At 37.8% G+C, this 72089-nt stretch overlaps 2 protein-coding genes and 2 pseudogenes across 2 annotated transcripts; 2 read left to right on the forward strand and 2 right to left on the reverse strand.

Moving 5' to 3' along the window:
- The first annotated feature begins 1426 nt into the window (after positions 1–1426).
- Positions 1427–3443, forward strand: LOC140820943 (uncharacterized; annotated as a pseudogene).
- Positions 3444–23642: 20199 nt separating this feature from the next.
- LOC140820940 (probable disease resistance protein At4g27220) lies at positions 23643–32846 on the reverse strand. The gene is given in 6 exon segments (XM_073181326.1): positions 23643–23989; positions 25255–25293; positions 25910–25948; positions 28757–29434; positions 29547–29884; positions 29887–32846. Coding segments are annotated over 6 exon segments (4041 nt in total). The 5' UTR covers positions 32573–32846; the 3' UTR covers positions 23643–23728.
- A 3929-nt stretch (positions 32847–36775) lies between these two features.
- On the reverse strand, positions 36776–51459 carry LOC140820942 (uncharacterized; annotated as a pseudogene).
- A 2010-nt stretch (positions 51460–53469) lies between these two features.
- On the forward strand, positions 53470–55855 carry LOC140820944 (transcription factor IIIA-like). Its single transcript, XM_073181328.1, has 6 exons — positions 53470–53707; positions 53807–53944; positions 54365–54656; positions 54814–55046; positions 55209–55352; positions 55441–55855. The coding sequence occupies exons 1-6, from the start codon at positions 53579–53581 to the stop codon at positions 55582–55584; spliced, it is 1080 nt and encodes a 359-aa protein (XP_073037429.1). The 5' UTR covers positions 53470–53578; the 3' UTR covers positions 55585–55855.
- The last annotated feature ends 16234 nt before the right edge of the window (positions 55856–72089 follow it).

Below are 72089 nucleotides of genomic sequence, written 5' to 3' on the forward strand. Positions count from 1 at the left end.
GGCAATCATAGGATCTGTCGTCCCTGAGAACTCTTTTGGCCTCATCTTCATGAATCTCTCACAAATAGCCTAGGGCCCCGTCGTTCCGATCGCCACAGCGTTGTCCCCCGCGAACTGTGCGAAGAACCGAGTCATCCCAGCCATGGGAGAAGCTTATTAAGGCCCAGTGTAGGCTGCTGCCCACACTGGGCCAAAAAAATTTAGTAGTATTATAAATGTGGGCAAAAAAAATTTATATTTATAGAGCCCACACTGGGCCAAAAAAATTTAGTAGTATTTATAAATGTGGGCAAAAAAAGTTAATAATATTTATAAATATAAGTGGGCCAATTTTTTTAAAAAGCCCTCTAAACAATTAGAAAAACGTAAGCCTAGAATTCAAAGCAGATGGCAGGGCCGCAGGAAGAACAATTTTTGCTTACTGAACTAGCAGCGAACAATATTTCTGTGTAAGATGAGCAAATGGAAGAGTAGCTGATTCATATTTTGGTTGATGCTTGTCGTATAACTGATGTCCAGATTTTTTCATATGGTGGCAAGATTTAGGGACGAAGAGGGCTTCAATAATTGATTAGTTTTATTCACGTGGAGTTAGGTATAAATTCAGAACTTTTAATTTTATGCTTTAATTTGAATTTTATTTTCTTATAATTTCAAAAGTGGTGTTTTTTATCTTAATATTTGTTCGATGTGGTTTTTCCCTTATTTAGTGTGTTCCATTTGTTCCTAAGTTGCGCCTTTAATACTTTTATGTAATCTATTGGTTGTTATTTAATACTGTGTTGATAGATATTGATTATGATTTATATGTTTATAGCTTTGTAATTGTTTGAACATTGTATTTTCCCATCATCTTGGCATATTTTGTGATGTATTAAACTAGAAAAACATTACATAAAAAAAATAAAAATCAGTGCGAGTTGTTTTATATATATATAAAGCTAAACATATTATAATTTTTATTTTATTTTATCAGGAAATCAATATTTACAATGCATAGATTTTTTAAAAGAAAAGATCCAGGACCAGAAGTACAAAGCATTGGAGATGTTAGGGTTGAAGAATTTGATTTCTCACAGCTACCGGCAGATCCTAGACTTAGGACTCCAATTTGTGAATATAATGTTAATATTAGGGATCAAGTTCGAAGGGCATATTTGCAAAAAGGTCCATGTCAACCTTCAGGCTATGAATTTCCAAAAAGAAAATTTGGAGTAAGCCAATGTAGACGGTTCAATCCTTCATGGTTTAATAAATTTGGTGATTGGTTGGAGTATAGTGTAGAAAAAGATGCCGCATATTGTTTGTATTGTTATCTCTTCAAGATAACTAGGGGAAAACAAGCAGGAGGAGAGGCTTTTGTTAATGAAGGATTCATAAATTGGAAGTGTAAAGATAGGCTAAATATTCATGTTGGTCAGCATGACAGCGAACATCATAAAGCTCGAATGAATTGTGAAACTTTGATGAATCAAGATGAGCACATTCAATCAGTTTTGCACAAACAGTCAAAGCAAATGCGGAATGATTATCGTATTCGTCTCAATGCTTCAATTGATTGTATTAGAGTTTTGTTGCGACAAGGGCATTCATTTCGAGGTCACGATGAAACTGAAAGTTCTCTTAATCCAGGTAACTTTCTTATCCAATTGGAGTTTTTAGGTGCTCATAATAAAGAGATTAATGATGTGATATTGAAAAATGCTCCTAAAAATTGCAAGTTGACATCACCTGATATTCAGAAGGACATAGTGAGTGCTTGTGCCACTGAAACTATTAATATTATTATCAGAGATATTGGTGATTCATTGTTCTCTATTTTAGTTGATGAATCTCGTGATGTTTCAACAAAGGAGCAAATGTCAGTTGTTATCCGTTATGTGGATAGTAGTGGACATGTAAAAGAACGTTTTATCGGGATTGAACATGTTACTAGTACTACATCACTCTCACTTAAAGCTGCTATTGATAAGATATTTTCTAGATATAATTTGAGCATGTCTAAGTTGAGAGGACAAGGTTATGATGGAGCAAGTAATATGCAGGGTAAATTTAATGGTTTAAAAGCACTCATATTAAAGGAGAACCCATGTGCATTTTACATACATTGTTTTGCCCATCAGCTTCAACTTGCTCTTATAGCTGTGACCAAGAAAAATCTTCCGATTTCTAATTTCTTTCGTGTTGTTGGTGATGTGTTAAATGTTGTTGGAGCATCTTGCAAACGTTCTGATCTTCTTCGAGAGAAACATTCAGATTTTATTGTCGAGGCATTAGAGAGGGGTGAGATTTCAAGTGGCCGGAGACTTAATCAAGAAACTACCCTTCAACGTGCTGGGGATACACGTTGGGGGTCACATTACAATTCTTTGATAAGCTTGATTTCCATGTTCTCTGCTGTCATTGATGTGCTTGAAATAATTTCAGAAGATGATTCCAGTTCTCCTGATCAAAAAACTGAAGCATTTAATTTATTGGAGTCAGTACTTTTATTTGATTTTGCATTCAATCTACACTTGATGAAACATGTCTTAGGAATTTCGAGTGAATTGTCGACATCATTGCAAAAAAAAGATCAAGATATTGTGAATGCAATGGATTTGGTACAAATATGCAAACACTGACTCCAAAAAATGAGAGATGATGGTTGGGATTCATTTTTAGAAAAGGTTCACGGGTTTTGTGAGAAACATTACATTGATGTTGTCAAAATGGATGATATGTTCACACGTTGGGCACCACGTGGTCGTCCCCATCGTAATCCACCATAAGTGACAAATTTGCATCATTATCGTGTGGATTTATTCTATGGTGTTATCGACATGCAACTTCAAGAGTTAAATGATCGTTTCTCAGAGGCAGGTACAGAGTTACTCCTTTGTGTAGCTTGTTTGTGTCCACAAAACTTGTTTTATGCTTTTGACAAGAAAAAATTGATGCAACTAGCTGAATTTTATCCTCAAGATTTTTCAAGATTTGATCTCCTCACACTTGATGATCAACTTGAAACTTATATATGTGATATGCGTTCTAACAAAGCATTTCAAGAATTGAAAGGACTTGGTGATCTTTCAGAGAAGTTAGTTATGTCAAAGAAAAATATGGTGTACCCATTGGTTTATAAGCTTTTGACATTGGCATTAATTCTACCGGTTGCAACGACGACAGTAGAGAGGGTGTTTTCTGCCATGAGAATTGTGAAAGACAGGTTGCGCAATCGAATGAGTGATGATTGGATGAATTATAGTCTCATTGTCTATGTAGAGAAATATATATTTCTGACCGTTGATAATGAATCTATTGTACAAAGATTTCAAAATATGAAGACTCGAAAAGAACAATTGTAAGGTAGTTATTTTGTGATGTTTTATGATTAAAAGATTTTTTTTGTTTTATTTCTTATAGCATATCATAGCCTACACTGAATCAAAATTCTAGCTCCGCCCCTGATCCTAGCTAACATCTGGGCATTCATGTCCAGTGGAGGGGGTGGTGGTGCATTTCTCTCCTGCCTATGATCCTCCCCGTCCTCATGACGATGCTCATCGTCTCTCACGCGCTCAAGAATGCGTCTAGGAGGCATATTGTTCCATACATACAACCCATGCGTAATCAACATGCATAATTCTATTATTTCATTAAATTTAAATAAATACTGCATAATCATTATCTGAACATAAAATATTTTATGGAAACATGTTGTTAAAATATTTCATGCTTTAAACGAAATGGGTAAACGTAAAACTTGCAGACCGAAGACGTGACTTCATGAGCTTCTCGAGGTCAGTAGTAGTACAACCCTTTACAAGAACATAGGCTCTGATACCAACTGTAGAGGACCGTATTTCGTATTTGTAAATTTGCGAAATTATTTTAAAAAAATTTAAAAATAAATAACATGCCTCATTCATAAAATAAACTGGTAAAAAGAATTAATGTTAAAGTAGCAGCGGAAGTAAATATTGTGTTTCAAAACAACAACTTAAAATAATTCAACATGATAAAAAAAAGTTTTGAGCGTAAAAAGATAAATAAACTGAAACATGAGGTCCTCGGGTTTCTACTACTGCTGACCCAAGCTAGCTCATTGGTCCCCGCCCTTAGTCCTGACCTCATCAGTACCTACGTGAAAATCATGTCATGGATAAATATAATTACGTGCATAACTGAAAATCGTACGTAAAAGATTTGCTCGATAGAGCCCTGTCATAAAATATCATATCGTAATTTTTCTGGTAGTGATAATGTTCTACGCAAGTGGCCCATAACATAACATGAATCGTCTGATCAGACTAAACCACAGTATACTGGGTGGTAGAGATCGCCACAACCTTTGGACTGGATGTCCGTACCCATACATAAACATAAACCGGTCGTAAGTCACCGGGTGAAGCAATCCCATAAGCGTAAGATGGCCACAAGACATATCAAATTTATCTCAAAAATAAACATTTTATATTTTTATGCATGTAATATAATTATTAAACATGTTATTACCGAATGAGTTGGATCGTTCCCAGGCTCGCTGCGACCTAATTCTAACATGTGAAACATGCAAATAAACTTAACTTGACCAACCCTTCATAACCGAACCAAAAACGTGACAAAAGCGACCAACAACTAATTTTCCAACCATGACTCCGTACCAACCCGAACCAACATCGAACCATCGTTTAGTCATGATCAAAATACGCCTAACATGATGATATAATGCTCCTTAGAATTGAAATTCACGAAATTTGGTGAATGGAGGCCAAAATCTTGGAACGCTCTTTCGAGAGTCACTTTGGCACATTGCACCGTACATTCTCGTACGACCTCTAAACTTAACCAAATCATAAACGGCCAAAAACATGACCTTCTTAACTCATTTGGGCATGTCTTAGTCTAGGGCTAATGGCCACAGGCCAACCAAGAACTAAGAACGAGACCCAAGAGCCGAAGCTCAATACTGCCGAGAACACATACTGGAGCAGCTTGACACTTGCTGTCAAAATGACTATTAAAAACCTGACCATGGCTCAAAATAGTGGTCACAACACCTTCTTGACAGGTTGAGGCATTGGTTAGTCCATGGCTAATGGAAATAGGCCAACGAAGAACCAACCAAACCCATAGACCCGATGGAACACACACACCCAAACCTACTGCCTTTACCGAGAACTGCGCTGTTTTGGGTTGTTTGCTGTCAAATAATGGATCCAATGGATATGAGGCTAACCATGGTCCATGCTAGACATGTTAAGGTGTAGTATGAGTCATGGCTAAGGGCTATAAGCCAACCAAGATCCACCCAACCCCTCAAAAATCAAAACTCACTCACACACACCAGAAAATTTAAAACCGAGGGACACTTGTGTTGTTTGTTTAAAATTTCGATGGGACCATGAACCAAGCCTTGAAGGGCTGACTTGGTCATGTCCTAGACATGCTAATGAAGGATTCAAACCATGGTTACAGGCCCTAGGCCAACCACAATCCAAACCCTCACCTTAGGCATCCAAACAACAAAAATCGAGACACATATTGCAACTACGGGGGAAGTTGCAGTCAAGTCTCTTCCTAACGTGCATGGGCTGGAACCAACGAACCAACATGACCCTAACCCCCCCCCCCCCCCCCCCCCCCCGAGTGCGTGCCTAGGTGCATCCTTGAGCACCTGGAACCGTGCCAAACCCCGAAACCACAAAAACAAGTCAACCCATGAAGCACATGGAAGGGCCGAAAATCTGCACAGATTTTTTTTTTCGAAAAGTTTCTGTCATTTTCGGTTGTTTCATGAATCAGGGACATATAATGATTTCAAAATATATATAAGGACTTGATTTAAGAGAAAAGAAACGTATAGACATGCCTGGAAATTTGTTTTGAATAGAACAAACAACACGACGACACGGCGCGGCGGAGACGTAGTTTCTTTTCTTATTTTCTCTCTTGTTTCTCTCGATGGAACTCACGATTTTGCTACTGTTTTTCTGATAAATTTCGAAGGTTAGGAGGGTAGGGAGATTCTAGGGAAATGAAGGGGAAGGTTATCAATTAAATGGAGAGTTTAAATGGCAAAACAAATCCTTCTATCCTATTGTTTGTTAGATAAGGAATGAGGTGTGATTTTATGGGATTGAGGGAGATTTAGGGGGGTGATGGCCAATTTTTGGTGATCAAAAGCAATGGAGAATATTGCTTAAATCATTAATTATTGGTGATTAAAATGAAGGAATTATCATACCAAGAAAAGATAAGGAAAGGGATCAAAAATAGAGAGTTGCCAATCAAGGTTAAATCTTTTAAGGGGTGGCCGAAATCTTGATTGATAAGTGGAGGTAAAAATATTGCTTAATTATTGAATTTTAATTCCTTAAAGTTTTAAACACTTATTATGTATTTTAGTGAAATAATAAATTAATTTAGGATAGTAATTTCCTTGCATGCATGACTAATTCTTAAAATAAATTACCAACGTGTTAAGTTACAATTTCTTAAATAAAATAGGCCTAGATTAATTTATCCTAATTGGTTACACATTTTAATTTAGGCTTTTAATTAATTATTGGGCATAAAAGAACTTATTTACTACTTAACTCCAATTAATTAAATAAATCCTTAAATATTCCTTTACATTAAAATAAATTATTCTTTATCTTAAATTAAGTCTATGAATATTTTCTTATTATTAAATTTTATCTCAATACTCCAACTCCAGTCCGGCCTCGCTTATTTAACCGAAAAGATAAAACTAGACTTCTGCGTTAAATAAATAATCATAACTCAACAAATTTTAAAAAAATGAATTTAAACCCTCATAAAAAATCATTTTAATTTAAATAATAGTAATTATGCATGGCTTATACGTAATCTGATTTATCGGGTTCCACAATAGGTGATTTAAAAGTGAGGGAATTAATATACCAAAAAAGGATAAGGAAAGGAATCAAAATGGAGAGTTGTCAAACATGTAAGGATTTGATTCTAAGGGGGCCGAAAATTTGCTTAATAAATGGAGGTAAAATATTGCTTAATTATTGAATTTTAACTCCTTAAAATTTTAAACACCTATTGTGTATTTTAGTGAAATAATAAATTAATTTGGGATAATAATTTTCTTGCATGCATGGCTAAGTCTTAAAATAAATTTACTAACATGTCAGGGTATAATTTCTTAAATGAAATAGGTCTAGATTAATTTATCTCAATTGGTTACACATTTTAATTTAAGCTTTTAATTAATTATTGGCCAAAAAGAACTTATTTACTAACTTACTCCAATTAATTAAATAAATCCTAAATACATTATTTAACATCAAAATAAATTATTCCTTGGCTTAAATTAAATTTAGGAGCATTTTCTTATTATTAAATTTTATCTCAATACTCCAACTCCAGCCCGGCCTCGCGTATTTAACCGAAAAGATAAAAATAAACTTTTGCGATTTAAAATAAATGATCATGACTTAACAAATTTTAAAATGAACTAAACACTTCATAAAAACTATTTTTAATTTAAATAATAGCAATTATGCATGTCTTATACGTAATCTGATTTACCGGGTTCTACAATCTCTCTTCATGATCACAGTGGTCTTGAACTTTTCTTGGTCTTCCTAAAATGTATTGCATGTACTGTTTATGTTGTAGTTTCATGGTCCAAAAGTTATATGGTAAGACAAATAGACAGATACAGATATAAAGCATTCTGGACTCGTGGTTAACTAAAATGTAGGATTAAATGAAATACTGGTGAGGGGTAGAAACTTGAATATGGCTTTTGTTTTATGTTTCTCGCGGGAACTTATTTACAAATGTATATATTATATGTAAATATTGTTAATAATTATCTTGCAATTGTGTTAGGTATTTTAATTAAACCATGAACGATACATGATCTTGGATGTACCGTAGGTTGGAAAATGGGTTCATAACTAATGACTTCTTTAATGGTTTTGAAGAATTTGTGAATTTTGCTAAGATGCATCCTGAAGTCATGTGTGGTGAAACAATGCGTTGTCCTTGTAATCACCGAAGATGTAGAAACAGAGCTTTCCATGACGAAGAGGTAGTCAAATTACATATCTGTAGGTATGGCTTTGTACCAGGCTATTATCGTTGGCACTATCATGGTGAAACCTATATAACTCCAGAAGTTGAACATTGGATTGGTCCGTCATCATCAGCACAAGTCGAACATGTTGATCACATGCATAATATGGTTCACGATATTTATAACTCTATTAACATAGAAGATGAGCCCCGAAGTCCAAATGAGACTGCCAAAAACCTATATGAGATGCTTACGGCTAGAGCTGTCAATATGGGATGGGCCCGCTGGGTTGGCCCAGCCCGACTAGAAAATTTAATGGGTTGGGTTTTGATTTTGTTGGCCCATTTAAATTCGGGCCTAAACGGGCCCAGTCGCTCGGGCCATGGGTTGAATTGGGCCTAACTCGATGGGCTCGGGTTAGCCCATGGCCCATGGGTTAAATAAAACCTAAGAATTAAGATATCAAATCTCAAGATTCAAGAACCCTTTACGGTTTCTATGAATCAGCCCCCGATCATTATCCCTCTTATCCTTCTATTTTCCTACGTAAACTCACTTACGATTTCTACGGAGTTAGGAGACAGCAACAGTGTTTGACTGTACAGATTCTTTTTCAGATTTGGTGTTCTGTCTCACAGTATTTGAGGATCTCTTAGAAGAAGAGAGCTTCAATCTTTTTTCACTGGCTTCGTCTGTCTCGACTTGTTCCTGCCTGCATTCTTGGCTGCAAAACGGTGTGTTCCCTATTATTTGATTTTCATGTTAGGTTTGGCACACCGTATGAGTTAAATGGACTCTCACATCGCATTGAAAGGGATATTCTTTATTCTTACTACCAAGAAGCTAATCTAACTTTAATGTTCTTCATTTTATCTTTAAAAGATTTTTTTTAAAAAAAGTAATTGTCTTGATACCTCGGTCGAGAAATTACAATATCTAAGGCGTTCATTGATTGAAATGCGAATTCGGACCGACGATTGATAGAGAAAAAGATGAAAAGCGTACAAGTTACAAATTTTTTTTCGAGATAGAGTTAAACGGAGTCATGCTAAAATTTATTGATATGATTCATGAACAATTTGTTACAGAAAAGCCATTTAAACTACTTTTGCATATACAAAATAAGATGTAGAAAACGATGGTCATTGAAAATATAAATATAAATATATTTTTCTGATAACCTTTGGATTAGGAATTCGTAACATAGAATCAAGCAACTCAGGATTCAACTAATGTATAGAAAAAAAACCACTCAAATTGAAATGGTACATAAAGGACAAGGTATAGAAATGGTTGTTGCAAATATAAATGTGAACTTATATTCTTAGAAAAACTCATACAGATTTGTTGGTTTATATCAAGTATTTAAAACCAAGAGTCAGTAGTTAGTCACACAAGTAGCAGAAACAACCACAGCTGGTGGTGGTAATATACTAGTATTTGTAGATGTTATGAAGAAATTGTGGAAATGATATGAGCTTCAAATCGCAAAATTAATTAACTCAGTATAGTAGGTAATCATTTTCCAAGGAAATAAAATGAACCTAACCCTTTTTTATTTATCTATTTAGTACCTGCAACTAGAGTGGGATCATCTTTTTATAATTTATATTCCACATCCACAATTTTCTTATAGTAATGGGTCATGTACAATAGCTTCATATTGCTTTGTTTGTCCCATTTCAAGCTTACACGTGTATTCAACGAGTTTTTTCTTCCGAAATGATGTGTTACTGTTAATTGCTATTTTCCTCTTAATTAATACATTCTTGAATACAAGTTATTATTGAAATGATTGTATTTTTAAATTTTGAATTCAAAATTACAGTTGGTTTTTGAAAAAAAAAATTACAGATTTTTGAAATGGACGTTTCTTCTCAAACTCCAACTGCTGATGTGGATGTTGATGAACTGAAAAATCCTAAGAATGATGAGGGTTCAACTAAACCAAAATGACGTAGAGAAACTTCTGATATTTGGATGTATTTTAAGAAAATCAAAGGAATTGATGGTTTAGATAAAGCTGAATGTAATGGATGTAAAAAACAATATCAATGTGGGACTAAACAGCATGGAACTTCTACGTTGTGGCATCATCAGAAAACTTGTAGCAAATTGAAGTTCCATGATGTAGGACAAATTATTCTTGATCAAGATGGGAAGATGAGGTCTAAGAAAATAGACCAAAAAATTGCACAGTGAATTATTGGCTTGTGCAATCATTAGACATGATTTATCATTTTCGTTTGTTGAGTATGATGGTATTAGAGCTTGGATGAAATACATAAATCCCGATGTTCCTTGTATTTCTAGAAACACTCTTGTTTGTGATATTAAAAGAATCTATTTGAGGGAAAAAGAGAAACTTAAGCATGTTTTGGCTACTATTCAGAATAGAGTTTGTTTAACTTCGGATTTGTGAACGTCGTGCACTAGTGAGGGTTATATTTGCTTGACTGCTCATTTTGTTGATAATGATTGGAAGTTGAATAGTAAAATTCGTAGCTTTTCTCATATGCCTCCACCACACTCAGGAGTTGAATTAGCAGCAAAATTATTTGAATTTTTGAAGGAGTGGGGAATTGAGAAAAAAGTTTTTTCTTTGACATTGGATAATGCATCTAGTAATGACAACATGCAAGTTAATTTGAAAGAGCAACTCTCTTTGCATGATAGCTTATTGTGTGACGGTGAGTATTTTCATGTTCGTTGTTCTGCTCATATATTGAATCTAATTGTCCAAGAAGGTTTGAAAGTCGATGTTGTTGCTTTGAATAAAATTAGAGAGTCAGTCAAGTATGTTAAAGGTTCGGAGACTAGGATGAAGAAGTTTCAAGAATGTGTACAAGCAGTCGGTAGCATTGATACTAGTATTGGCTTGCGATTGGATGTGTCTACTCGTTGGAACTCGACATATTTAATGCTTGATAGTGCCATCAAGTATAAGAAAGCTTTTGTTTTCCTTCAATTCAATGACAAGAATTATAAATTTTGTCCTTCAAGTGAAGAGTGGAAAAGAGGAGAAAAAATATGTGAGTTCCTTGAGCCATTTTATGACACTACCAATTTGATCTCCGGTTCTTCTTATCCTACATCAAATTTATATTTTATGCAAGTCTGGAAGATTGAAGTTTTGTTAAAGGAAAACTTAATGCATGAAGATGAGGTGATAAGTGATATGTGTAAAAGAATGTTGGGAAAGTTTGAAAAGTATTGGACACAATATAGCATGGTGCTTGTATTTGGAGCCATTCTTGACCCACGGATATAAAGCTTTCGATGTTGGAGTTTTTTTATTCTAAGGTTGAGAGTGATTTTGTTAAATGTCTCAAGAAGATAGAACTTGTGAAAGCAAAATTCTATAAGCTTTTTGATGAATATTCTAAGACTGACAATGCAAGTTCTTCACGACCACGATCTTCTTCTAGATCACAAATTGCTCCCCAAAGTGCAGGAGAAGGTAAAGGAAAGAGCAAAAGCATTTTTTATGTAAGTATTCTAATACTTTTTTTCTTGTATTATTTAACTGATTTATATTTTCATATCATAATTATTGCAATTAATATAGGAAATGATGGCATATGAGAGCCAGACAATTACAAATGTTGGAAAATCTCAAATTGATCTTTATTTGGAGGAGCCAAAACTTGAATTTGCATATCATCAAGATTTGAATGTTTTGGAGTACTGGAAGGATAAAAAACAACGGTATCCCACCATAGCAATGATGGCATGTGATGTTTTGGCTATTCCAATTACTACTGTTGTATCAGAATCATCTTTTTCCATCGGTGCTCGTGTGCTTACCAAGTATAGAAGTTGTACACTTCCTGAAAAAATTCAAGCTCTTATTTGCACTCACAATTGGTTGCATGGTTACATTGGTAATTTTGTTAATAAATTTCTAGTTTGTTGTTGACTTAGTTGATAAATTAGTTTATTATTATTTTAATTTTAACTACATTCGTATTTTTGTATTTTAATGTTGATCAAGGTAATGAAGACGACACAAGTGTTAAAACAACGTTGTCTAATCAGGGATCAAATGCTGATATTGATAAAGGGGGAGAGGATGAAGATGGAGGAGAAGAATTTGATATGAATGATTTCATGATTAATGAAATTTAAAAAATTATATTGTTTTTTTTTTGTTTAGTTTGATGAACTTTAATTTCTTTGAATTCTTTAACTTTTTAGCACTTTGTTCGTTTATTTCACTGTCAATTGTGGCATTTCATGTTTTAACATTTACTCATATTTGGATTCTTTGACCGTCAACAACCCTTTTTTATTCAGATTACAACACAGCGTTTTTTTTTTGTCAATTGTTTTGGGTGAACTACAGTATGCAAAACGAAGCAAATGTATTGAAATTGTTTAGATTTTTTTAGACCCGTGGGTTGGCCCAACCCAACCTGCAGCCCATCTTTTGGTGGGCTGGGCTGGGATTTCCCAACCCACCAACCCGATGGGCCGGCCCGCCACGGGCCGACCACTTCCCAACCCGAGTCGGGCCGACCCAACCCGACACGGGCCAGCCCGATTGACAGCTCTACTTACGGCATCCGAGACCGAGATTTGGGAAGGTAATCCGAATGGTCATTCACAGTTGTCAGTCGTTGCTATTTTGTTGAACATGAAGGCTAAACATCACATTTCAGAAAGATGTTACGATGATCTGTGTCAGCTTATTTCCGAATTGCTACCCACAGAAAATTGCATGACCAATAGTTTTTATGAATCAAAAAAATTAATAAAAGGATTAGGTTTGCCGGTTGAAAAGATTGACTGTTGTAGCAACAACTATATGATTTACTGGAGAAATGATTTTGATTTACAAGAATATAGGTTTTGCGGGCATCCACGTTACAAACCTAGTTTACGTCGAACGGTTAAGAAAAAAAAAAGTTCCATGGAATAGAATGTATTATTTTCCTCTAACCTCACGTTTGCAAAGGTTGTATGCATATGTAGAAACAGCGAAGCACATGCGTTGGCATAATGAGCATGTACAAGATGGAGATGCAATGTGTCACCCCTCTGATTCACCTGCATGGAAGCATTTTGACACAACTCATCCAGATTTTGCACTCGAGGTTCGAAATGTAAGACTGGGACTTTCAGCTGATGGTTTTCAACCATTCGGTCAGTCAGGACAACAATATTCATCATGGTCAGTTATACTAACACCTTACAATTTTCCTCCATGGATGTGCATGAAAGATGAATACATGTTCTCGACAGTTATAGCTCCCGGACCTAGTAATCCTAAGAACAAGTTAGATGTGTTCTTGCAACCTCTTATCGATGAATTGAACGAACTTTGGTCAGTTGGGGCAAAGACATATGATGTTCACGTGAAAACAAATTTTACTATGCGTGCCTCTTTGCTATGGACAATTAGTGATTTTCCTGCATATACAATGTTATCAGGATGGAGTACCGCCAGTAAACTAGCATGTCCTTACTGTATGGAAAACTATGATGCTTTCTGTAGTAGCCCGAATCCTATTTATTTAAATAAACATGATTAAGTATCTTTAATTAAGTAAATCATGTGTAATTTGGCTTTAGAGTTCGTGTGAGTAAGCCGAGGTGTAGCCCAGAAAGGGAAGAGCAGCCAGGGAAGGGAAGATCACCCGGGAAGGGAAGATCAGCCCGGGAAGGGAAGAGCAGCCCGAGAAGGGAAGATCAGCCCGGGAAGGGCAGAGCAGCCCGAGAAGGGAATATCAGCCCGGGAAGGGAAGAGCAGCCCGGGAAGAGAAGAGCAGCCCGGGAAGGGAAGATCAGCCCGGGAAGGGAAGAGCAGCCCGGGAAGAGAAGAGCAGCCCGGGAAGGGAAGATCAGCCCGGGAATAGTATTTGGTTGACACGCCTGCCGGGCAGGTGTCAAGTGCATGGTAATTGTTGGACACGTTCATGAATTTAAGGTGAGGTGTCTTTGTGCATGCTGCCTAGCGACAGATGTCCGGATGCATGGGATTTGGTTGACACGTTCATGCATGTAAGGTGAGGTGTCTTTGTGCATGCTGCCTAGTGACAGATGTCCGGATGCATTGGACTTGGTTGACACGTTCATGCAGGCTGAGGTCTATAAATAGGCCATGGGATTTCTCATTGTGGAGGGGGTACTGTGTGTTTAAATGCAAGTTTTAGCTCTCTAGAGCAGCCCAGAAAGGGAATAGCAGCCCGGGAAGGGAAGAGCAGCCAGGAAGGGAAGAGCAACCCGGGAAGGGAAGAGCAGCCAGGAAGGGAAGAGCAGCCCGGGAAGGGAAGAGCAGCCCGGGAAGGGAAGAGCAGCCAGGAAGGGAAGAGCAACCCGGGAAGGGAAGAGCAGCCAGGAAGGGAAGAGCAGCCCGGGAAGGGAAGATCAGCCCGGGAAGGGAAGAGCAGCCAGAAAGGGAAGAGCAGCCCGGGCATAGCCGACGGTCCGAGAAGGGCAGTCAGGGAGCTCAGTATCATCAGGGCTGACGACGGACTAGACCCGATTGATAGGATTTCCTGTGGACTAGGATTGCTTTACTAGAGGTACGAAAGTACTATCCGAGATATCCTGGTCGAGTATACATTCTTATATGTGTTGCATGATTATTTGCTGCATTGATATATGTCATATGATGCATGCTATTATGTCACGCTTATTGCTGCATGTTACATTTCATCTTGAGCCGTATCTCTTTCGAGATAGTCTTTATTGTTGAGCTGTATCTCTTTCGAGATAAGCTATATCTTGTGGGGCCGCTCAGCCCTGTCTTGTGGACGCATGGACACCGAGAGTACACAGTGGCCGACGGGTCCGGAGGGCTTCGGTGATCCGGGACATTTTAGGTCCACGTCTGATCTTGTAGTGGATGCAGTGACCCAGAGGAGTACCGCGCGGCACTATCCACTTGGCGCCTCTAGACTGAGCATATTGAGATCTTTTGTGACTCCCGTTTCTTGACTACCCTGGTATCATATCATAGCATGTGCATTTCATATAGGCTTGTATACTCATGCTTTTGTACTGGGCGTTCTTATCGCTCACGTCCTCGGTTTTGTTTATCGTGGACACCCCATTCCCACGAGGCAGGCCTCAGGTTGGATGGCTCAGGAGGAGGATGATGAGGACGTTGAGTAGCCGGTTGGTTTAGTTCTTCAGTACTGTTTGATTCGATATGGTTGTACCGCATATTTTTTTATTCTGAGGTATTCTGGACTTCATTTGGGTTGTATAACTATCGTTTGTTGACCATTTTCCGCAATTATCTCTGATTGTTATTAATTAAGTTAATTGCATGCTTAATTCTTGATTAGTAGGTGATTCTGGAACGGGTCACTACATTTATGGTATCAGAGCATGCTTATGATTTTGGGATATAGATTCTGTTTTGGGATTTTCGTTGACCATTTTACCATTTTCCCCATTCTATCTTGTAGCGATGGCTGACCACCTTGGTGATGAGAGTAGTCAGGGGAGTGTAGGTCGTTGGGGTGACCAGGACGATCGTAGGCGTCATCGTGAACATCGTCATCGTCGTGATGGCCCTAGGCGTTTTGAGATGCACCGTTTCATTCAGATGGGGCCTAAGCCTTTAGTTGGTGGTGAGACTCCCGATGTTGCTAAGGATTGGTTAGAGCGCATGGAGAGTTGTTTCCGTGCATTCCAATGCACCGAAGAGCAGCAGATGGAGACCCTTGGTTTTCTTCTCGAGGGCCGTGCGCGCAAGTGGTGGAGATCGACTTCTGCGCCGATAGTCCAGGCTCAGGGTAGGGTGACTTGGGCCGAATTCCGTGCAGCTTTCATGCAGCTATATTTTCCTCCAGCACTTCGCCAAGCAAAGACGATTGAACTTCTGAATCTTAAGCAAGGGAGTATGTCTGTTGATGCATATCAGCAGAAGTTCTTCGAGTTGTTACCCTTTGCTCCTCATATTAGTGGCAGATCTGAGGCCAAGTATGACCATTTCCTTCAGGGTCTTAACCAGGAGATCTTTGATCGAGTCACTGTCTGCGATAATCCTACTTCTTATGATGGGTTGGTGAACCGGTGTAACTAGGCAGAGATCAGTCTCCAGCGTGGTAGGTCTATTCTTTCTTCTAGACCTCCGAATACTTTGAGCCCTCGATCTCAGTCTTTCAAGAAGTCAGGTTCTTCTTCTTCTGGATCTGGATCTCGGTCTAGCGGTGTTTTTCGCTTTGGTAAGAAGAAGGTTTCTTGTGTGCATTGTGGGAAGAACCATCCATCGGAGCAGAGCCGATCAGCCGCGGGAGCTTGTTTTCAGTGCGGAGAGATAGGTCATCTTAAGAAGAATTGTCCTCAGTTGCGAGGTGGAGCAGGATCTGGTTCCGGATCTCAGACGACTGTTCAGCAGAGGATGCAGGGTCAGGCAATGGGTAGTTCAAACCTTCGACCTCGTGCCCAAGGTCAGGTATTTGCACTGAACCAGGATCAGGCTGCAGATGAGACAGGGAGAGTCATAGCAGGTACTTTTTGTTTATGCGGTATTCCTGCTTTTGTTCTTATTGATACCGGAGCATCACATTCATTCATTTCTGCACGATTTGTTAAGCGTCATAAGTTACCGTATGTTTCTCTAGACGTCATTCTTTCCAGTTTTTACTCCGATGGGTCATTCAGTGTTAGCAAAGCGTCTAGTGATGGGTTGTCCTTTAGATTTTGAGGGCAACGAATTGACTGCGAATCTTATAATCCTAGAGATGGAAGATTTTGATTGTATTTTGGGTATAGACCTATTGACTACCTACCGAGCTACTGTGGATTGTTACCAGAAGCTTGTTCAGTTTCGTACGACTGAGAGCTCTAGTTGGTTTTTCTATGGTGAGGGAGCACGACCTCCGATGCCAGTGGTATCTGCTCTGAAAGCCTGTCGTGCTTTAGAGTCGGGCGGGGAAGGCTACCTCATCTATGCGGTTGATTCGTCCACAGGTAGTGTTGGTATAGATGATCTTCCAGTGGTTTGTGAGTTTCCTGATGTTTTCCCAGATGAGATTCCTGGTTTTCCTCCGATTAGAGAGGTGGAATTTGGCATCGAATTAATGCCAGGGACTACACCGATTTCTCGTGCCCCCTATCGTCTGGCTCCGTCAGAGATGAGGGAACTGAAGCAGCAATTGCAGGATCTTCTTGATAAGGGTTATATTCGCCCGAGTGTTTCACCTTGGGGAGCTCCAGTCTTGTTTGTCAAGAAAAAGGATGTATCGATGCGATTGTGTATTGATTATCGCCAGCTGAATCGTGTGACGATCAAAAACAAGTATCCATTACCTCGTATTGATGACTTGTTCGATCAGCTTCAGGGTACCTCTATTTACTCCAAGATTGACTTGCGATCGGGTTATCATCAGATGAGAGTCAGAGATGATGATATTTCCAAGACTGCATTTCGTACTCGATATGGGCATTACGAGTTTCTAGTTATGCCATTCGGATTGACAAATGCGCCAGCGATATTCATGGATCTGATGAACCGAGTCTTTCGGGATTTTCTAGATCAGTTTGTTGTAGTTTTCATCGACGATATCTTGATTTATTCTCACAGTGTGGAAGAGCATACCCATCACTTGAGGATTGTGTTGCAGATTCTTCGCGAGAAGCAATTGTATGCTAAGTTGAGTAAGTGCGAGTTATGGATTGATCGTGTAGTATTCCTTGGTCATGTGATTTCCAAGGAAGGAGTTTCTGTGGATCCTAGCAAGATTGAGGCAGTGCTGAATTGGTCACGTCCGACGACAGTGGCCGAGATCCGTAGTTTTCTAGGTCTGGCAGGGTATTATCGTCGCTTCATCGTGAATTTCGCTCAGGTAGCTAGACCATTGACGCAACTTACTCGGAAGGATGTTCCATTTGAGTGGTCATCTGAGTGCGAAGATAGTTTCAGAGAGCTTCGTCGACTTCTGACTTCTGCACCTGTTTTGGCGTTACCGTCAGGATCTGATGGTTTCAGTGTTTATACCGATGCCTCCTTTCAAGGCTTAGGGTGTGTGTTGACGCAGAATGGTCATGTGATCGCTTATGCTTCCAGACAGTTAAAATCTCACGAGGAGAAGTACCCTATTCATGATCTAGAATTAGCTGCTATTGTGTTTGCGCTAAAGATCTGGCGTCATTATTTGTACGGTGTTCAGTTTGAAATCTTTACTGATCATAAGAGTCTGAAGTATCTGTTCACTCAGGCTGAGTTGAACATGAGACAACGTCGTTGGATGGATCTACTTAAGGATTATGACTGTGTGATCAAGTACCATCCAGGTTCTGCGAATCTCACAGTCGATGCTCTTAGTCGCAAGGTGAGAGCCTCTGCACTTCAGACCAGTGCTATGTCTAGTACTGTCCAGGATTGTTGTTCGTTGGGGTTTAAATTCAAACATCGGAAAGGTATGGAGAGCATTCGTGTTGCTACTATTTTATCTGAGCCAACTTTGTTCACTCGGATTCGAGATGCTCAGATGTCTGATCTCAAGACTCAGAGATTAGCTCGGTTGGTTGGTGGAGATAGCAATTTCCATTATCAGTCTAATGGTCTTTTGTGTTTGTCTAATCGGGTTGTAGTACCAGAGGATGATACTTTGAGGGAAGAGATCTTGTCTCAGGCTCATCGAAGCAAGTTGAGTGTTCATCCGGGAAGCAACAAGATGTATAAAGATTTGAGGACACGATTTTGGTGGAAAGGGATGAAGCGCAGCATTTATCAGTTTGTCTCCAAGTGTCTAGTTTGTCAGCAGGTTAAGGCAGAGCACCGTCGACCGGGAGGATTATTGTTGAACTTACCTATTCCTGAATGGAAGTGGGAGCATATCGCGATGGACTTCATTACTCACTTGCCATTGTCTTCGAGGAACAGTGATGCTATTTGGGTAGTGGTGGATCGACTCACCAAGTCTGCTCATTTTCTGCCATATAACCGTGATTTCACTTTCGATCGTATGGCTCGATTGTATATTCAAGAGATTTTACATTTGCATGGAGTGCCAGTCAGTATTGTTAGTGACAGAGATCCTCGTTTTACCTCACGATTTTGGGGTAGTTTCCAGTCAGCATTGGGTACTTTACTAAGTTTGAGTACGGCTTATCATCCAGAGACCGACGGTCAGTCAGAGAGGACTATCCGTACACTTGAGGATATGTTGCGAGCTTGTGTTATGGATTTCGGAACCGCTTGGCAGGATCATTTGCCTTTGATTGAGTTCGCGTACAACAACAGCTATCATCGTAGTATTGGTATGGCACCATTTGAGGCGTTGTATGGGCGACGTTGTCGTACTCCATTATTCTGGGACGAAGTTGGGGAACGACATGTTGAGGGACCGGAGTTAGTCCAGCAGGCTATTGATAAGGTTGCAGTAATCAAGAAGCGGATTAAGATTGCTCAGGATCGACAGGCTAGTTATGCGAACACCAAGCGTCCACCTCTGCAATTTCAGCCAGGTGAGAAAGTGTTTCTCCGAGTTTCGCCTTTTCGCAGGATTTTGAGATTTGGTCTCAAGGGTAAGCTGTCTCTGAGATTTATTGGTCCATTTGAAATATTGGAAAGCGTGGGAGATTTGGCTTACAGACTTGCATTTCCGCCGTACCTATCAAGTATTCATGATGTGTTTCACGTATCTTTGTTGAGACGATATGTAGCAGATGAGTCTCACATCTTACATCCCTCTGAAGTTCAACTTGATTCGGATTTGTCTTACGTGGAACGACCAGTTCGGATTCTAGATCGCAAAGACAAGGTGTTGCGGAATAAGATCATTCCTCTTGTCTTAATTCAGTGGCAGCGCAGAGGCAATGAAGAAGCCACTTGGGAGTTAGAGAGCCGTATGCGTTCAGAGCATCCAGAGCTCTTTTGAGTTGTACTGTAGTTGTACTATGGATGTATGTGTGTTTTTTTTCCGTTGTAAACCAAACATCGGTTGTATTCAACAGTATTTGAGTTGTTTATGTATTTGAGTTGTTTATCGATGCTGTGATTTCGTTTCGTTCTTCTTCTAGCCTGATTTCGAGGACGAAATCTTTTTAAGTGGGGGAGAATGTAGTAGCCCGAATCCTATTTATTTAAATAAACATGATTAAGTATCTTTAATTAAGTAAATCATGTGTAATTTGGCTTTAGAGTTCGTGTGAGTAAGCCGAGGTGTAGCCCAGAAAGGGAAGAGCAGCCCGGGAAGGGAAGATCACCCGAGAAGGGAAGAGCAGCCCGGGAAGGGAAGATCAGCCCGGGAAGGGCAGAGCAGCCCGGGAAGGGAAGATCAGCCCGGGAAGGGAAGATTAGCCCGGGAATAGTATTTGGTTGAAACGCCTGCCGGGCAGGTGTCAAGTGCATGGTAATTGTTGGACACGTTCATGAATGTAAGGTGAGGTGTCTTTGTGCATGCTGCCTAGCGACAGATGTCCGGATGCATGGGATTTGGTTGACACGTTCATGCATGTAAGGTGAGGTGTCTTTGTGCATGCTGCCTAGCGACAGATGTCCGGATGCATGGGACTTGGTTGACACGTTCATGCAGGCTGAGGTCTATAAATAGGCCATGGGATTTCTCATTGTGGAGGGGGTACTGTGTGTTTAAATGCAAGTTTTAGCTCTCTAGAGCAGCCCAGAAAGGGAAGAGCAGCCAGGAAGGGAAGAGCAACCCGGGAAGGGAAGAGCAGCCAGGAAGGGAAGAGCAGCCCGGGAAGGGAAGATCAGCCCGGGAAGGGAAGAGCAGCCAGAAAGGGAAGAGCAGCCCGGGCATAGCCGACGGTCCGAGAAGGGCAGTCAGGGAGCTCAGTATCATCATGGCTGACGACGGACTAGACCCGATTGATAGGATTTCCTGTGGACTAGGATTTCTTTACTAGAGGTACGAAAGTACTATCCGAGATATCCTGGTCGAGTATACATTCTTATATGTGTTGCATGATTATTTGCTGCATTGATATATGTCATATGATGCATGCTATTATGTCACGCTTATTGCTGCATGTTACATTTCATCTTGAGCCGTATCTCTTTCGAGATAGTCTTTATTGTTGAGCTGTATCTCTTTCGAGATAAGCTATATCTTGTGGGGCCGCTCAGCCCTGTCTTGTGGACGCATGGACACCGAGAGTACACAGTGGCCGATGGGTCCGGAGGGCTTCGGTGATCCGGGACATTTTAGGTCCACGTCTGATCTTGTAGTGGATGCAGTGACCCAGAGGAGTACCGCGCGGTACTATCCACTTGGCGCCTCTAGACTGAGCATATTGAGATCTTTTGTGACTCCCGTTTCTTGACTACCCTGGTATCATATCATAGCATGTGCATTTCATATAGGCTTGTATACTCATGTTTTTGTACTGGGCGTTCTTATCGCTCACGTCCTCTGTTTTGTTTATCTTGGACACCCCATTCCCACGGGGCAGGCCTCAGGTTGGATGGCTCAGGAGGAGGATGATGAGGACGTTGAGTAGCCGGTTGGTTTAGTTCTTCAGTACTGTTTGATACGATATGGTTGTACCGCATATTTTTTTATTCTGAGGTATTCTGGACTTCATTTGGGTTGTATAACTATCGTTTGTTGACCATTTTCCGCAATTATCTCTGATTGTTATTAATTAAGTTAATTGCATGCTTAATTCTTGATTAGTAGGTGATTCTGGAACGGGTCACTACACTTTCACATTGCCGAATGCTGGTAAAACATCATGGTTCATAACCATCGTAAGTTTTTACCAGTGGATCATAATTTCAGACGAAATATTAAATGGTTCAAGAAATATCACCAAGTGAAAAAGCCTCCTCCACATATAAAATCCGGGGATGAAATTATTGAAGAACTTGAAAGTTATGGGTTTCGTAGTGTGATCGAACCAGAGGCTATTGAAGTGAACTCAGAAATTGTAAGACGATGTAAATGTGGTTGGAGAAAATGCAGTATCTTTTGGGAATTGCCGTACTGGAGAACAAATCTGATTCTACAGCTTCTTCCAATCTCTTCATTGTGATCGACATGATCTTGCTCACATTTTCTATCAACAACTCATGGCTTCTTCTAGATGCCTTATGACACTTAACATCATAAAATCCAAATTTTCTTCCTCATAATTCATGTCTGAAGTTACATGAGGAACACCACAAAGAAATTTATGAGGAACGATTCTTTGGGATGCTCATTTTGATATTTTACCTCATTATGAAATAATCCTTCACCGATCCTTCTTGTTTTTCAAATATTTGCTCTAGCTCTTCACGTGAAACCAATGTTTCATCTTTTGAAACATAATCGTATGAATATAAAAAATCAGAAATCATGTATTCTCCAGTATCAAACAATGAATTCCATTCACGTGACTGCATCCTTCTGTTTTATCTTTCATCTAAATTTTGTCTCATTTACTCTATAAAATAGACTCGATGAATCCGCATTTCATTTCCAGAAGCACAACCATATAATGAAGAATTATGGTTAACATATTTTCCATGTTCCCAAGAATTTATTCGTGCATTCAGTCGATAAACTGAACTCTCTCAATAGTATTCATCGTCTAATTCCTTCAATATTTTCTCGGCAGAAATTATCTGAGAAATTCATATATTATTTTGTGAAAGGTCATTATGTGAATCTGAAAAATCATAAATCATTTGTCCTTTTCCAAGTATTCACTAAGTGCATTCCCTTTCAATGATTCATAAACCTATTGGGCTTTGCAGCATCTTTTTGTTATTATCAGCGTTTCCTCCCTTCCTTGACAGCATGGTCCTTCCCTTGTGATTGATGAATTCATTTATGCTTCTCAGTAAGCTTGGTAAGCATCTTCGTGTCCAACTGGGCGTGCCAAAATCTGTTTGCGCAGAAAAATCGCGGGTGTGCTAGGAATGGAATCGTGCCAAAGTTGTGAAATAACTTGACTTCTATGATCAAACGACGTGGATCTCGGTTCAGTTGTTATTTTTATCTCCTTCGATAAGTCACAAAGTGAAGAATTTTTTTAAAAATATGATGAAATTTTTAGAAGAAATCCATGAACATCATCTAATTTAATTATGTTATTATGAATAAAAATAAAGTTTTTATAAATAGATTGAAAATTTTGAAAGAATATGCTAAAACTTGAAGGAAACAAATGAAAATCTACTCGAAACATGCGACATAATTAGGCCAATATTCATGAAATTTGTGGAGAGCTTTTTTGCTGTAATTTTGAGTTGATTGTTGATAAAAATTGTCAAGAATTTTTATGATTATTCTTTCGGATTTTGTCTGCATTCCTCCAACTGCTTGGCTCGTCTTCCACGATCACTGGTAAACATAAAATTCATTTTCTCTAACCAACTGAGTGTTTCAACTTAATGGGCCTCAACACGATGAACTTTAGTTTTTATTTGAGCCAGCATAATTTGGACTTCTTATTAATTTTGGGTCCAATAGACTCGGGTCAAAAAATGATCATAAATAAAAAAATGCAAGTTTAAAGACTAAAAAGCAAATTCATCTTTAACATGACAAAAAATGAAAAACATGCAAGTTATTAAACTAAAAATGTAAATACATCGTTAACATGATCAAAAATTAAAAAAAACATACAATTTATAAAAATTAAAATTCAAATTCATTTTTAACATGATCAAAATAGAAAAAAATCATAAATTACAAGATGAAAAATATAATATCCCACTCTTAAACTATCTAGAAAGATAACAGTTATATGTAGGTCTTTATTGTGGAATAATTCTGACATCTAAGATGCTGCCGCTTGTTTCTCTTCTCCTCCCTGCAGCTTCTTCTTCTTTGTCAAATATTTCGTCTTAAGATGCTGCCACCACGTGGTTCTTCTCCTCTCTGCAGCTTCTTCTTCTTTGTCAAATATTTCGTCTCTCTCTATTCCAATTTCAAAATCACTGTCAAAATCACTTTCACCACTTGGTTGTTCTTCTTCGTAATTGCAATCTGGTGGAAGAAGTAATTTTGGTGGTTCTTCTTCGTGATTGCAAATATGAGACTGCCATCAGATACACAAGTGTTAGCCAAAAAAATGTGAAATGATTCTACTTCCCCACCACCATGAAATCAACCTTTTTATCCTTAAAAAAAAAAAATTTGCCGCCACCACCACCATGGATCAAATGTTTGGTTGACTTGATAGATTAATAATTCAATTCAATCCCATTAAATTTTGGTTACAATATTGTGTATTGATTATGATTTATCCACATGCGTTAAAATTACAATATTATCACTTATATATTTCTTTAAAAACCGACATCACCGTAAATTTCAGTTTATTTGGTTCGGTTTAGACGGTTTTTCAGTCGGTTTCATTTTTAGATTTTGGTAAATTCGATTCTTAGGTTCGTTTTCTGGTTTTAAATGAAAAAAAAAATAGGAACAATTGAACCAATCATGTGCTAAAATAGTTAAAAGTTTTATATATATTATTTTAAATTAGATAAAGGGTAATATATCGCCGTTCAAAAGGTCATGGGAGTAGTTCTCTTGTGAAACGATCTCACGAATTTTTATCTGTGAGACGGGTCAACCCTATCGATATTCACAATTAAAAGTAATACTCTTAGAATAAAAAGTAATAATTTTTCATGGATGACCCAAATAAGAGACCCGTCTCACGAAATTGATCTGTGAGACCGTCTCACAAGAGTTTTTATTTAGACGACCTTTAATACAAAATATTACATTGGTTTTTTCTAATCATTTTATTATATTTAATTTTGTTAGTTTTATTTAATTATCAAATGTTTGATATCTTTAGATATTTTAAAAGAAGATTCAAATTTTTACTAACAATTTATTCATGAGTAGTTCTTGTGTGAAATGGTCTCACGAATCTTTATATGTGAGACAGGTCAATCTTACCGATATTCACAATAAAAAGTAATATTTTTTCATGGATGACCCAAATAATAAATTTGACCCACGAAATTGATCCGTGAGACCGTCTCACAAGAGTTTTTGTGTTATTTTTATTAATTAAACTTTATAAACCGAATCATAATACAAGAAAATCGAACCGAATCGAAATTAAATGGTTCAATTTTCGTATTAAACATTTGAAAAAAAGAAAACCAAACCCAAATGTATCAAAACCAAATCGAACGGACCGTTGCAGACCACTAATTTCACATTTTGCTTAAATATTTTAATGATCACAACGTTATTTATGGATTCAATCCCGTCAACCCAACTAAATGGATGGACGACAAACTTATGCTCTGTGAGAAGAAAGTAAAATTAATTAGATATACGTACCTGGCAAGAAGCATACTGTGTATTTTGGCTTTGTGACGTCTGGAAAAAAAAATGACCGGAGCATTGTTAAGGATAATTCGATTTTGGCAGAAAGAAATTCTCAGATCTGGATACATGTAAAAATAAACAAATCACTTGGACATGATCCGACAGGCTTAAGGATTTTATGTTTGGTTTTAGTGTTTCAACATTTTTGAGTGAGCATGAGGTTTTGTTGGGGCTTGTGGTCTCGTATTATTATCCTCGTGGTTGCGGTCCTAAGTTGGCATGATTAAACGGCAATCATGTCACGTCCCAAACTCAGACCTAAGCACGATTGCGCAATGAGTTACATTTTGGTAATTTTTCCATCAACTATTTATGAGGTGTGTGGAAACTATAACATTTATGTGCTTAGCCACACCTACACACACAATCACCACCATTTCAATATCTTATTTGCCTAACTGAAATTTTCTTCAAGGAGAAAGGACTTCGTAAGATGTTCATTAATCAGAAACAATAAATATGCATGAATTACCAGTTGACTGGAAAATCACTATGACAATTCAATCAGTGAATCAATGATATATGCTTTCTAAATTCAACGAATAACATAGCCTAAAATTATGTGTATGAAAATTTGTCATTGACTTGAGAATTAAAAGACTTATACCTGACTAGATGTATTCACTGCACCGCCAATTTGTGAAGCCTGAATATCAGAAGCAGAGCAATCAGTTTCAGTATTAATCTAACGCTTGCATTAAACTCACCCAGTGATGGTTTTTACATATACTCATCTTCACAATCAAAATAGGCTAGAACCTGACACTGAGGCCAGTTTTTGTGATATTTGATCAACCAGAATCGAATCTTATGCTTGAAATCTTATGACTTGTTATTGTTTTCGAGCACACATGAATAATGCGCACATGAAATTAAAAGTGTAGTGAAACAAAAGAGAAAAACACTAGTGTTTTAAGGTGGTTCGGACAAAATCATCTTATGTCCTCCGGAGGAATGTACCATTATCTTGTCAATATACAAAGTGTCACATCGTGCCTAGACTCGCGCCTGCGTGACTGCACAATAAACCTCTATAGGCTATAACAACTATTTATATTCATCTTTGCTTTACGAAAATGGTTCATCCAAGTTACTGTAGGAGTCTATTGTAAGCCCTTATAAACTATTTTTAAACTTTCATTTTCAACTAATGTCGGACGGGGTATCACAATCACCCATCTTTCAGAACACGACGTCCTTGTCGAAACCTGCCCCTCTATCCACTAGTACCGGGAATCTAGAGATGGCTCCTCTAGGTTCAAGAGGTAGCTCCCACCCATGTAGTACTTCGCCCTGCATAACAATTATTTCCCGATGTTCTTGCTCGTGATCAGCTCTGATACCATTTTGTCACATCTCGGGCCTAGGTTTGAGTCTGCGCGACTGCACAATAGGTCCTTATAGTAACTATTTCGTACCCGTCTTTGCATTACGAAAATGGTTAACCCAAATTAGTCTATTGTAAACCGCTATAAACCATTTTAAACTTTCATTTTCAACCAATGTGGGACAAGAGTATCTGATAGGTGCCGTTTTTGTATATTTTTATATGTTAATTTTAATCCATTTTCACATAAGTTTAGGGTATCGACTCTGTATTTTTCTGTTTTAGTCATAATTTATGTCTATCGTTTGCCCCTCACATGTTTCGGTTGATTTGTAGTGGACTTGCTAAAAAGAGGGGAATTATAGGCAAAAGTGCAAGCATGGTATGCTAGGACGGGTGTTTTTACCCGTCCCAGCGCGCGAGTGAGCGAACTATGAGGACTACGCGCTAGGCGGGCGATATCCAGCGCGCGCACACTTGAATGAAATAGTTGAGCAGGTCGCGCTAGGCGGGTGGTTTTGCCCGCCCCAGCGCGACGCAATATGGAAACATCATCTAGACGATTTATTTCCTTCTGTGGTAGATTTTTGGATCGAAATAAACGATAGCAGCCCATATACACGTTTTGGGAGGTGGATTTGGAAGATGATTGAAAACAGAGGCACACAGAAAAAAGCCGGAATCAAGGAGATGGAGGAGAGAAAGAGAACTCAACCGAAGAACAAACACGTAATAAGCATTGTCTTTTTTTCTCTTTTCTTTAATTGGGATTAATGGGATCATATCCCGAACATTTATGTTGTGAATTCTTTTTGCAGATTGAATTTGTTTAAGTATACTTGATTATGTGTTTGACGTTTCTTGCAACTTTGGAGTATGATCAACTTTGAAGAGATTTTTTATGTTATAATTGAAATCTAGAGGAGATTTTATAACATGATATAATACATAATTTATGGATCTACAACTTACATAGACATATGAGGTTAGATATATGTTGATGGTCATAGTCCAATAGGTCGAAAGCTACAGGATTCCATATTTCGTTAATGCGATTACAATTGTTAAATAACACAAGGACACTTGGTTACTGCATTTTGTCAATTATATCAACATAGCTCGACATAGTATATTGATAGACTATGGAATCCCGTCAAAAACATGATTTAATAATTGAAATTCAATCGTTAGAAGAGATTCAGGGATAGCTGAACTAAGATTCTAACATTTGTTTGTTTATTAATTTGATTTATATTATTTATATCGTGTTAGTAAATTATTTTGTTTGACTTTCAATTTAATTTATTAATTAATCCAATTTTCGATTTAGATAACTAAAGAATAGTGTTTAAGTTAAATTTTTTTAATCAATCTCTGTGGGAACTATACTCGTACTTTGTACACTATATTATAACTTGACTCGTGCACTTCCAATTCATTCGAGCATAAACTTTTATTTTATTTTTATTGGAGATTTACTGTACAAGAAAAGCTCGATCAGGATCACACAAAGTTTACACAGTCTGTGATACAAAACTTTACTCAGGATTCACTCTTGTTCTTTCTTTTCTCTTCTCACGTGTAAAGAAAAGCAGCACTCTTGAATTCATTTTTCATTCTGTAAGTCATTCTCTATCTCATGTGTACATCAATCAGTATATTTCGCTTCATCACTCACTCATGCTTTATATCTTGATGCCTCGTAACTGACTCTAGAACTTGCAACCTGCAGATCTAGTGATGTGCGCTTACTCGATTGAATCAGCTTAACAACTAACTGTTTGGTTAGTTATTTTCAGATCATGATCCATCTATATTGACATGAGTTACTTCGCAACATTTTAAATATAAAGATTAATTTGCATGTCTACCTATGACTAGAATGTGCGATACCATAAAGAGTTATACACAGCAGCTACTTTTGTTTGGCAACTCAGGAAAGTATCTTGACTTTTAGGTTGTATATTAGAAGTTGCACAGTGTAACCTACTACTTACATCCAAGTTGCATATGGTAGCTTACTTACGAAAATATATAAACACCGTCTAAAAACTTAGATCAGGTTGAAAACTGAAGAAAATTTTATTAACATTGTAACTGTAACAAGTATTAAGAAAGAACACATACCTGTTCTTCCACGCACTGTTTGCATGTCTTTTCATATGTAATAATTTGCTTAGCATTCTTGGCAATCTTTGCTAATGACTCCATTATTGGGCTATTTGGGTCCACAATTACATCCCTCAGTGAGGGTATTTCAAAGTCATGGGCCGTCTTCCAAAACATTTTGAGTTTTGGTAGATTCGATAGAAGCAGATGCCTGAGCTGGGGAAATGGATTTGAATTTTTGTTCACTTGTAACTGATTTTCTTCTTTTTCAATAACTTCCTCAAGTTCTTTGCAATTTGTCAACCGTAGTTCTTTGAGTTTCACAAGATCTCGGGCTATAGAAGGAGTGAATAAGGTTCCCAGTCTATCACACATATCCACTTTCAGGTATTCGAGTTGATGGAATATGCACGTAGTGTTGCTGCTGCTAAGTGGGCTTGTGTTTGCATTTTGTTGTGCCTCATTTTGATTTTCGACCACTTCAGTTAACTCTCTGCAATTCCTTATTCTTAATTCTTTGAGTTTCACGGGACCTTGAGTCATAGAATGAGAAAATATGGTGTTCAATCCAGAACAAGCATCCACTTCCAAGAATTCAAGTTCTTGGAGAAAGCAAGAAGGAAGTTGGTGGCAGAATACTTTTGATACTCCACCTATTCTTCGGAGTGACAAAGTCTTTATTCTTGGACAGTCTACCTGCATTTATTATTTAAAGTAATGGGTAATTATTTTGTTACAAAAAAAGTAAGAAATATCGTGAAGGATCATTTAAGAAAATTGTGTTCAGGACACAAAGGAAGATGCATACCATTTCACTGAATAATATTTGCGAGTCCATGTCATCACCAGTCCTGGAAATAAAGTTTCTATTTGCTGTACAGAAACCTTTGAACCGTGGCAAGTCCTCCATCTTCAAAACCCTTAGCCGAGGGAATAAAATTTTGGCAATGCCTGTGCTGAAATTACTGAGGCTATGTAGACATCTAAGGACCAATTTCTCTAACTTTGGAAACTCCATATTGTAAGTTGAAGTTCTGTCTTGTTCATTTTCATGAAAAAAGACCTTGTCCATCTTTTGGCAATCCCTAATATCTAGCTCTTCAAGCTGCAACAAGCTCTGAGCCACTGAATTCGAAAATAAAGATTTTAATTTTGACATTTATAAATGTACATGGATCTGAGATTGGAAAGGCGGAATTTTGGACTTGGTCCAGAGTAGAAATGCTTTAGTTCGATCAATTCTTCGAGATGCAGATATCTTAGTTCTCTGAAAGATTTCTCTGGTAGTTGGCCAATGCATATCTCGTTCATACAGGAAACCTTACGGAGATACAAGGTCTCCAGAATTGGAAAAACACCAAAGCTTTGTGTATTCCCATTCATTGTAGATACTAGGTGTTCCACCGTTTGACATTCCAGGATTCCCAGTTGCTTCAAGTGCTGAAAACCTTCTGAGCCCAATGCATGCACTATATTGCTCGAGCCATCTCCATTTAACCTCAAATCTTCAGTTCTCTTAAGCAAAGAGCTGATCCATTCCCCTAGATATGTATCTGTAGGAAGGCAGAAATCCATAACTCTGTTGAAAGAAAGTTCGTATTCGCGGGGAATATCAGCTGCTGATGATGGATAGTAACTTATCCACCGTTCAGAGATTGCCCTTATGGATATATCATACTCTTCAAGCTCAGAGGATAAGTTTATGTTTTCAGCTGTAATTTTTCGATTAGCTACCAAGATTCTTAGGATGGTCAGATTAGGTAACTTCTCTAACTCAAAGAGTCCTGCGCCCCATGCAGCAAACTCTTTTGTGACATACAGTTCTTCTAATTTAACCAGTCCTCCAATTGCCCCTTGTTCGATTTTTTGGAGATTCTCACAGTCTGCCAGATCTAACAGCCTTAGATTGGATAATTTTCCAAGTGCTGCTGGAAATATCTCTAATTCAGTACTTTGAAAGCACAGGATTTCTAGATTTATCAACTCTCCAATTATGGATAGATTTTCGAGCCCGCAACCACATAAATGCAATGCACGAAGATTTGGAAGCTTTTGAATGGATGATGGTACTGCTGGAATGTCCGTACAGCGCAGGTCCAGCACATTGAGTTTTTCGAACTTCTCAAACTTATATATTCGTCCTATTTGATTCATAGATTCCCATAATAAGAAAACGAGATTAGGGAAGTTTATTTCGTCCGGAATAGTTGCGAAGTTTGAGAATAGAGAAATGTGAGTGCAGTGCTGGTACAAGGACCTTTGTGACCACACTCGTGTGCTACCATTATCAATCAGAAATCTAGGCTCATCCTTTGTTGCAATTGATATAGCAACATCACGAACAACATCATGCATCTTAACAAATCCCTCTTTGTGTCCATCTTGAAGTAAGAAACGGTCTTTTAGTAATTCTATCAATGCAAGCGTTCTCATTCTTCCTTCTCTTATGTTATTTATTCCTTTGAAGATGTCTAGCCCTATTCCATACCTTACCAAGTTCTCAATGCAAATATTAGAGTTTTCTCGGAATAAAGAACAGAGTAGAAAGAGATCTTTGGCGTCATTACCTTCTAGTGCCAAGTAACTAAGCTCCAACGGCCGGTACACATCATTTAGCACTTCTAGAATATTTGTTGGGGTCGAATTCCTCAACTGTACAAGAGCATTCTCCCATGTAGGATGGCTCTTCTGTTTCAGTGCCCTGGCGACAGATGCAAGGGCAACAGGCAAGCCTTTGCATTCATTTGCAACGTCTTTTGCTATTGCATATAGATTGGTACAGTCGCTGGCCGATATACCAGCTTCCTCAGAGAAAAGAATCCATGCTTCCTCCCTAGATAAGACTTGCAGCTCTAAAGTCTTCTGAGCTCCCATTTTAACACAGACATCTCGTGCTCGAGATGTTAACAAAATTTTGCAATTAATATGGGATAATTCAAGTGGAATTCCTAACTCATTTAGATCAAGGCTTTTCCAAATATCATCTAGTATGACAAGGATTCTTTTTATACCCAATATTCTTTTGCGTAGTAAAGTTCCTCTGATCGACTCATCCTCTGCTTCTAATTCGAAATCTAACAATTCCGCAATCTGATTTTGAATCCTTTTTTTATCTGGATGCTGAGTTACCACTGCCATGACTATCACATCAAACATTTTCTTTTCTTTCACTAATTTTCCAATTCTTCTTACCATTGTGGTCTTTCCAACCCCTCCCATGCCACATAACCCGACAATTTTGACATCTCTATCCTGTAAAGTGGCTATAATTTTTTCCTCCACAGATTTTCTGGTTAGAAACCTGTTGTCGGACTCAATGGGCGGAGATTCCGTCTCCGCAACTTCTGTGTTTTCAGTATCTAACTCAACTGGAGGATCAGAGAATAGCATCTCCCCAAATGGAACACGGTAAGATACTCGTTCAAATTTGCCTTCTTGTTGAAGTTGAATGGCTTTTTTGATGATCTTTTTGCTTCTCTTGCTTAGCTGATAACGCGATTTCATACCCGTTAACCCTCTATGGATACAAACTTCTGAAACATTTGCCGCGTCTGAATGAAGGTAATGTCTTTCGTTCTTGATATTTTCAACCTCTCTTAGCCAGTTTTCCACAACAGGCCCAATTCTTTCTAAATTCCTCCGGGCCTCATCAACCTGCAGCTGAACCCCGACTTCCGTGCGTAGCAGCTTGTCAACTTCACATTGCAGGTCCTTGATGTTGTTGCCGTAGCAACACATGTAGTTGAATTGGCGCTTGATTGGGGGCACCAAGTACTCTCCTAATTTTGCTACGACGCTGAGAATACCACCAAGAATCATTAAAAATGCAGCCATTTGTTACTCCTCTTTCTGCTTTTTTCCCCTTTTTCGATTGCTTCGAAAATAAGAGACGACTTTACAGGTGAAAGAAACACAAAACAATGCAATCGCGGGGCGGAGTTAAACCGAACCAGCAATTTTACTAATAAAAAGAAGAAGAGAAAATCAGAGAGCAGTATGTATGCTAATGTGATTTAGATGCAAAGAAATGACTTTCTTGATGATTCTGTAAAATAGTGATTCAAGAATGAACTTGATGGAGTTTACTTTTCGTTAGAGACCATAAAAGTCTTCCATTTTGTTAACCAGAAAGACACCCTGTAACTAGCTGGGGTTTGAAGGGGTTTTTTTAAAAATATTATAATTAAAAAAAATCATTGTAAAAATGTGTCAAAATTTGAACTTTTGTAAAACTATAACAATTGAAGGGATTCATATATTTTACTTTTTTTTTAAAATAAAAAAGGAAAAAAGAAAGTGGAGTAGGAGCACGGATTTTTTTCAGAAAAAAAAAAAAAACAGAGATCGGCGATGGTTGTCTAAAACCGTCGCTATTAGCAACGGTGCATACAACCGTCGCTATTCGCGACGGTTTATCCAAAAATCGTCGCTAAGGCAAATCCGTGAAAACCTGTCACGGATTCTAAGAATTACGTCCGTGTCACTTTCTTTCTTTAATTAAAAATTCAAGTATTCTTTCCATCATCGTCGAAAATAATTGTTCCTCATATTCATTCTCGCAACTCATTTCTTTCATTTGATTTATAACTATTGTAATTATTGTAGATATAATATTATATCAAGTAAATATAATTATTGTAATTGTTGTAGATATAATATTATATCACGTAAATTAATTACAATATTAAAAATATACTATTTAACTAAATTATACTTAATCATATAATGTTAGTGAATAAAATTATAATTACATTAATATAATATAAATAATACAAACAAAATATTAAAAAAATTAATTAAATTATCTTCTCAGACGTAATTATACGGAATTTGTAATAATATCAAGTGACGATGCTAATATCTGAAATAAATGACAAGTATTAAAAAAAATTACACAAAAAAATTACTTCTTAATATATAATTATAATATTATCAACGAAATAAAATATAACTTTTCGTATCTCTTCAAATAAAATGGACGATAAAATCAAAAAATAATATTAATATATGATCGAAGTAGAAAAGATGGATTTTGCACATATAAATCAAATGAAAGAAATGAGTTGCGAGAATGAATATGAGGAACAATTATTTTCGACGATGATGGAAAGAATACTTGCATTTTTAATTAAAGAAAGAAAGTGACACGGACGTAATCTATACTATTATATTAAGTTTGAGGGCCTTAGAATAACTAGACAGTAAAATACTTAATTTCATAATTACCCTTCTTACTCTACTAAAAAACCTTTTCAAGTCACCCCATATTTTAAATATAAAAAAATCAAAACAAACTTCCCTTTTAAATCGAACAACTTTTCTAAATCGAAAATAATTTCATGTTAATTATTTAGTATTATTTAATCAAATTAAAAATAATAATAGCACATGCAATGTATGTGCATCGTTTACTAGTTCTTAGAATCTGTGACAGGATTTCACGGATTTGCTTTAGCGACGATTTTTGGATAAACTGTCGCGAATAGCGACGGTTTTACACAACCGTCGCCGATCTCTGTTTTTTTTTTCTAAAAAAAATCCGTGCTCCTACTCCACTTTCTTTTTTCCTTTTTAATTTTTTAAAAAAAAGTAAAATATATGAATCCGGGACAGTAAGTCCCGGATTGTTATAGTTTTACAAAAGTTCAAATTTTGCCTCATTTTTACAATGATTTTTTTAAATTATAATATTTTTAAAAAAAAACCCCGGGATTTGAAACTCAACATTTAATATTCAAATCTCGTTCATTATTTAATTCGTTAGTAAAATGATTTTATTTTTTGTTTATTAGTTAATTCAATCGATATTTGAAACGATGATAGGACAGTGATTTAATTCACGTCGGGTAGAAGATTATGATGTCAAATCCAGCCCATCTTATTATCATTTATAGATTATTTGAAACGAAGATGAAGACTAAAATGGAGATTTAATGTCCATGAAATCGGGATAAGAATTTTCAAATCAAATAAATAAAATAAGATTATTAAATGAAGAATCATATATATATATATATATATATATATATATATATATATATATATATATATATATATATATATATATATATATATATATATAAAAGAGGACTGTGATGTTGGTTGACATTCTTTTGTAAATTTTACGCAAATATCAGGGGAATGGTTCTGTCAAGTCAAATGATGAAATGTTATTTTGTACAAAATTACCATAGAATCAACTCAAAAGTCGAAAAACTTAAATTTCATTTTCCTACCATGAAATATGTTTACGTTCTTTCCTGGCATTCCAAAGGAGTTGGATCATATTTTTTATGGAACACTGGAAAATACACTTTTACTTTCTTTTTTGTTATCTCCAAGCCAGATTGGTGATACCTTGGGGAGGTCCGGGTCATGGGTATCAGGTGATCTAGGGTCATGGATCAAGTTATGAGAAGTTTTGGACCAGTCTGACGAACAGCCGGGCAAATATATGCTCGAGACACATAATCTTTCCAGACTACCAGAAGCCCAGAAGCTCTCGGGTGATGGCTTTCTACCCGGGTTGTCACGCCCCGAAACTCGGGATTGACACCGGCGTCGTTTAACAATCACACAATTGAAAACAACAAGCCTTTCGTAGCACAGTATAAACCGAAACCAGTTTATATATCATAATCTCAATGAAATAACAATTGTCTTTACAATAACGAAATCCAACTAAATAGTAAATAATGCGGAAACGTCTTACAATTCTTTAAATCAGAGAATTCGAAATAAAGCCTACTACTAATCTGGCAATTCACCAACCCCAAAATTTCTCGGACTCTTCGGATTTATCTGGGAGTGGAGAGTAAGGGGGATGAGTATTTTGAGAATACTCAGTAAATGGGGGACTTTGAACACAACATAACAATTTTATAACATTTTCGAAACATATCATAAACGTACAGCATGCTTTTTATAATCGTAACGTAAATACCATAACGTAATAACACTGCGATTTTTCACCTTTTACGGTTTACTGACGTCAATCCCTAAGTTTTAATCCTCTAAGGGGGCGAGACCATAAAATAGTTCTATCCCACTGTTAAGGGCCATATGTTGGAATTTCACCCATTTTCAGGGAATCCTCACAGTATCAACACATACACGTATCAAATTTCGTAAAAACTTGTAGACGGGAGACGGAGCTCGACCGAATCTTTAAAAAAACGGAACATGAAAAAAACCGAAATTTTTCATAGGCATGAAACCGAAATTTAGGAATTTAAAACAAGCACACTTACAGTGTTTGAATGCTAGAAAAACGAAGATGCTTGGATTCGGGATTTAGGTTGCTTCTTGTGCTTGCTCGGACAGTGCTTCGGCTTGATTCTAGCCTAGCTTCCGGACGATATTTGGGCAGAATTTTGGCTTAGGGGGAGTTGCTGAATTCGAGATTTTCAGCAAGGGGAATTCGAGATATAGGTGTGCAAAGAATGATGGGGTGATGGGGTATTTATAGGTGAGGAGGGTTGAGCTAAATATGGTAGATCAATCATCCCTAAAATTGCTTCAAATCTCTCAATTTTGACTCTAATATTTCTTGCAAATTTTCGAAAATTATGATGCTTAATTCCCTTATGCTTGGCTCGAAATATTGAGATGCTAAACCAAGGGATTTTCGAACCAAAATGATGACACAGTTCCTAATTTACCTTGCAACTTCCATGCCTTCATGCATTATAATACTTAGGCCATCTCCAACCCAAAACTCTATTTTAAAGCAACTCTACTCTAAAATAGTGCAGTTTCTGCACCAAATACAATATTCATCTCCAACCCATCTACTTCAAATCTTACTCTAAAAAAGAATATTTTCGGAATATTCTTTTTTATTTTATTTATTTCATTTTTTTATAAGTTATTAAATATATATTTTTAAATTTAGTGATATAATTATAATTACATTTTATATTGAATATATTTAATAATATATTTTAAATAAATGTGATAATATTACAAAAATGATTAATTTAATTATTTAAATAAATTATTGAAATCTATATTATACGAATTGAAATAGAAATAATTTCAATTGGTGAAATAAACTTAATACATGACATTAAATTAAATAACATATTACAAATACAACTTCAAATATTTGAACGACCATATTAATCCCATAAATGATCAATTAAAGCATTTCGTAATGCATAATGAGCATCTTTGTCTTTTATTTTTTTATATCGAGCGAGAAATTCTCGAAATCTGATATGCTCATTGACAACCATTTCTACCATTGGAGTCGGTGCTTCCTTAGCATCTTCAATCGGTGCACTAAGATCACGTTCATCTTCTATTATCATATTGTGCATTATAATACATGCTTTCATTATATCATTCAAATGATTTTTCTTCCAACCACGTGCTGGAGATGCCACAATCGCAAATCGTGATTGAAGAACGCCAAATGCACGCTCCACATCTTTCCTGCATGACTCTTGTTTCATCGCAAAATACTGCTTCTTCGGACCACGCGGATCATGGATAGTTTGCACAATAGTTGACCATTTCGGATAAATACTATCAGCTAAATAATATCCAGTGTCATATTCTTTTGATCCAATAGTATAATGAGCTGGAGGAGCAATTCCTTGTGCAAGATTGGAAAATAGACTGGAAGACTCTAAAACATTTATATCATTATTGGTTCCAGGCATACCAAAATATGCATGCCATATCCAAAGATCATAATCAGCTATCGCTTCTAAAATGATTGTTGGAGAACCACTACGACCTGCATATTGTCTTGCCCAAGCCGTGGGGCAATTTTTCCACCTCCAGTGCATACAGTCGAGACTTCCCAACATTCCAGGAAAACCTCGTTGTTTGCCAATATAGAGAAGTCTGGCAACATCGTTGGCAGTAGGTGATCTCAAGTACTGCTCCGCAAAAACTTCCACTATAGCTCGACAAAAGCGTTGCATACACTGAATTGCTGTAGATTATCCTATTTGAATGTATTCACTACAAGAAAAACGCCCAACAACAACGCACCTACGACAACGGTTTTTTTGAAAAACCGTTGTCGTATAGTTTTTAACAACGGTTTTAGTGAAAACCGTTGTCGTATGTGTGTTTTGACAACGGTTTTGTAAAAAGCGTTGTCTTTTATGGTGTCAACGACAACGGTTTTCTAAAAACTGTTGTCTTTCAGCGTTTTTTTAGGGCAAAAGACAACGGTTCTATGAACCGTTGTCTTTTGCCGTGTTTTTTTTTGGACAATCGACAACAGTTTCTTAAAAATCGTTGTCTTAGATATGTCTACGACAACGGTTTTAAAACCGTTGTCTATGAGCGTGTTTTTTTTGGGATACGACAACGGTTTTTAAAAACCGTTGTCTAAGAGCGTGTTTTTTTTGGGATACGACAACGGTTTTAAAAACTGTTGTGTATGAGCGTGTTTTTTTCGACATACCACAACGGTTTTATAAAAACCGTTGTGGATTGGTGTTTTATTTTTTGACAAACGACAACGGTTTAATAACCGTTGTCGATTGACGGTTTTTTTTATAGAAACGACAACGTTTTTAGTGAACCGTTGTAGATTAGCGGTTTTTTTTAGAAACCACAACGGTTGTAGTTAACTGTTGTTAAATAGGCGACGGTTTAGCGACAGTTTAAACAAACAACCGTCGCTATTAGCGACGGATTTACTAAAACCGTCACAAAGTTTAATGTAGAGACGAATTTTAAACCGTCGTTAATTGTAGATCGGCGACGGTTTTATAAAATCCGTCGCCGATTTAAAATAGCGACAGGTTTTTGAAAACCGTCGCCGATTCAAAACTAGCGACGGTTTTTGGTCATTATTCTATTTTTAACTTTTTTAACAGTTCTTGAGTGTCTTTTATCCGTTGTTGTTTAGCATTTTTCTTGTAGTGACTTTTTCATAAAACCAATGAATACTTGGTTAAAAATTTCCTCAAGTATTAAAAAATCATTTTCTGAACATTGAATCGATGGTAAGATTTTATGTCTGTTCTTTATGGAATTCGGAATTCCATGGATATGGAGGTTACAACCAGAATTTCCTTGCTTATGGAGGGTTAGTTCACAAAATTTTGGGACAAATTATTAAGAGAAGACCCTGATACAGGAAAGCTCTATGGCTCCGAAATTCTTCAACATATGGAAGATGATTGAAGTTTACATTGAAAAACTGAAGAAAGATCTTTATAAGAACATTGCATGTTCTGACTCCAAATCAGATAAATATATGGTATCCGAATCAAGTGAAAACCAATTTATCCATCTAATGCAGATGCAAAATGCTCAAGACCCAAAGGAAGATATTCCTTCCCATATTAGTGATATTTTTTAAAATTATATAAATTCATTAAAAGAAAATATTAAAGATGATTAGGATATTCATCTTTAATAAAGTTGGTGGAATATCACTATATAGACTTTTTGACTTTTGTAACCATGTTACTATTTTCTTTTATAAAGCATTGTATTGTTTATATTTTTAGTTGGAATCCTGTGTTTGATGTCTGGCTCTTCCATCTCTTTATAGGCTGTATTGTGTTTTTAGAAGAATACGCTAAAGTTTGCTCCCCTCTATTTCCTCTCTGTAAACAACCCTTCTTACGAATTAAATAAAAGCTTCAAGTTTTGAATACAACTTTGTAAGTTTTTTTTATTTATTTTGTTTTTATTTACAGTTTTATTTTTATATATCAAGAGAATAGCCTGAATGACGAGCTAAAATACTTGTGTTAAATCATAACCTTACTATGACATGATCTATATTTATTTGTAACTTGGAGAACAATTGAGATAATAATAAATTTATTTGAATTTGAGAATTTAATGTAATATAAGGGTTCTTGGTTAAAACATAAGGTAAAAAGATGAACCGGAAAATAGTAACATAGTCACGGATTTAACGTGGTAAATATTTTGTTTTCGATTGTTATTTTTGGTTTAATTATTATTATATATATTATAAATTAAAAGAAATTTAATACAAAAATTTTATCTAATGAAAAAAATTATTAAAGACAACAATTTTGGATTCTCACTACAAGAAAAATGGTAAAAGACATTTGTATAAGCGTGTTTTTGAAACATTCGACAACTATTTAGCGACAGTTTTTTCTTTAACCGTCGCTAAACGTAGCGACGGTTTTACTTAAACCGTCGCCGATTTTTAATTTTGCGACGGTTTTACCTACACCGTCGCTACATTTAGCGACGGTTAAAAAAACCCGTCGCATGTTTAAGAATAACGACAGATTTGACAAACCCGTTGCTAAATTTGGCGACAGTTAAATAAAAACCGTCGCAAAATTTAGCGACAGTTTAGATCAAACTGTCGCCGATGTATAATTTTGCGACGGTTTAACTAAAACCGTTGCCATTTTCAAAAAAATTCGTTTTCTTTCACCACTCTCTATAAATACATGCAAATTTACTTCAATTTATTCCACTCCACTTCACAACAATTAAAATTTTTCTCACTTACACGATTTTACAACTTCACAACACTTAAATTTTTGTCTCTTCACGATTTTACAACTTCACAACACTTAAAATTTTTATCTCTTACACGATTTACCACTTTACAACACTTAAAATTTTTATCTCTTACACGATTTTTTTACCACTTCAAAACGATTAAAATTTTTATCTCTTACACGATTTTATCATTTCACGACTTTTAAATTTTTTATCTCTTACACGATTGTATGAATTGAAAACACAGATTTATTAAATTCTTAATTTTTTTTTATTTTACCTAAAATATTAGCGACGGAATTTATAAACCGTCGCTAAATAGAGACAGTTTTGCACATTAATACCGTCGCTAAATGTAGCGACGGTAAAAAGTAAACCGTTGCTAAATTTAGCGACGGGATTTTAAACCGTCGCTAATTAGCGACGGGTGTTATATAGAGACCGTCGCAAATATAATTTGCGACGGTTTTGAAAACCGTCGCAAATTGTAGCTACGACAACAATCAAAAATTGTTGTCTTTGAGCGGGCATTTAATAACACTGACATTAACAACAGTTTTAAAATAGCTACGACAACGGTTTAAAACCCTTGCAAAACCGTTGTCGTTGCTAGAAATTACAACGGTTCAACAACATCCTCAGTTACAACAGTTTTAAATGGCCTACGACAACGGATTTTATCCGCTGTCGTTTGGCGTTTTTGTTGTAGTGATTCATCAGTAGCATCCGTAGGTAAACCATATGCTAGCATTCTCAATGACGCAGTTGTTTTTTGATTAGTCAATAGCCCGAGCCGTCCCAAACTATCACTTCTTTGTATGAAATAAGCATCGTGATTCTTGACGACACCTACTATCCGTAGGAAAAGATTTCGAGATATTCGAAATCTTCGTCGGAACATTGCTTCATTATAGACTTGATTCTCAGAAAAATAGTCGTTAAACAACTTTTGATCAGCAATTTCACGCTCGCGTCGGATGACTATGTGACCTGGAATTGACCCTCCGTGTGCGACTTCTTGTTCTTGTTGGATGATGTAGGCAGCAACCAAATCTTGTTCTCGAGCTATAGTTGATAGTATTGCTCTTCTTCTATTTTCAAAGTTTTCAACAAATTGAATATCATCTTCATTAACTGACAATGAAGATGAGCTAGATGAGTTTGCATCAAATAGAGAATACGGATTCATTTTTAATTTAGAATGAAGGTAAAATCTGTATGAAAGTATGAAACTATAGTTACATTATATAGATGTTTTGTAGATGCATTGTGGATTGGTAGATGAGTCTGGACCGGTAGCTGAGTTTGGACCGGTAGCTGAGTTTTGATGGGTAGTTATGTTTTGACTGGTAGATGGGTTTGGACTGGTAGCTGAGTTTGGACCGGTAGGTGAATATGGACTGGTAGATACGTTTTTCTGGTAGATGAGTTTTGACTGATAGGTGAATTTGGACTGGTAGATGGGTTTGGACCGGTAGATGAGTTTGGACTGGTAGATGAGTTTTGACTGGTAGGTGAATTTGGACTGGTAGATGAGTTTTGACTGGTGGATGGGTTTGGACCGGTAGATGAGTTTGGACTGGTAGATGAGTTTTAACTGGTAGGTGAATTTGGACTGGTAGATGGGTTTTGACTGGTGGATGGGTTTGGACCGGTAGATGAGTTTGGACTGGTAGATGAGTTTTGACTGGTAGGTGAATTTGGACTGGTAGATATGTTTTGATTGGTAGATGCGTTTTTGACTGGTTGGTGACATTCCTACTATAAATAAACTTCTTGTTGGTTGATTAAATCATAAACATTACAATCTACAAAAAGAAAATCTCATTGCTCAAAGAATTTCATGGACTCCATTTTTCGATCAACTAATTACGCTATTGAAGAAGATAAACTCTTGTGTCATGTTTATCTTGACGTTTCGCAAAATCCTATCATCGGTATAAACCAATCCAAAGAACGATTTTGGAGTCGGATTGAAGAAGCTTTCAATGCTGGCAAATCGAATAACATGCAAGCACGCAATATCAGATCATTGCAATGTCGCATGCAAGTTATCATCCGTGCTGTTAGAAAGTTATGTGGATGTGTTAGTATAATTGAAAAGCTGAAGCCGAGTGGCGTATCTGAAGAAGATATTGTAAATATTTATTATTATATTTACATGAATACTCTAAGTCTATTTTTTATACGAGTAACATATTTCTGTGCAGTTGAACATGGCAAAGGATTTAATGGTGCAAGATAAAAATTTCACTAAAGGATTCAAGTTTGATCATGTTTGGCCTATAATGAAAGATATGGAGAAATTTTCGGCCAACGTCAGTGCACCGATACCAGTATCCAAACAACATGTCACAAATTTGGATTCATCACAATCGGATACTCAAGAACCAGAATCTCTCATATCAGGTTCCCCTGTAGTGAATTCATTTTCAATTAATTTAATCAGTGATGAAAATGCAGGTGGAACTCCATCTCAACGACCTCTTGGAGTGAAAAAATCCAAATTAAAGAAAAAAAGAGAAGAAAATGTTTTGGAATTAATTTCTACGATGAAGGAAGGACATCGCGAGCTTATCAATGTGTTGCAAAAGGGATCTACTGATATGCAAAAAAATTATGATATTAAGATGTTAGTATTACAAAATGAGCAAAAAAAACTAGAAATTCGACAACAAAAAATAGAATTGGCTAAAATTCAGGAGGAGAATAAAGTGTTGTACATGGATCTAAGCACTTGGCGATCCAGAAATGCGTCAAATTGTTTAAAATGAACGAGCAAGAATTATGCAAAAAAGAGATGCAGAACGTCATCAACATGAGGGCAACGCATTTGGAAAATATTTTGGTGATTTTGGAAGATCTGGATCTGGATCCGGATCCGATTTTCCAAATTATTGATGATTTAGTTTGTTTATCTTTTATTATATTTGCATTTAAATTATCTGAATTCGTGTTTTTATTTTAATTGTGTACTTGAATGTTTAAATATTATTCAATAAATTTGCGTGTTTGACGTTTAATTATAAAATTATAATAAAATACTTTGTAAATTTATGTAATTAAATATATTAATTTTTATGATTTTATATTTAATTATTAAAATAATATAATAAATAAAATCTAATTATTAAAATAATATAATAAATATTATACTATTATTTAAATATATCTCATTGTTAAATTAATATAATAATATCATATTATTATATAAAAAATATTTATAAATATTAATATAAAGATTTATAATTTAAAAAACAAAAAAAATTAAAAAAAAAAAAGAAAGAAAACAGCTGCGCAAAATAGCGCAGCACCATTGGAGAAGCCCAAGCAGCAAAATAGCGTGAAGATGCCCTTAGGCAAGAAATCTAGTAGGAATTCAAAAAATAGGCAATATTGTGCCTTAGTCTTCTAAGTCTAATATTTTCCCTTCCAATCTTGCATTATATTCCCCAAATTTCGAAAATATGCATGATATTCTAATGACTTAATATTGTATCCCTAAGGTATTCCAATATATCTCCTCAAATATAAGTTCCCAAAAACATAGCAATAAAAATCCAAAAAAAATTTCCCATACAAATATTTAATTACATGGTGGGAAATCCTGGTTCTTACACGGGTTACCTCGATAGTAGCACCGTACTCGCTAGGCTCTCATTCATCATCATTTTACAACCCGACCCGATGAAATTGTCCACGTATCTCACACCCATTTTTACCCGGTCACATCACAGATAATTCTTTTTTTTTTTTTTGCTGTTTCCGGATAAAACTTTGTACAGAGACTTGATGCTCGAAAGTTTCATGATTCAAGCTCAACTTGATCATATTTTACTGCTATTTTCAGCAAATGCAAAAATATAATACGAATTAAGATTAAACAAGACTTGTGGAGAGGGACATGATGAAATGGCTTTATCAAGAAATGAAGGGACAACTATGAACGCATCTTGTTCAATCATGGTTTTGTTTTGTTTTTTCCTTTTTTTTTTTTTTTTGTAATCAATTTTTATAATTAGGTAGTGGAATAAAGATAAGTTTGTAATTTAAATAAAAATAGAAGTAATATGATAATTATAAAAATTGATAGGCACAACATGAGAAGGTCATACCATCGAATAAAATAGATCTCAATTTTAATATAGTAAATAGATTATGACGTGGATCCGTGGAGGTGGACAATTTAAAAATATTGCATCAAAGTTTACTTATTTTATCTTTTGGTCGTAAATATTTAAATTTGAGTTTTAGTCACCTAAATTAAGTTGTGTTTTGATTTTGATTCTTTTTTAATGAAATGCTAACGCGACGTCAGACACGTTCACGTCAGCGTTTTTCGACACCATGCAAGCATTTTTGCCAAAATGGTTATATGTCAATTTTCGGGTGAATTCGGTAATGTGTTAAATCAAACTAAACAAATAATATAATGAATAAAACTATCGTGCTATATTATTTTAGCCAAACGAGTTATCTGTCATTTTTCAATCGAATAGTGGTCTTCAATTTGAGATATCATTTTCTTAAATAAATAGTTGATCGAAGTTATTTTACAAATTTTCTTTCGATTTGGTTGCTGTTGACTTTGTGAATCCTATTAAAAGAAAAAAGAAAGTAACATAACAGAATGAACGTTAACAATATAGTTAATTTGAACAAAAATAATTAAATAACTACATACATTATTTAATTACATGATCATTATTATTTATAAATGATATATTATTTGAAATAGATTCTTCACTATGGTTTGATTTTATCCGTCTTTTGGTTTTCTTCAAAGCACACTTTGGTCATTTTCTAAATATCACTCTTGAATTTTATTTAACTATAAATCATTTCACTGTAATCATTCTTCGAAAAAAATTGTTTATATTCAAAATTTACAGCTCATTGAATCAAATAATCAAAATTTATTGTTGTATTTGAATAATTTTTATTTGCTAGGGTATCTTGCCAGAAATGGGTCGTTTCTCGATGGAGAAATAATCCTATTCACCCGCATCCTCAGTACTCCTTTTAATCATCCTCAGTTCTCAAAATCCGGCAATCAAATGAGCTCAAATACAGCACACATAAATCAGAGCTCAAACTGTACATAAAAAAAATAAACCAGCAAAAACAACTGGAAACGGAAATCAAGCATTTAATACCGAAGCATAGATTCACACTATGGTGGTTTGCACACAAGAAACTCACGACAGGGGATAGACGGGTGTGAGTGGAAGGCAAGAGATACATTTTATGTAACTTATCAGATGACCACTTATTCTTTGGATGCAATGTTTCGAGGGGTATCTCGAATAATGTAAGTGATACCCCTATAAGGATATGGGTTTGTTCATTTGGTACCCATGGATACAACCCGGGTTACCGGGTAGTTTTATGGATGCCCGGGTAAATCTTTCCTTCCCGGGTGTGGTCGTTTCATCCGCAGTCCTTTACCAGTAGCTCGGGTCTTCATAGAGTTGTCCGGGTGCTTCTCATCTGTCCGGGTAATGCTCCCGGTTGGATCCCCACTTGGGCGACCTCGAGAATAGCGCTACCTCGATAAAGGAGCCACACTTGAGTGTAATCATCACAAAGGCAATCTAATCCGCCAGAGCAACTTGGGTTTGGAGTGTCCGAGAAGTCATCAGAGAGCAACTTGAGTTTGGAGTGTCCGAGAAGTCATCAGAAGCTAGTATGGTAAACCGACTTAGTAGGTGACGCGCGAATCGAGGTAACTACCCATTCCTCACCTATAAATAGCAGGTATTAATGTCATTAAATGATCCGAAAAAAAAAAACCTTTGAACTTTAAGCATTCTACGCATTTCTCCTCAAATATTGTTCGAAGTTCATCATCATACAACCTGCTGACTTTATCATCGGAGTGGCTACGTCGGAAACCCCTCCGGCGTCCATTCACGAGTTCTTTTCATTGTTTGCAGGTGTCATTCAAGCCATTGTCTTCGTTCAAAATTCCCAAAACATTATAAATTGTTAATTTGATCCGATTGGAGCTCCTTACCCGGCTCACCCATTTCAAGCGGATCACATCATTGACGCCGTCTGTGGGAACTTGAGCTCGAGACGTAGATATGGTTTCCATTCAAAAGCAAGTCCAACCTTGCTCGGCACCTCAGTAAGCCCAACTCTGTTTGGCAAACATACAAGTCCGACCAGCGCGTCACTCAGATCTTGTATGTGGATTTTATATGGGCTCAAAGCTCAGCAGCTATCCCGGATTAGCGTGGAAAAGCATTTGCTATGCACTCAGTAGAATACAGCTATATTAGTCAACTAATTTAGCTCAACCAGAGAAGTTTCACTCTACCGAGAATGAATTCTGATTCAGTATTTCCAGGTTAGTGATTTGGTTTTTAATAAAACTAATATAACAGGAGAAGAGGAAAAATTGAAAGTCCGGGAGACATGAGGCCCCGACACATTCTTGAGAGCCCGGGCAGACATCCAGACAGCCCGGGCAGACCATGCAGACAGCCCGGGAGACCATGCCGCAGCCCGGGCAGACATCCAGACAGCCCGGGCAGACCATGCAGACAGCCCGGGCAGACATACAGACAGCCCGGACAGACCATGCAGACAGCCCGGGCAGACATCCAGACAGCCCGGGCAGACCATCCACAGAACCCGGGCAGACATACCAGAGCACCCGGGCATACCATGCAGGCCACCACATCACCTTCTTGAAAGTCCGGGAGATATGAGGCTCCGGCACATTATCTTAAAGTCCGGGAGAGACGAGGCCCCAGCACAGTATCTTGAGTCCGAGAGATATGAAGCTCCGGCACATTATCTTAAAGTCCGGGAGAGACGAGGCCCCAGCACAGTATCTTGAGTTCGGGAGACATGAGGCCCCGATATTCTTATTTAAAGACCGGGAGGCATGACGCCCCGGCACCCTTATCTAAGCCCAGGGCACTACACCCTGGCTCGGGGCAACACACCTCGACCATTCCCAAGTCCCGGGACATGCTCCCCGGCCCAAGGCTCCGTACCTTGGTTCTTAAAAGCCCAGGGCACTACACCCTGGCTCGGGGAAACACACTTCGACCATTCCCAAGTCCCGGGACATGCTCCCCAGCCCAAGGCTCCGTACCTTGGTTCTTAAAAGCCCAGGGCACTACACCCTGGCTCGGGGCAACACACCTCGACCATTCCCAAGTCCCGGGACATGCTCCCCGGCCCAAGGCTCCGTACCTTGGTTCTAAAAAGCCCAGGGAACTACACCCTGGCTCGGGGCTCCGTACCTCGACCATTCCCAAGTCCCGGGACATGCTCCCCGGCCCAAGGCTCCGCACCTTGGTTATTTATAAGCCCAGGGTTCTCAAACTTGGCTCGGGGCTCCGCACCTCGACTATTCTTAAGTTCAGAAGATATGAGGCCCCGACATCTTATGCAAAACCGGGAGGCATGAGGCCCTGGCATCTTATCTCAAGTCCATCAGACACGAGACTCCGGCATTTCATCTCATTTCTGGGAGACATGAAGCCCCTGATGCTTTTATAGAACAAGATTAATTATCTTTCCGGTGAAGTCCAAGCATGTCTAATCGGGACAGCGAGTATGACTCTAGCCCGACTATTTAAGGAGGGAGTGATGATACCCTGGAAAGGGCTCGGGTCATTATTGGACTCGGGCGAAAAGAGAACTTACACGAGTCAAATTCCAAATTGCTGGGAAGAGTAGAGCATGGGTAAAATTTGACCAGGGTGACCAGCCCGGCCAGGGTGATCAGGGTTCTCCAGCCCGACCAGGGTTCGCCAGCCCGACCAAGGTGACCGGGGTGACCAGCCCGGCCAGGGTGACCAGGGTGACCAGCCTGGCCAGGGTGACCAGCCCGACCAGGGTGACCAGGGTTCTCCAGCCCGACCAGGGTGACCAGGGTTCTCCGCAAGACCCGAACAGTGTCTATGCACTATAATCGAGGTCATCTTCTTCAGCAGCCGGGCAGGGAGATGTCTGGGCTCTACTCACTCCGGGCAACCAGAAGCTCGGGCTCTCATGCAAGCTCCCGGGAACTTTCTATTCGGACTACCTCGAGAAGCGCACCATACTCGAGCGTATCGGTATGGGCAGTCTTATCTGTCAGAACTACAGGGGTTTGGCGTGTCAGAGAAGCTATCAGAAGTAGGATGGCTTGACAGGAAGTCAACATCAAAGGCTATGAGTTGTAGGTGTACACGCAAGTCGAGGTAATCATCATTACTTCTCCTACTATAAATGGCAGGTATGTTTCTCATTTAAAGGGGGCCGAATCCTGAGTATTGGCACACACATATGTTAACACACATATTTACACCAGTAGTCTGTATTTCTCTAAAAGCTACACTGGTTATCATCTTCACCTGCTGACTTAAGCATCGGAGTGGCCACGCCGGACACCCCTCCGGCGCCCATTCACGAGTTCCTTTCATTGTTTGCAGATCACGATCGAAGCCATCTACCTTGTTCATTTTCCTAAACAACACTATAAATTCTTGATTTGATCCGGTGGATCACCCGAACCTGCTCATCCATTTCCGTCGGATCGCATCAGTAAGGTAATGGTTAGGCATGATGTAATCTGATAGACGTGTGCTTAAGTTGAACATATTGAAATCTGAAAGCTTTAAATGTGTTCGAAGATCTTCGAAGTAATGCAGTTTGAAAAATGTGTGCAATCTTGTAATCATTCGGTTCAGTAGTCATTCTTTACTTTGAAATCTGCATATTTATAGTTGAAAAGCTCCAACAGACGAATTTTTTTTCAACGATAATTTGTAATATTTTCAAAGATTATATGTACTGTTCTTTTTGCTTTTGCGACTTTGAGCTCCTAGCTTCTGAAAAATCCGACGGGCCATAGACGAAATAGACATATTTATATCATTTGGGAGTTGATAAGATACAGTGTAATCATTATAAATCTGGTAGTTGTTGAACGGTTAGACTTGCAATATTTTTTTTGAATTCTCGTATCTTACCGGTTGCAGAGCGGTTGGAATTTATCAGTTTAAACACATGTACTGCATTTAAGACTTGATCAGGTCTGATGGCAGTAATCACTTGCAGCTAAAGTTCAGATAATCTGCACTTGAAATTTTGATGTTATGTCTAAACGGCTTGAGTTGATCCAGCAGTTTGGAAACCTGAAATTACAATTGATAAGTGGTTGGATCCTGAAACAGCTCGATGTTGTTGTTTTTCAATCACAAAAATTTAGGTTAATAGAAATATTCTAACAATTTCTTCCTATTTAGTGATCACAAAACCAAGCTGCAAAAATAAATACATTTGTTACAGAAAAATAGTTAAATAACAGATAATTTTAAAGATCAATTATATTTCATCGAGTAAATGAAATATCAATCTTACATGTGTATATAATAAAATTATATTACACATACAAAATAGAAAAAATCTTATCTTCTAAATTTTGAACTAGAATCGCCGTCTTCTGCCTCAAACCTACGTCGATCCTCAGGCTTTTTGGCTTATGCTCTTATCTTCTGCTCTTCTAATCTCTTCTTATCTTCCTTTTTTGTTATCACCTCGCTACATATAATCAAGAATTTTTGCAACTGGGTGCCAATTGTAGATTGGAGAAGATCAAACTATTCGTCCATAAGTTGTTTTACTTGAGTAATATGTCCTAAAAGTTCAACATTGATTACGAAAACTTGCTTCTTTGTGATGGTTTGATCCACGATTAATCTAAAATTTGTTTCTATCGAACTTAGCTCGCGCTTGACTTGTTTCTTGGAGTTGTCGAAGGCGATAGTGTGAGAAAATTTTTTGACTTCAACATTGGATACTGATTTTGTCAAGTCCTTCATATGAGAGTAAATTTTTGGGAACATATCTCGAGGAGCAGTTGTCACGTTGAATTCAGAGAAGACATTCAAGTTGATGCCAGGAGATGAAACATCTTCATTTTTGGTTTTAGAGGAAGAAGGGTCCAACTACTAACTCTATGCTAGATGGATATGCGGCGGCTTGTGGAGTTAGTTGAACGGTCTGAGTGTCAGCAACTAGATTATTAATTGGTTGCAGATCAACCACAACTTCTTCTTGTGCATCAGTTGACTTGAATGCACCATGAATTACCATATCCTTACTTGTCAGATTTTCTAGATAAATAATATGATAAACTTGCATATATGCACTAGTCTGAGTGGTAGGTACTAATTCCATATTCAGATCCTTTTCACCGTATACACCTTCTTGCTCAGTGGTTGGATCTTGGAGCATAGGAGAAGAGGGATTCATCTGCGATTGGTCAAAATCAAACTATGAGAGTGACCTAAAAACCTCATCCAAAGAGATGATAATCTCTATGATATCGTCAACTTGAGTCACAGTTGGAGGAGAAGAGGAAGGAACATATGTAACATATTCAACCCGATTGTTTGTTTCAGTGGCTTGAACATGTTCTTCTATTACTACTTTCTCAACAACCTAAGCCTCTGAAATTATGGTTGTAACATTCTCAAAGTTGTCTTCTCTCCCGCCTGACTTTCCCCCAAGTCAAACACGGAAGAAGTCACATCTTCTTCAGCTGCTGGGAGATCATACTACTCCATCTTCAACTTTATCAATATTAAAAATAACACGACGTCTAATTCAAGTTGACTGATGACCGCATCTTCGTTGGCAGTCAGTCCATGAGCAACAAAGTTATCTATCTTATGTTAGATTAAGTATCGTAAAAACTTTCTTTCAATTCATTCTCAATGAAGTCTTGTCGTTGGACATGTTCAAAAATGTCACCTGTCTTTGCCAAACGCAGCATCTTCTGCTCGAGTGATGTCACTTCTTTCACCTTTTTCTCTCTTCTTATGACCTCAAAATGGACAACAGTCTAATAAACGACCCATCTGTCAAACTCACCCATCTTCGCCTTGGCAATTTGATTAACTTGCTCCATAGAGAGATTGATGGCAGCCTAAATAGATGAAATCTTGGGTTCTTCTACGAGAATACCCTTCTCCTTTGCCTTTGGATCGATTATGGGCGGAGCAGTTTGGTTGGATGTTTCTTCTGGTTCCACCATTTTGAAGCCCTTAAATGGGGAGATAAGAACGACTGGAATAGGAGCATGACGAAGCAGCTCAAACACATGCTTGATAAATTTGATCTTTTTCAATATGCGTTTCTTTTTGTCAGCATGTGTTTGAGTTGTTTGTTGTGAAGATTGAAAATCTATAAGAAAAAGAAAAGAAGAAAAAGAAACACCGACAAAAAAAACCAAGTATGGTCATCTCGTCTGATTTAGAGGATGCTAGAGGGAATGTTCCAAAAGTAATCCAAAAGAATAAAATGTGATTAACATTGAATATATATACACGATCCGATTTAATAGACATGACAGTCTATGTGTATATATGTCACTGATGAAATGAAAATTCAAATATTAATCCGATTTGATAGACATGACAGTCTATGTGTCTATATGTCACCGATGAAATTTGAAATTTTGAAAATTCAAAAAATAGATTTAGGCGGTTCATGTATTCGAGTAAACATAAAAGCATTTTAAATGAGAAACATAGTCTTCAAGTCATTAAATACAAGTTTTTAAAATAATTTGAAATTTGAAATGTTTAATATCTGACCATTTAGAGATGATTGTTTTGTTTTAGAAAAAAAATAGCCAGAGCATATGATAAGAAAAAGTTTCCACAAACTACAGCCAGAAAAGTCAGAGTTGTGTACAGACTTAATACATTATTTTATTAGCTTGACTTTTGTTCATCTTAAATTCAAGAATTAGTTCAATTCAATTAAATCAAGTATATTACGAAAATTCAGCGTATGGAAATTGTTAAGTGATTATGTCTGCAACTTGATTGTTTGCGAAAATATACTCTAGCCTGATATCCTTCTTCATTCCATGATCTCGAATAATGATGTCTAATCTCAGTATGCTTGGTCCGAGAATGTAAGACTGTATTGTAGGTTATTGCTATGACATTTGTATTATCACAGAAGATTGGGGATTCCACAGCTTGAATCCCATAGTATCTTAATTGTTGTTGAATTCATAGTATTTGTGCACAACATCTCCCAGTGGCTGGAAACTCAGCTTCAGCCGTTGAAGTGGCAATCGATGTTTACTTCTTACTGTATCATGATATCAGTTTGTCTTCTAAGAACTGACATGATCCGCCAATATTTTTTCGATCGATCTTGCAACCTTCATAATCTGCATATAAATATCCAACAAAGTTAAAACTTGAGTTTTTAGGATACCAAATATTCACACATGAAGTTCTTTTAAGATATTTTGTTTAGTCTCACTAAAGTGGGATTGATTAGGATTAGTTTGAAAGCGAGCGCATAAACAAACCGCAAACATTATGTCTGGCCGGTTAGCGGTCAGATATACGGCCAGATTTAGGAGTGTTCCAATTAACCCTCTATACATTGTTATGACTACTGAGATTTCATTTTTATATTTATCTAGCTTGATTGATGAGCTCATTGGAGTGACAAACATAACACAATTCTCCATGCAAAACTTCTTTAATAAGTCCTTGGTATATTTATACAGGTTGATGAAAAAAAACATGTTTTTAGCTGCTTCACTTACAATCCAAAGAAGAAAGTTAATTATATCATCATCCTCATCTCAAACTATTTTTGCATTATCTTAGAGAATCTCTCACAAAGTTTAGGGTTAGTGGAACCAAATATTATGTCATCAAAATTAATTTGTACAAATTATGAATAATCACCGTTGGTAAATTTAAAAAATATTTTATCTACGGTTCCAATCACAAACATAATTTCAAATTCTTTTCATTCGTAGCTTTGCTAGATTTCTTCATATTCCTATCTCCAGTCGATTTTTTTTTTTTCTTTGTAGCTTTTGTTGATTTCTTCTCTTTTATTATTTTATTCCGCATTTCGTGGGTCAGTTTCTAAAATTTTCTAAAGCTTCTCAATACTATAAGATTTCCAAAAAAAATTGAATCGTTTTTATTCATGAACTAAACCCTAAAAAATTGAGCATTAAATTGTAACAATTGAGTACTATAAGGAACAAACATACAATTACTCCACAATTGGAAAAGAGAAAATATAAAACCCACTCATAAATCTAAACCCTAGATATTGGGTATGAAATCGGGAGAGAATTGAGTAACCAATTTATAATGCAATAATTTAGTATATTTATATTTATATTTATATTTATCTATGCAATAAATCTTATATTCTTGAAATGACAAAATTATCCCTCGGGCTTGAAGTATTTAGCTGGTCCGAGCCTTTCGTGGTTCTCACCTCACGATTCCCCGATTCACCGCTTTTCAGAACTAGGGTTTCATATCTCAGCCGTTCCCTATTATATTATTCTCAATATATGTGTTTGCTGCAATGGCGAATGAAGGCGAGGCAGGGCGAGGGGCGATATTCAGAGATATTAGGAGATATTACTGCGAGTATTGTGGGATTTGCCGCTCCAAGAAATCTCTCATCTCTCGTCACATCATGTCTCAGCACCGGGTGAGTGCTTTATATTGTCTTGTTTTGGGTATTTGAATGGATTTTGAGGTTTTACGGTTTTATTGACATTTGCGGCGTTGGGTGTTGGGTGAATTTCAGGAAGAGATTGCGGAGAAGGAGCAAAACGAGGGAGATGGAGATGGAGATGGAAAGAAACTGAACACTTGTGATGAATGCGGCGCTAGTTTCCTTAAGCCTGCACATTTGAAGCAGCATATGTTAAGCCACTCTCTTGAAGTAAAGATTTTGATACAGTTTATGGTTTTTCAGTAGATTTTTCTTTCCTTCTTTATTTGACGCTTCTGTTCCGTGTCACTTAAAAAGTGCTTATTTTATTTACGTTGCCATTGAAAAGATAGCTGCTTGCAGATTGAAGTAAGGTTGGATAACCCCAACCTATTGATTTTCATCTGGGCGTGAAGCATTGGATCCCACATACCAGAACTCCAAAATGCGAGAGGCGTTAAATTTCCTTGAATGGATTAGTACCAGGTGGGGGACTGCCTGAGAAGCTCCATCAAGTGAGCCTCTGTCACGCTCTGTTGTTTTTCGAGGTTTGAGTATTCTTTTGTGTTGTGAGCTGGACCGCAGCCTGGAAACCCTGTGAAAGGGCAGTTCTACAAGTCTTTGTTCTGATGGTAATTGTTTCTGTCTCAGAGATCTTTTACATGTCCAATAGATGATTGCCACGCCAGCTATAGAAGAAAGGACCACTTGACCAGACATCTGCTTCAACATCAAGGGAAATTGTTTGAATGTCCCGTGGAGGGCTGTAAAATTAGATTTACTGTGCAGGGTAATATGAAGCGGCATGTGAAAGAGTTTCATGATGATTCTGATTCTTATTCTGCTGATATTAAGAACCCAAAAGAATATGCCTGTCCAGAACTTGGATGTGGCAAGGTGTTTAAATATCTGTCAAAATTGCGCAAACACGAAAATTCCCATGGTTAGTTGTTTTTGTTATGGAATTGTTTTGTGAGCAAAATATTTTTTGGCTTTTGATGGTTTTATATCATCTACTGAGTTATGAGGAACCTCAGTTGTCGAGGAATACTCCATCAATTGTCCCTATTGAAACCTGAATGAATTCTTCTATAATGCAGTGAAACTGGATTCAGTGGAGGCTTTGTGTTCAGAACCAGGATGCATGAAATATTTCTCTAATGAGCATTGCCTCAAGGAACATCTTCGGTCCTGCCATCAATACATATTTTGTGATAAATGTGGGACTGATCAGCTCAAGAAGAACATAAAACGCCATCTTCGCATGCATGAAGGGGTTTGCACAGAGCAAATCAAGTGCAATTTCAGTGGTTGTCCTAGCTCATTCTCTACTGTAAGATCCCTCCTCTCTGCCCTTAAATAACTTGTTTCTTTATTTATATAGTTGTCTTATCTCTCTAAATCTCTTGTATGTGGGTATTGATAGAGCTTTGTGAATCATCATTGAGGCAACTGAAAAGTTGTATCGGCTGATTATATGTATTTTTTTTGGCAGAGATCAAATCTCAATCAGCATGTAAAAGCTGTTCACATGGAGCTCAAACCATTTACATGTAGCATCCCTGATTGTGACATGAAATTTGCCTTCAAACACGTAAGGGATAACCATGAAAAATGTGGGTGTCACGTTTTTATTCCTGTAAGTTTCGCCTTAGTTTGCCAATTATTGCTTCTCGGCTTCTTGTTACAAGTCTTGTCAAATTCATCGAGGATTTTTCTATGTTCAGGGTAATTTTGAGGAGTCAGATGAACAATTCCGATCCAGACCCAGAGGTGGAAGGAAAAGGAAGTATCCAATAGTTGAGACTTTATTGAACAAAAGAGTGGTTGCACCCCGTATTGAGGAGATCCTTATGAATGGGGAACCCTGAGAGTTCCTGTCATGCCCGTTTTCTGCAAATTTGCAATCACTAAGGTGCACTTTTATGACTCTGCAGACCCTGCCGGAGTAGGGGCAATTGTTTGTGATATATGGTTTGTCTATGATTGGTCATGCTTGGTAAATACACGTTCAGAGATTTTGTAGCATTCATCGGTGAAATCACACTGTACCGCAAATAGGCAAAAATAGGAAGTGACATTCTTTTCTCCTTACTGCTCGGATAAAACTTATATTGTATGTAAAATGTTCTGAGTTTAACATTAAGTAAACAAGCCATGTTCCCTATGGCAAAATTTTGATAGGTTTCTTACAAATTGACTGGAGTTAATATTGTCGTTCGAATCGCTACGTCGTCGGGTGTTGTATGGGTTTTTATTTTATTAAAAAAAGTAGAAAATAATGTTTTGTTATAACAATAATAAGAAGTTGCAAAAACACTGCATGTAAGATGCACATAACATCACTGTCGTACCCATAAACAATACCATACATAATGAGTTTCAATTTCACACGTATCATTATGTATAAAATTTGTGTTTGCACGTACCATAAATAAGACAAAGGTAGAACATTTACCGTATTCTGTATAAAATATGTATTTTTACACATAAGAGATTGTAAACAATTCTTCTAATAGTTGATAGTTAATTTCCTAGGTAGGTATACAGCCCCACCACCAAGTCAGAAGTCCAAACCAAAGTTGGGCTCATGAAATGTGTAGTTCAAAACTGGTCCCAATCTATTATATATTTTTTTTGGTAAATAAGAATTCATTAATAAAAAAATATATAAAAATCATTCAAGAGGCTGGAATTTGAAGTACAAAATCTTTGATGGTAACAACTAAATATACACTCCTTGATCTTACGAATGGCAACTAAATATTTCCAAAGAAACTCGAGTTCCTAGCACTCCAACAAGAATAGACCGTCACCGCCATTGCTAGAACGACGAATCTCCGGTATACTTACTATTAAGAGTAGGTTTCTTGTAAGACGATCTCACGAATTTTTATCTGTGAGACGGGTCAACTCTACCGATATTCACAATAAAAAATAATACTCTTGACATAAAAAGTGATATTTTTTTCATGGATGACCCAAATAAGAGATTCGTCTCACAAAATATGACCTATAAGACCGTCTCACTCAATTTTTTGACTTCTATTAAATTGCCCCGTCTTTCATTTCAAGGTTGGTGGTTGCAGTTTTCACTCTATCCCATGATCGACAAGTTTATAAAATAACTTACTGACTGACTTGTTCTATCCATAGTCCAAGAAATAATTATCAAATATAAGCAACGATGAAATGGGATACAATATTCAACCTCTGAAATCTAATTTATCTCGAACTAAAATACATATTCCCTTAACTTTCACGCTCCCTTTACAATATTTGGCATTTGAGAGTTACTTCACAATTAGAATCAATTAAACTTTGATCAAGTCTAGTCTTATTAATTCTTGATTAAGAAACGCTATGACTTGGCTTAGTTCAACCAAAATTATTTGCAAAATTTTCAAAATGGTATTAAATTACGAAGACTCCATGCAAGTTCTTTTCTTGAAAGCTTGTTATTGTGGTGGTATTAGGTTGTCGGCTAGTGGGTTGGTCAAAAGGGATCAAAATTTCTTTAAAAAATACATAATTTGTTTTGTTCCATTTATTTTTATTTGGGAATGGAGTCCGAAGAAAATATCAGCGAGTGAATCAAGAAGCTCATTTAATTTGTATGTGAGATATTCTGACACCTTGACATTTAATCTGAAAGAGATATAAAACGTACAGATGAATTCTCGCTAGCTTCCATGGATTGTTTCAACCTGCCCGTGCAGGCACAATGAATATGAATGATCCGGACCCACCTCCATGTAAAAAAAAAAAAATTGATTCGAAAAAATCTGAACCGTTGGATCGACCCTTGCGGACAGTGTCCACAGGGGTAGGGTCGAGTGAACCATCTTGCATTGCCACTTTAGGAAAATAAAACTTCAGATATCGTTTGAATGTAAATTTAGATATTTGAAAACGATATGTTACTAAACCAGCAAAGGATAAAGATAAGTGGAATCAGCAAAAGAGACTGACCACAAACATCAAGTCTTGATTGCTTGAACAATTCAATACCCGTGATCCACATATGTTAGGTATAAAAATTATATTATGCAGTACACAAATAACGTTGCTCGACGAAAATTCTTCGACGTTCCAGTCAAGAAACCATAATATTCAGTTCGATTTGGTCATCGATACGATGTAAACTCGTTTCTGTTTAGATATTGGAAACTCGTTCATCAAAATTTACGATTTGATCTTTAAAAAAATTAATAATATGTACCAAACTGGGAATGATGCATAGCAACCGACAGAAAATAAAAAGAGTAAAGAATTGCATTTGTTGATTAATAAATGAATGAATTTGAATAAGATGGTGATAATAATTGACAAATGACTTGTCCAAGTCAACGCCACGTCACTGCTTACGGCCCGACATCAGAGTTGTTAGGTCAACAACCTCCCCATAATCTCTCTCTATCCACAAATTTTATATTATTCTCCATTTTTTATATTTTAAATTAAATTTTTTGTTTTCTAAAACTAAAATTTTGAATTTTATATATTTGTAAACTCCCTTCCTAAAAATTATTATTTACCAATCAAATAATAATAACTTAAATATCATATTATTGAAAACATTTAAATTACATCTTTATGTGGAGATTGATTTAACTAACACATGGGTTTAGTTTCATCATAATCCCTATCAATGCATGTTGAAGTAATAAATTAAGGTTGAGTAGGTTTTCTGGGATATGATCTCAACGATTTATATCTATGAGTCGGGTCGACTAGCTCCATATTAGAGTTAAAAGTAATATATTTTCACGAGTTCAGTCAAATAATATATCTGTAACATAAAATTGATCTGTGAAATGATTTCATACGAGTTTTTGTCACAAATAGTTATTGGGACGACGTACGTAAGCATTCGATTGTGTGGACTCTTACTATTCGACAAAAATCATTCGTTGTACTATACCAAGGAAGAGTCAACATTGATTGGAGCCGTTGGATCTAATGAATGGACGGTTGATGTCGTCATAATTAGTGCATACGAGTCAATAAAAGGCTTTCTGATGTTAATGAATGAAAGAATTATGATCGACTAACGCAAAAAAGTCTCGCAAATGATTGGAGTTTCAGTATTTTAAAAATAATTTAAAGGTTTTCCATAAAAAATTTATAAATCGTTATGATCATATTTTGTTGTTTATATATCTACGATAATGTTATCATAAAAACTCTTGTGAAACGGTCATGTAGAGCAATTTCGTGGGTTGAATATCTTATTTGGATTATCCATGAAAAAATATTATTTTTTATTGGTAGATTTGAAATTCGAAAGCCCGTCTCACAAGATACTTATTCTATTCCTATTTACACTTCAAAATTTATTAATGACCTTTCACCTTAAACTTGTGCCTTATATTTCGACAAATTTACCCCTGATTATGACTTTATTGACATATAAAATTTTGATTGATGGCCAAATTTGTACTTATCATAAACTATTAGGAATATTATATTTAAAATCTGTAAACATGTTTACTAACTGTAATAAATAAGCTTATATTTAATTTTGAATTTGTAATATGTTTTTTATTTCATCTCAAGTATTGTAGGAATTAAGTGTATAAATATTTGTGTAGGGACCCGAACTTAATTCAATTCTTAATCACGTTATGGGAATAATTAGTCAATTAAAATAAACAGGGTCTAAATTTTTGTTATTTATTTTTTTAAAATACAAGAGTACGCAGCATATGAAATAAGTCATATCTCATTTGCAAGATCAATACCAGCTCTAAGTACAAGTCCTTTACAAACGTAAATTATAATATCTACTGTTTCTTCACTACATCTCAGGTGATATAACAGATATACTCCTATGTCCGGATCTCCATGCTAAATGTCTCCTCTCATCCTCTTCTTGACCCTGATCCAGCCACAACTGTTGTCATGCACACATACAAAACAAGACAACAGCCGGATAACTCCGGTGAGAATAAATCCCAGTATAAACAATGTATACATGCTATCATATAAAAACATATATAAAAGCATATAATAAATATTCATAACATGTATCAAATCAGAAACATCAATCAATATCAAGCATTCAATAAACATGAATGACATAAACAATGTAAATCAACATGTCGTATCAGACTCAACCCAACCGACGCATCGTCTCAGACTCGACTCCACTGACGCGTCGTCTCAGACTCGACTCAACTCTAACCTAGGGATCCCGATGTCTGGATAATGATAAATATACCGAATCTCAGTCGATAGGAATGAATCAATCCCTAAACGGCATCGATATAATTAATATATCCAGTGTCTGGGCGAAACTGCCACAGAATTGACGAATCAGTCAAGAATATGGCGAATCAGCCAATAACCAGACGAATCAGCCTGTAATTAAGCGAATCAACTTAAGTTTAGACGAATCAGTCAGTGACGAGACGAATCAGCCCATGACTCAACGACTCAGTAATCAATACATGCAGTGACTATGAATCAATAGCCTACAAACATCAATCTCATCAATTACAAATATCAATGTAATAAACTAAGTATGTGATTTAGGGAAACTCGAGTCAAACCTCACTCGAGTTGTGCAATCCCAACTCAACATTAGTTTATACATTTCTTTCTGATATTCTGACTCTGTCGCAGTCTCGAACCCCAAGCCTATCAATACTCAATCTGATAATAACGATATCGAGGGTACAATATCAATACACTACCCAATCAATACTGGATATAATCAGAATTTAATCAAATTCTGTTTCAACAACATAACGGCATAATATCATAATCTCAATATATCCAGCAATACCATATCAGTCAGATATCAATTCTAACGTCTTATACTCGATAATCACTCAATCTTGATATCATTTCTAATTCAACTCAACTCTAAAAATCATAACAATTTCATATGGTATCTGTTCTTCAATCCGGTTTCGATTATACGATGTCTAACATGCTAAGAACATCATATATGAATCATATCAGATTCTGAAAATACCATAATTTCAGAACATATCAAAACGTAGCAAAACTTACGTCCAGTTGTAGCCTACGTCGATAGGAACACAGTACCGCAGTCAGATCCAAAATCGGACGTACGGATTTCTCACAAAAGACGTAAGGATTTTTCAATTCTTTTCCCAAACCTTTTCACGATTTCTTCTTTTCTGATATCTGAAGAATTCGTGCATATATATATTGTAGTAGCCCGAATCCTATTTATATAATAAACATGATTAAGTATCTTTAATTAAGTAAATCATGTGTAATTTGGCTTTAGAGTTCGTGTGAGTAAGCCGAGGTGTAGCCAGGAAGGGAAGAGCAGCCCGGGAAGGGAAGATCAGCCCGGGAAGGGAAGAGCAGCCCGGGAATAGTATTTGGTTGACACGCCTGCCGGGCAGGTGTCAAGTGCATGGTAATTGTTGGACACGTTCATGCATGTAAGGTGAGGTGTCTTTGTGCATGCTGCCTAGCGACAGATGTCCGGATGCATGGGATTTGGTTGACACGTTCATGCAGACTGAGGTCTATAAATAGGCCATGGGATTTCTTATTGTGGAGGGGGTACTGCGTGTTTAAATGCAAGTTTTAGCTCTCTAGAGCAGCCCAGAAAGGGAAGAGCAGCCCGGGAAGGGAAGAGCAGCCAGGAAGGGAAGAGCAACCCGGGAAGGGAAGAGCAGCCAGGAAGGGAATAGCAGCCCGGGAAGGGAAGATCAGCCCGGGAAGGGAAGAGCAGCCAGGAAGGGAATAGCAACCCGGGAAGGGAAGACGGGAAGGGAAGAGCAGCCAGGAAGGGAAGATCAGCCCGGGAAGGGAAGAGCAGCCAGAAAGGGAAGAGCAGCCCGGGAAGGGAAGAGCAACCCGGGAAGGACAGAGCAGCCCGGACAGAGCAGCCGGGCATAGCCGACGGTCCGAGAAGGTCAGTCAGGGAGCTCAATATTGTCAGGGCTGACGACGGACTAGACCCGATTGATAGGATTTCCTGTGGACTAGGATTGCTTTACTAGAGGTACGAAAGTACTATCCAAGATATCCTGGTCGAGTATACATTCTTATATGTGTTGCATGATTATTTGCTGCATTGATATATGTCATATGATGCATGCTATTATGTCACGCTTATTACTGCATGTTGCATTTCATCTCGAGCCGTATCTCTTTCGAGATAGCCTTTATTGTTGAGCTGTATCTCTTTCGAGATAAGCTATATCTTGTGGGGCCGCTCAGCCCTGTCTTGTGGACGCATGGACACCGAGAGTACACAGTGGCCGACGGGTCCGGAGGGCTTCGGTGATCCGGGACATTTTAGGTCCACGTCTGATCTTGTAGTGGATGCAGTGACCCAGAGGAGTACCGCGCGGCACTATCCACTTGGCGCCTCTAGACTGAGCATATTGAGATCTTTTGTGACTCCTGTTTCTTGACTACCCTGGTATCATATCATAGCATGTGCATTTCATATAGGCTTGTATATACTCATGCTTTTGTACTGGGCGTTCTTATCGCTCACGTCCTCGGTTTTGTTTATCTTGGACACCCCATTCCCACGGGGCAGGCCTCAGGTTGGATGGCTCAGGAGGAGGATGAGGAGGACGTTGAGTAGCCGGTTGAGTTAGTTCTTCAGTACTGTTTTGTTTCGATATGGTTGTACCGCATATTTTTATTCTGAGTTATTCTGGACTTCATTTGGGTTGTATAACTATCGTTTGTTGATCATTTTCCACAATTATCTCTGATTGTTATTAATTAAGTTAATTGCATGCTTAATGCTTGATTAGTAGGTGATTCTGGAACGGGTAACTACATATATATATATATATATATATATATATATATATATATATATATATATATATATATATATATATATACATACACGAACGCATGTAAGGCAAGTGGCTCGCCCCTTTGTGCTGCACGTCTCGCGCATATGCGCGACCACCATCGGCGCATATGCGCGAGACACAATCTCTCAGCGCGTGTGTCTCGGCAGCTTCCGCGCAGATGCGCGCCTCCAGTCCGCGCATGTGCGCCAATTGTTCTGCCATGCTCGCGCATGTGCGCCGTTCACGTCGCGCAAATGCGCCAATGCTACTGGACGTTCCGCGCAGGTGCGCGCATTCAAGTCGCGCATGTGCGCGCATGGTTCTGTCTTCCTCGCGCAGGTGCGCCGATACATGTCGCGCATGTGCGCGGGGACTTCTCTTTGCATCTCTTTAATTTTCTTTCGTCTTTCCCCGTCCGATCCGTTCCGTCTATAATCATATCAATTATCATCTATGATTATAAAAATCATTTCCAAATCTTTTCAGATTAACCGGCTTAATTTCTCGGGCCTTACAATTTGGTTAAATCAAACATTTAAATAAAACTATATTTATAATTTTGAACTTTTTATATCGTTAAATTGATTTTCAATTTGAAAAGTCTGTTAACTTATTTTAAATTATTATATTTGTAAAGTTGAACTAAAAAAAATTGAGTTCCGGAAAAAAATAAGTTTTATTCATGTTTTGATATTATATTTTTAAAAGAAATATGTAACTATATCGATATAAATTGATGTAATATATTTATTTTAGTATATGAACAATTCATTTAAAATTTGATATTCTGCAACTCCATAAAAAAAAAATTCTTTGTATTAAACAAGAATAATGTTAAAGATACAACTAAAATATCGTACAACGATATTTACGATATTTACAACAATTATATCGTAAGATTTTGTTATTATATCTTGAAATTTTGTTATTATTTCATGATATTTTGTATTGAATTTATCATGAGATTTTTTGATAAATGGAATTTTTGTAATGAATTTATTGTATTGTAAGAATTGATGTACAAATTTGGTTGTACATGTAGCATTACCCGAAAGACAATATAGTGATATTAAAGATAATTAATGAATTAAAAACCATTTTTTTTGTTAAAAAACTAGTTTTTTAAGGAAAAAATTGATTACTTTATAATAATTAGAGTTAAAAAATAATTATGTTTTGATTATCTCATTCTTCATCATCTTATCTAACGAGAGAAGCTGTATGTTTTGAAAGGTAGATATTTCGGCATGAATTTGGAGTAAATATTCATAAAATAGCGATATATTCATTTATATTACATCATATTGTGCATTTCTCATTTTATTGTTCATATTGAATGTCTAGATTTATTGATTCTTGAATGGTTATCGATCGACAATTACTGACTGAATGACTGGAGCTCTTAACAACGGTCTACATACTAGATTACTAGTTCTATGGACAACACGGCTTAGGTTCTAAAAGTGCGTCCAATGAAAAACAAGTTTAAACCCTGGTATATAGTTCAGTTGAACAACATGACTTTGGTTTGAAAATGTAAGTTCACATTAGCTCGTAAATGAACGAATGTATGGATCCTATTTGAGTATGCAATTAAAAGTACTATACCAAATGTTGGTGGGAGCCACCTAATTACCCCACGATATTCGCTCCATAGTCTTGAACAATCACTGCATTTGAGTTTACAATATATTTCCATAACGATACGTTATTACTGATATATGTCATCTCATATCGAATTATTGTTTTATTTTTTAACTATATATAAACCCAATTTATTCACTCACTAAGTCCTCAAAGACTTAACATCTATTTTCTTGCTATTTATTGTCAATTCCAGATACATGATTTCAGGACTCCAAAAATGATGGAAATTGATAATGAAAATGTTGGTTTAGCAAGACCAGAACATTTATGTTGAATTCATATTTTGTTATCTTTTGTAAAGTCAAAGATTGTACATGCTTCTGACATTGTAATTAAAGTGATCATGATGATTTTAAAATTGGGGGCCCATAGTTCCACAAGATGTTTTGTCGTACTACAGGTACGAAATAAATGTCCTTCTGTTCCACATATAACATTTGTCTTCATGCTCTTTCGAACTTTTTTTCTTTGCTTCTTCATTATCGGAATTCTAATGCTGGTGGCTTGTTTTATGTTTATTTCTATTTTGTTGCTGAGAGTTTTTTATATGCCCATTGTTATGTTTTTGAGCTAAACTAACATTTGCATAATGAATTGCAGTTCTATTTGATTCAGAAAATTGTGTAGATCCAGTTGGGTGCAATTGATGATTTTTCATTAACAACTCATTATTTTGTTAAGTAACTAGTAATCACGAGATAAGTTCAGAGTACTTTTAAATCCATAGTCGCAGTATTACTGCTACATGAGCACATTAGATACATGAAAAGTAGAAAACATATTTTCTAACATGTGTAGGTCAATGAATTTCTCAACAAAGTATTAGCATGAAACTAATTTTGAATAATCCAGAGTTCATTTATATCGGGCTCTTGGGAGAACTTCGGTTCTGTGATGGTCGAATCTTTCTTTTAAATTTTTTCAAAGATCTTTTATGTAGTAGCCCGAATCCTATTTATTTAAAATAAACATGATTAAGTATCTTTAATTAAGTAAATCATGTATAATTTGGCTTTAGAGTTCGTGTGAGTAAGCCGAGGTGTAGCCCAGAAAGGGAAGAGCAGCCCGGGAAGGGAAGATCAGACGGGAAGGGAAGATCAGTCCGGGAAGGGAAGAGCAGCCCGGGAAGGGAAGAGCAGCCCGGGAATAGTATTTGGTTGACAATCCTGCCGGGCAGGTGTCAAGTGCATGGTAATTGTTGGACACGTTCATGCATGTAAAGTGAGGTGTCTTTGTGCGTGCTGCCTAGCGACAGATGTCCGGATGCATGGGATTTGGTTGACATGTTCATGCATGTAAGGTGAGGTGTCTTTGTGCATGCTGCCTAGCGACAGATGTCCGGATGCATGGGATTTGGTTGACACGTTCATGTAGGCTGAGGTCTATAAATAGGCCATGGGATTTCTCATTGTGGATGGGTACTGTGTGTTTAAATGCAAGTTTTAGCTCTCTAGAGCAGCCCAGAAAGGGAAGAGCAGCCCGGGAAGGGAAGATCAGCCCGGGAAGGGAAGAGCAGCCAGGAAGGGAAGAGCAACCCGGGAAGGGAAGAGCAGCCAGAAAGGGAAGAGCAGCCCGGGAAGGGAAGATCAGCTCGGGAAGGGAAGAGCAGCCAGAAAGGGAAGAGCAGCCCGGGAAGGGAAGAGCAATCCGGGAATGACAGAGCAGCCCGGACAGAGCAGCCGGGCATAGCCGACGGTCCGAGAAGGGCAGTCAGGGAGCTCAGTATCGTCAGGGCTGACGACGGACTAGACCCGATTGATAGGATTTCCTGTGGACTAGGATTGCTTTACTAGAGGTACGAAAGTACTATCCGAGATATCCTGGTCGAGTATACATTCTTATATGTGTTGCATGATTATTTGCTGCATTGATATATGTCATATGATGCATGCTATTATGTCACGCTTTATGCTGCATGTTGCATTTCATCTTGAGCCGTATCTCTTTCGAGATAGCCTTTATTGTTGAGCTGTATCTCTTTCGAGATAAGATATATCTTGTGGGGCCGCTCAGCCCTGTCTTGTGGACGCATGGACACCGAGAGTACACAGTGGCCGACGAGTCCGGAGGGCTTCGGTGATCCGGGACATTTTAGGTCCACGTCTGATCTTGTAGTGGATGCAGTGACCCAGAGGAGTACCGCGCGGCACTATCCACTTGGCGCCTCTAGACTGAGCATATTGAGATCTTTTGTGACTCCTGTTTCTTGACTATCCTGGTATCATAACATAGCATGTGCATTTTGTCACGCCACGAGCCCGAGCCTGCGTGACTGCACACAATGGGCCCCTATAGCAACTACTTCGTATTCGTCCTCGCTTTACGAAAATGATTAACCCAAGTTGCTATAGAAGTCCATTGTAGCCCTTTATAAACTCATTTTAAATCTCTGATATTTTCGATGTGGGACAAGGGTATCACAATCACCCCTCCTTCAGAACGCGACGTCCTCGTCGCAGCCTGACCCCTCGATCCACCAGCACCGAGAATCTAGAGGTGGCTCCTACAGGTTCAAGAGGTGGCTCCCGTCATGTAGCACTTTGCCCCGCAGGTTCAAGAGGTGGCTCCCATGCACGTAGCACTTTGCCCCGCATAGCACTTATTTCCCGGTGTTCCATGCCGGTGACCGGCTCTGATACCATTCTGTCACGCCACGAGCCCGAGCCTGCGTGACTGCACACAATGGGCCCCTATAGCAACTACTTCGTATTCGTCCTCGCTTTACGAAAATGATTAACCCAAGTTGCTATAGAAGTCCATTGTAGCCCTTTATAAACTCATTTTAAATCTCTGATATTTTCGATGTGGGACAAGGGTATCACACATTTCATATAGGCTTGTATACTCATGCTTTTGTACTGGGCGTTCTTATCGCTCACGTCCTCGGTTTTGTTTATCTTGGACACCTCATTCCCGCGGGGCAGGCCTCAGGTTGGATGGCTCAGGAGGAGGATGATGAGGACGTGGAGTAGCCGATTGGTTTAGTTCTTCAGTACTGTTTGATTCGATATGGTTGTACCGCATATTTTTATTCTGAGTTATTCTGGACTTCATTTGGGTTGTATAACTATCGTTTGTTGACCATTTTCCGCAATTATCTCTGATTGTTATTAATTAAGTTAATTGCATGCTTATTGCTTGATTAGTAGGTGATTCTGGAACGGGTCAGTACATTTATGGTATCAGAGCATGCTTATGATTTTGGGATATAGATTCTGTTTTGGGATTTCCGTTGACCATTTTACCATTTTTCCCCATTCTATCTTGTAGCGATGGCTGACCACTTTGGTGATGAGAGTAGTCAGGGGAGTGTAGGTCGTTGGGGTGACCAGGACGGTCGTAGGCGTCATCGTGAACATCGTCATCGTCGTGATGGGCCTAGGCGTTTTGAGATGCACCGTTTCATTCAGATGGGGCCTAAGCCTTTAGTCGGTGGTGAGACTCCCGATGTTGCTGAGGATTGGTAGAGCGCATGGAGAGTTGTTTCCGTGCGTTTCAATGAACCGAAGAGCAGCAGATGGAGACCCTTGGTTTTCTTCTCGAGGGCCGTGCGCGCAAGTGGTGGCGATCGACTTCTGCGCCGATACTCCACGCTCAGGGTAGGGTGACTTGGGCCGAATTCCGTGCAGCTTTCATGCAACTATATTTTCCTCCAGCCCTTCGCCAGGCAAAGACGATTGAACTTCTGAATCTTAAGCAAGGGAGTATGTCTGTTGATGCATATCAGCAAAAGTTCTTCGAGTTGTTACCCTTTGCTCCTCATATTAGTGGCAGTTCTGAGGTCAAATATGACCATTTTCTTCAGGGTCTTAACCAGGAGATCTTTGATCGAGTCACTGTCTGTGATAATCCTACTTCTTATGATGGGTTAGTGAACCGGTGTCGCCAGGCAGAGATCAGTCTCCAGCGTGGTAGGTCTATTCTTTCTTCTAAACCTCCGAATACTTTGAGCCCTCGATCTCAGTCTTTCAAGAAGTCAGGTTCTTCTTCTTCTGGATCTGGATCTCGGTCTAGCGGTGTTTTTCGCTTTGGTAAGAAGAAGGTTTCTTGTGTGCATTTTGGGAAGAACCATCCATCGGAGCAGTGCCGATCAGCCGCGGGAGCTTGTTTTCAGTGCGGAGAGATGGGTCATTTTAAGAAGAATTGTCCTCAGTTGCGAGGTGGAACAGGATCTGGTTCCGGATCTCAGACGACTGTTCAGCAGAGGACACAAGGTCAGGCAGTGGGCGGTTCAAATCTTCGACCTCGTGCCCAAGGTCAGGTATTTGCGCTGAACCAGGATCAGGCTGCAGATGAGACAGGGAGAGTCATAGCAGGTACTTTTTGTTTGTGCGGTATTCCTGCTTTTGTTCTTATTGATACCGGAGCATCACATTCATTCATTTCTGCACGATTTGTTAAGCGTCATAAGTTACCGTATGTTTCTCTAGACGTCATTCTTTCCGTTTTTACTCCGATGGGTCATTCAGTGTTAGCAAAGCGTCTAGTGATGGGTTGTCCTTTAGATTTTGAGGGTAACGAGTTGATTGCGAATCTTATGATCCTAGAGATGGAAGATTTTGATTGTATTCTGGGTATAGACCTGTTGACTACCTACCGAGCTACTGTGGATTGTTACCAGAAGCTTGTTCAGTTTCGTACGACTGAGAGCTCTAGTTGGTTTTTCTATGGTGAGGGAGCGCGACCTCCGATGCCGGTGGTATCTGCTCTGAAAGCCTGTCGTGCTTTAGAGTCGGGCGGGGAAGGCTACCTCATCTATGCGATTGATTCATCCACAAGTAGTGTTGGTACAGATGATATTCCAGTGGTTTGTGAATTTCCTGATGTTTTCCCAGATGAGATTCCTGGTTTTCCTCCGATTAGAGATGTGGAATTTGGCATCGAATTAATGCCAGGGACTACACCGATTTCTCGTGCCCCCTATCGTCTAGCTCCGTCAGAGATGAGGGAATTGAAACAGCAATTGCAGGACCTTCTTGATAAAGGTTATATTCGCCCGAGTGTTTCACCTTGGGGAGCTCCAGTCTTGTTTGTCAAGAAAAAGGATGGATCGATGCGATTGTGTATTGATTATCGCCAGCTGAATCGTGTGACGATAAAAAACAAGTATCCATTACCTCGTATTGATGACTTGTTCGATCAGCTTCAGGGTACCTCTGTTTACTCCAAGATTGACTTGCGATCGGGTTATCATCAGATGAGAGTCAGAGATGATGATATTTCCAAGACTGCATTTCGTACTCGATATGGGCATTACGAGTTTCTAGTTATGCCATTCGGATTGACAAATGCGCCAGCGGTGTTCATGGATCTGATGAACCGAGTCTTTCGGGATTTTCTAGATCAGTTTGTTGTGGTTTTCATCGACGATATCTTAATTTATTCTCACAGTGTGGAAGAGCATACCCAGCACTTGAGGATTGTGTTGCAGATTCTTCGCGAGAAGCAATTGTATGCTAAGCTGAGTAAGTGCGAGTTCTGGATTAATCGTGTAGTATTCCTTGGTCATGTGATTTCCAAGGAAGGAGTTTCTGTGGATCCTAGCAAGATTGAGGCAGTGCTGAATTGGTCACGACCGACGACAGTGGCCGAGATCCGTAGTTTTCTAGGTCTGGCAGGGTATTATCTTCGCTTCATCGTGAATTTCTCTCGGGTAGCTAGACCATTGACGCAGCTTACTCGGAAGGATGTTCCATTTGAGTGGTCATCTGAGTGCGAAGATAGTTTCAGAGAGCTTCGTCGACTTCTGACTTCTGCACCTGTTTTGGCGTTACCGTCAGGATCTGATGGTTTCAGTGTTTACACCGATGCCTCCTTTCAAGGCTTAGGGTGTGTGTTGACGCAGAATGGTCATGTGATCGCTTATGCTTCCAGACAGTTAAAATCTCACGAGGAAAAGTATCATATTCATGATCTAGAGTTGGCAGCTATTGTGTTTGCGCTAAAGATCTGGCGTCATTATTTGTACGGTGTTCAGTTTGAAATCTTTACTGATCATAAGAGTCTGAAGTATATGTTCACTCAGGCTGAGTTGAACATGAGACAACGTCGTTGGATGGATCTACTTAAGGATTATGACTGTGTGATCAAGTACCATTCAGGTTCTGCGAATCTCACAGCCGATGCTCTTAGTCGAAGGTGAGAGCCTCTGCACTTCAGACCAATGCTATGTCTAGTGTTGTCCAGGATTGTTGTTCGTTGGGGTTTAAATTCAAACATCGGAAAGGTATGGAGAGCATTCGTGTTGCTACCATTTTATCTGAGCCAACTTTGTTCACTCGGATTCGAGATGCTCAGATGTCTGATCTCAAGACTCGGAGATTAGCTCGGTTAGTTGGTGGAGATAGCAATTTCAATGATCAGTCTAATGGTCTTCTGTGTTTGTCTAATCGGGTTGTAGTACCAGAGGATGATACTTTGAGGGAAGAGATCTTGTCTCAGGCTCATCGAAGCAAGTTGAGTGTTCATCCGGGAAGCAACAAGATGTATAAAGATTTGAGGACACGATTTTGGTGGAAAGGGATGAAGCGCAGCATTTATCAGTTTGTCTCCAAGTGTCTAGTTTGTCAGCAGGTTAAGGCAGAGCACCGTCGACCGGGAGGATTATTGTTGAACTTACCTATTCCTGAATGGAAGTGGGAGCATATCGCGATGGACTTCATTACTCACTTGCCATTGTCTTCGAGGAACAGTGATGCTATTTGGGTAGTGGTGGATCGACTCACCAAGTCTGCTCATTTTCTGCCATATAACCGTGATTTCACTTTCGATCGTATGGCTCGATTGTATATTCAAGAGATTTTACGTTTGCATGGAGTGCCAGTCAGTATTGTTAGTGACAGAGATCCTCGTTTTACCTCACGATTTTGGGGTAGTTTCCAGTCAGCATTGGGTACTTCACTAAGTTTGAGTACGGCTTATCATCCAGAGACCGACGGTCAGTCAGAGAGGACTATCCGTACACTTGAGGATATGTTGCGAGCTTGTGTTATGGATTTCGGAACCGCTTGGCATGATCATTTGCCTTTGATTGAGTTCGCGTACAACAACAGCTATCATCGTAGTATTGGTATGGCACCATTTGAGGCGTTGTATGGGCGACGTTGTCGTACTCCATTATTCTGGGACGAAGTTGGGGAACGACATGTTGAGGGACCGGAGTTAGTCCAGCAGGCTATTGATAAGGTTGCAGTAATCAAGAAGCGGATTAAGATTGCTCAGGATCAACAGGCTAGTTATGCGAACACCAAGCGTCGACCTCTTCAATTTCAGCCAGGTGAGAAAGTGTTTCTCCGAGTTTCGCCTTTTCGCAGGATTTTGAGATTTGGTCTCAAGGGTAAGCTGTCTCCGAGATTTATTGGTCCATTTGAAATATTGGAAAGCGTGGGAGATTTGGCTTACAGACTTGCATTGCCGCCGTACCTATCAAGTATTCATGATGTGTTCCACGTATCTTTGTTGAGACGATATGTAGCAGATGAGTCTCACATCTTACATCCCTCTGAAGTTCAACTTGATTCGGATTTGTCTTACGTGGAACGACCAGTTCGGATTCTAGATCGCAGAGACAAGGTGTTGCGGAATAAGATCATTCCTCTTGTCTTAATTCAGTGGCAACGCAGAGGCACTGAAGAAGCCACTTGGGAGTTAGAAAGCCATATTCGTTCAGAGCATCCAGAGCTCTTTTGAGTTGTACTATGGATGTATGTGTGTGTTTCGTTGTAAACCAAACATCGATTGTATTCAACAGTATTTGAGATGTTTTATCGATGCTGTGATTTCATTTCATTCTTCTTCTAGTCTGATTTCGAGGACAAAATCTTTTTAAGTGGGGGAGAATGTAGTAGCCCGAATCCTATTTATTTAAAATAAACATGATTAAGTATCTTTAATTAAGTAAATCATGTGTAATTTGGCTT

This window comes from Primulina eburnea, unplaced genomic scaffold, assembly GCF_022965805.1.
Source record: "Primulina eburnea isolate SZY01 unplaced genomic scaffold, ASM2296580v1 ctg312_ERROPOS121453, whole genome shotgun sequence".
Classification (NCBI taxonomy): Eukaryota; Viridiplantae; Streptophyta; class Magnoliopsida; order Lamiales; family Gesneriaceae; genus Primulina; species Primulina eburnea.

Excerpts from the sequence above, each read along its gene's own strand:
- LOC140820944 (XM_073181328.1), top strand. The coding sequence starts at position 53,579 with ATGGCGAATGAAGGCGAGGCAGGGCGAGGGGCGATATTCAGAGATATT. Across the intron at positions 53,945-54,364 it reads TGTTAAGCCACTCTCTTGAA|AGATCTTTTACATGTCCAAT; the intron begins GTAAAGATTTTG and ends TTTCTGTCTCAG. Across the intron at positions 55,047-55,208 it reads GTCCTAGCTCATTCTCTACT|AGATCAAATCTCAATCAGCA; the intron begins GTAAGATCCCTC and ends TTTTTTTGGCAG.